Raw genomic sequence first — 65,328 nt, 5'->3', positions numbered from 1 at the left:
GCCATTACTACAGCTCCAGATATCACTACAGCTGCTGACACGTCTACAGCTCCAGATATCACTACAGCTGCTGACACTTCTACAGCTACAGATATCACTACAGCTGCTGACAGTACTACAGCTATATCACTACAGCTGCTGACAGTACTACAGCTCCAGATATCACTACAGCTGCTGACACTTCTACAGCTACAGATATCACTACAGCTGCTGACAGTACTACAGCTCCAGATATCACTACAGCTGCTGACACTTCTACAGCTCCAGATATCACTACAGCTGCTGACACTACTACAGCTCCAGATATCACTACAGCTGCTGACACTTCTACAGCTACAGATATCACTACAGCTGCTGACAGTACTACAGCTATATCACTACAGTTGCTGACACTACTACAGCTCCAGATATCACTACAGCTGCTGACACGTCTACAGCTACAGATATCACTACAGCTGCGGGCAGTACTACAGCTCCAGATATCACTACAGCTGCGGGCAGTACTACAGCTCCAGATATCACCACAGCTGCTGACACTACTACAGCTCCAGATATCACTACAGCTGCTGACACTTCTACAGCTCCAGATATCACTACAGCTGCTGACACTTCTACAGCTCCAGATATCACTACAGCTGCTGACACTTCTACAGCTCCAGATATCACTACAGCTGCTGACACTACTACAGCTCCAGATATCACTACAGCTGCTGACAGTACTACAGCTCCAGATATCAGTACAGCTGCTGCCAGTACTACAGCTCCAGATATCACTACAGCTGCTGACACGTCTACAGCTCCAGATATCACTACAGCTGCTGACACTTCTACAGCTCCAGATATCACTACAGCTGCTGACAGTACTACAGCTCCAGATATCACTACAGCTGCTGACACTTCTACAGCTCCAGATATCACTACAGCTGCTGACAGTACTACAGCTCCAGATATCACTACAGCTGCTGACACTACTACAGCTCCAGATATCACTACAGCTGCGGACAGTACTACAGCTCCAGATATCACTACAGCTGCTGACACTTCTACAGCTCCAGATATCACTACAGCTGCTGACACTACTACAGCTCCAGATATCACTACAGCTGCTGACACTTCTACAGCTCCAGATATCACTACAGCTGCGGACAGTACTACAGCTCCAGATATCACTACAGCTGCTGACACTACTACAGCTCCAGATATCACTACAGCTGCGGGCAGTACTACAGCTCCAGATATCACTACAGCTGCTGACACTACTACAGCTCCAGATATCACTACAGCTGCTGACACTACTACAGCTCCAGATATCACTACAGCTGCGGACAGTACTACAGCTCCAGATATCACTACAGGTGCTGACACTACTACAGCTCCAGATATCACTACAGCTGCTGACAGTACTACAGCTCCAGATATCACTACAGCTGCTGATACTACTACAGCTCCAGATATCACTACAGCTGCTGACACTACTACAGCTCCAGATATCACTACAGCTGCGGACAGTACTACAGCTCCAGATATCACTACAGCTGCTGACACTACTACAGCTCCAGATATCACTACAGCTGCTGACACTACTACAGCTCCAGATATCACTACAGCTGCTGACACTACTACAGCTCCAGATATCACTACAGCTGCGGACAGTACTACAGCTCCAGATATCACTACAGCTGCTGACACTTCTACAGCTCCAGATATCACTATAGCTGCTGACACTACTACAGCTCCAGATATCACTACAGCTGCTGATACTACTACAGCTCCAGATATCACTACAGCTGCTGACACTACTACAGCTCCAGATATCACTACAGCTGCGGACAGTACTACAGCTCCAGATATCACTACAGCTGCTGACACTACTACAGCTCCAGATATCACTACAGCTGCTGACACTTCTCCAGCTCCAGATATCACTACAGCTGCTGACACTACTACAGCTCCAGATATCACTACAGCTGCGGACAGTACTACAGCTCCAGATATCACTACAGCTGCTGACACTTCTACAGCTCCAGATATCACTATAGCTGCTGACACTACTACAGCTCCAGATATCACTACAGCTGCTGATACTACTACAGCTCCAGATATCACTACAGCTGCTGACACTACTACAGCTCCAGATATCACTACAGCTGCGGACAGTACTACAGCTCCAGATATCGCTACAGCTGCTGACACTACTACAGCTCCAGATATCACTACAGCTGCTGACACTTCTCCAGCTCCAGATATCACTACAGCTGCTGACACTTCTACAGCTCCAGATATCACTACAGCTGCGGACAGTACTACAGCTCCAGATATCACTACAGCTGCTGACACTTCTACAGCTCCAGATATCACTATAGCTGCTGACAGTACTACAGCTCCAGATATCACTACAGCTGCTGACACTTCTACAGCTCCAGATATCACTACAGCTGCTGACAGTACTACAGCTCCAGATATCACTACAGCTGCTGACACGTCTACAGCTCCAGATATCACTACAGCTGCTGACAGTACTACAGCTCCAGATATCACTACAGCTGCTGACACGTCTACAGCTCCAGATATCACTACAGCTGCTGACACTACTACAGCTCCAGATATCACTACAGCTGCTGACACTACTACAGCTCCAGATATCACTACAGCTGCTGACAGTACTACAGCTCCAGATATCACTACAGCTGCTGACACTTCTACAGCTCCAGATATCACTACAGCTGCTGACACTTCTACAGCTCCAGATATCACTACAGCTGCTGACACTTCTACAGCTCCAGATATCACTACAGCTGCTGACAGTACTACAGCTCCAGATATCACTACAGCTGCTGACACGTCTACAGCTCCAGATATCACTACAGCTGCTGACACTTCTACAGCTCCTGATATCACTACAGCTACTGACACTTCTACAGCTCTAGATATCACTACAGCTGCTGACACGTCTACAGCTCCAGATATCACTACAGCTGCTGACACTACTACAGCTCCAGATATCACTACAGCTGCTGACACTACTACAGCTCCAGATATCACTACAGCTGCTGACACTACTACAGCTCCAGATATCACTACAGCTGCTGACACTACTACAGCTCCAGATATCACTACAGCTGCTGACACGTCTACAGCTCCAGATATCACTACAGCTGCTGACACTTCTACAGCTCCAGATATCACTACAGCTGCTGACACTTCTACAGCTCCAGATATCACTACAGCTACTGACACTTCTACAGCTCCAGATATCACTACAGCTGCTGACACGTCTACAGCTCCAGATATCACTACAGCTGCGAACAGTACTACAGCTCCAGATATCACTACAGCTGCTGACAGTACTACAGCTCCAGATATCACTACAGCTGCGGACAGTATTGCCGCTTCTCCTGCCGGTGGCACAGCCACACTGTGGTTGCAGGGCGTCCTGCGGGCGCTCGCCGCGCCTGTCGCGAGAGGGTTAAGTCCCGGAGCTGTAGGCGGCGGGGCGGGCGGGGACGCCGCTCACTGGAGCGGAGCAGCTGATGGGTTCTGACAGGGCCCGCGGTTCGGCCCGCGGGGGTCCTGGCAGTCAGAGCCACGGCGACCATCTGGCTCCGGAATTGCAGGGGCGGGCGAGCGAGCCGGCTGGGACTTGTGGGAGCGCCACACACACACACACACACACACACACACACACACACACACACACACACACACACACACACACACACACACACACACACACACACACACACACCTCCCGGCAGGAGACAAGCTAAATTTACAGCCGTCCCGGAAGCGCTGCTGTCAGGTCGGGGTGTGTGTGTGTGTGTGTGTGTGTGTGTGCGTGAGCTCTTTCTGATCCGCCTGCGGATTTCGGCCCTGTCCCTGCAGAGGGGTGAAGAGCTACACCCATCGCACTCGTCACGCCGAAGAATGTCTTGGTTTCAGGCAACGTCAAGTTAAGTGTGGAGCTGGTGGCTCTGTGTCTCAGGATCTGTGCTTGTGGCTGGGAGGTTGCCGGTTCGAATCCCGTGGCTGGCAGAGGAATCCTCCGGTGGGCCCCTGAGCGAGGCCCTGAACCCCAGCTGCTCCAGGGGTGCTGTATAAATGGCCGACCCTGCGCTCTGACCCCCAGCTTCTCTCCCTGTCTGTGTGTCTCATGAAGAGCAAGCTGGGGTCTGAGAAAAGACACATTCCTGATGCAGGAGACTGTACAGGGACAGGAAAGTGATCTGATTTTAAACTGCTAAACCAACTAGACAGCTCATCCCTTTTCGGCCTGTAACTGTGAGCCTGGATAGGAGGATGTCCTGCCTCCCCGAGCTCGAACCCTGAGCCCTGCACTGCATCCCACCTCGCTGCCGCGGAGCAGGGGCAGTGACATGGGCAGGGCTCTGTTGGCGCGTGGACTTGCCCTCGTTTGGGGTGCGGTTTTCTGCAGTAGAATCCGCGCGCGCCACAGGACGTGATGAATGCAGCAAATCAACATCCCGGCCCACAGTTACTGCAGTCACTGGAGGTGTGTCTCACTCCTCCCTTTCCAGCTCTGCCCTGCTTTTCCTACCCTCTTGTCGTCAGTCAGTGCCTTTTTTTCCCCCCAGAATCACTTTCCACGCGCCGCCTGATCATTCCAACGGCAAACGGATTCCGGATCCCAAGCTTTTCCCCACATCATCTTGCTATGGGTTTTTTTCCTTCCTGAATGGACACACCTCAGCTCGACCTTTTCTAAGCGGGTTTTTTTTTTCTTCGCACAGCGCCTCCTTGTAGTCGTCATTTTCACACACACCCCCCCTCAGAAAACAACGTGTCTGTCCTCCTGTAGGTTCGGGTTATGTGGTGTCTTGTGTTAAGTTGTAATAATTATGCTACTACTGATAATAATAAACTTTATTGTATATAGCGCCTTTAAAGGTGGCTTCTCAAAACGCTTTACAGGATGACAACAACAATAAATAAGAAGAATACACAAGATAAAACACAATTACAATATACAGAGGAGACCGTGGATGGTGGTACTAAGTATTGTAGGAGCAGAACCGGGTCTTCTAAAGAAGACGGTTTTAAGTCTGGATTTGAAGGATTTTAAAGAGGGTGACTCTCTTATATCCTTGGGGAGAGAGCTCGGGGGCACAACAGGAGCAGGCACTGTCACCCCCAGAGTGTAGACGGGCTTGGGGGACAGTTAGGAGCCCAGAATTAGAGGAGCGAAGGTTACAAGATGGGGAGTAGGGCAATATTAGTTCAGACAGGTACTGAGGTGCCAAGCCATGCAGAGCCTCATAGGTGAGCAGGAGGATTTTAATGTCCACACAGAATTGGACAGGTAGCCAGTGCAGGGACTCCAGGACAGGAGTAATGTGATCACTTGCACTAGACCTGGTCAGGATTCTGGCTGCTGAATTTTGGACAGACTGGAGTTTGTTCACTGTGGATTTAGACACCCCCAGCAAGTAGAGGGTTACAGCAGTCAATTCGAGAGAACACAACTGTGTTGATCAGCTTTTCAGCCACAGTTAGTGATAGCATAGGGCGTAGTCTAGCGATATTTCGGAGGTGAAAAAAAAGATGTTTTGTCAATATGCTGCACATGTGGGTCGAATGTTAAGCCAGAATCAAATATCACCCCACTTTGTTTCAATTTAAGGTTTTGGTCAACTGTTTTCCTGAAAGGGCTTTATTATCTGTGACGATGGTTACCCTGCTGAGACAGCCAGTGTAACGAGCAGGCATGCAGGTACACCCTGACGTCACGTGTTCGATAACGCTTAAAGGTGGCAAAATGACCTTTGAACCCCAGACTTGGTGAGAGTCAATACATAACTGTGCAGGAGTTGGTTTCATTAATGGAACAGAATAGTCTTGAATGCTGCTTTAAAGGTAAGAGGCTCTCTGAACATCAGCAAGACTAAGGAGATGATTGTGGACTATAGGAAACACCAGGGAGGAGATCACACGTCTATCCACATCAGTGGGACTGCAGTGGCGAGGGGCAGCAGTTTTAAGTTCCTGGGAGTTAACATCTCAGAGGACTTAACCTGGACCCACCACACCAACACCGTGGTCAAGACAGCACGGCAGCGCCTGTTCTTTCTCCGCAGGCTAAAGAGGTTCGGCACGCCGTCACATATCCAGGCCAGCTTCTGCAGGTGCACTATGGAGAGCATCCTGACTGGCTGCATCACTGCCTGGTGTGGGAGCTGCTCCGCCCGGGAGGGCAAAGTACTGCAGAGGGTGGTGAAGTCAGCGCAGCTCATCACCGGCTGTGAGCTGACAAACATCCGGGAGATCTACTCAGCTAGATGTCTGAAGAAGGCCAGGTCCATTCTCAAGGACTCCAGTCATCCCAGTCACAAACTGTTTTCCCTCCTACCGTCCAGTAAACGGTACCGAAGCATTCGGTCCAAGTCCAACAGACTACGGAACAGCTTCCACCTCCAGGAAGACTGCTAAACACCCAACCTGCAGCTCCTTCAGCAAGTCACCTGTACTGGCTACATGGACACGGTTTTCACTGTATTCAGCACAACTGCACTACTGGGACACACTACTGCACACAGCCTGGACACAGAGCAGCTCTATTCATATTGTTTTGTCTGAGTTTACTTTATTCAATTTCTATTACATTATTATCTATTATTATATAACCTAAATTTTGTGATTTTTACAAAATCCCCGGTGAGCTCGTAGAAAAGACATTTAATTGCCAGCAACTACTGCCACACGCTGTGTTGTTGTGCCTTTGATCAGTAAACTCTGATTGATTAATTGACCAGGAAGCCTGAGAAGGTGGAGTACTTCCTCTCTCTCCTCTGTCTCTCGTCTCTCTCCCCTGTCTCTCTCTGTCCTGTGTCTCTCTCCTGTCTCTCTCTCCTGTGTCTCTCTCCTGTCTCCCTCCCGTCTCTGTCCCGTCTCTCTACAGGGGGAAGACCAGGAAGCCCGAGAAGGTGGAGTACTTCCTCTCTCTCCTGTGTCTCTCTCCTGTCTCTCTCCCGTCTCTCTCCCGTCTCTCTACAGGGGGAAGACCAGGAAGCCCGAGAAGGTGGAGTACTTCCTCTCTCTCCTGTCTCTCTCCTGTCTCTCTTTCTCCTGTGTCTCTCTTTCTCCTGTGTCTCTCTCCTGTCTCTCTCTCTTGTCTCTCCCTCCTGTCTCTCTCTCTCCTGTGTCTCTCTCTTGTCTCTCTCTACAGGGGGAAGACCAGGAAGCCGAGAAGGTGGAGTACTTCCTCTCTCTCCTGTGTCTCTCTCCTGTCTCTCTCTACAGGGGGAAGACCAGGAAGCCCGAGAAGGTGGAGTACTTCCTCTCTCTCCTGTGTCTCTCTCTCCTGTGTCTCTCTCTCCTGTGTCTCTCTCCTGTCTCCCTCTCCTGTGTCTCTCTCCTGTGTCTCTCTCCTGTCTTTCTCTCCTGTGTCCCTCCTGTGTCTCTCTCCTGTCTCTCTCTCTACAGGGGGAAGACCAGGAACCCCGAGAAGGTGGAGTACTTCCAGCCGCCCATGAGGTTCCCCCTCTCCAGCTTGAGGTAGGCCTTGTCGCCCCGCTCCATGGTGACCAGCCCGGCGTTGGTGGCTGCCTCGCGGGTCACGTCCTGGTCGCCTGCGAACGCCGTGATGACCGGCCAGCCGTTCAGCACCAGGCTGACCTGGGAGGGAGAGCGAGGGGCAGAGTGAGAGAGCGGTGGGCCGCGGCGGGGCGGCTGTCCGGCCCGGGGTGTCGGGGTGTCGGGGTGTCGGGCCGGGGAGCTGACCTGTATGGTCTGCCTGTTGTACACCTTGACCACGTGGTAGGTGAAGCTGTACACACCCTTCCTGGGAGCGATGAAGATACTGCGGGCTGAGTCAAAGTGACCACCCACATTGACCAGGATCTGACAGAGAGAGACACAGTTTAATATTAACACTGCACTGAGAGAGAGGGGTTCATACAGACATACTGACTGACTGGACACTCCAGTACATGAACACTGCGCTGAGAGAGAGGGGTTCATACAGACACACTGACTGACTGGACACTCCAGTACATTAACACTGCACTGAGAGAGAGGGGTTCATACAGACACACTGACTGACTGGACACTCCAGTACATTAACACTGCACTGAGAGAGAGGGGTTCATACAGACACACTGACTGGACACTCCAGTACATTAACACTGCACTGAGAGAGAGGGGTTCATACAGACACACTGACTGACTGGACACTCCAGTACATTAACACTGCACTGAGAGAGAGGGGTTCATACAGACACACTGACTGACTGGACACTCCAGTACATTAACACTGCGCTGAGAGAGAGGGGTTCATACAGACACACTGACTGACTGGACACTCCAGTACATTAACACTGCACTGAGAGAGAGGGGTTCATACAGACACACTGACTGACTGGACACTCCAGTACATTAACACTGCACTGAGAGAGAGGGGTTCATACAGACACACTGACTGGACACTCCAGTACATTAACACTGCACTGAGAGAGAGGGGTTCATACAGACACACTGACTGGACACTCCAGTACATTAACACTGCACTGAGAGAGAGGGGTTCATACAGACACACTGACTGACTGGACACTCCAGTACATTAACACTGCACTGAGAGAGAGGGGTTCATACAGACACACTGACTGACTGGACACTCCAGTACATTAACACTGCACTGAGAGAGAGGGGTTCATACAGACACACTGACTGACTGGACACTCCAGTACATTAACACTGCACTGAGAGAGAGAGGTTCATACAGACACACTGACTGGACACTCCAGTACATTAACACTGCACTGAGAGAGAGGGGTTCATACAGACACACTGACTGACTGGACACTCCAGTACATTAACACTGCACTGAGAGAGAGGGGTTCATACAGACACACTGACTGACTGGACACTCCAGTACATTAACACTGCACTGAGAGAGAGGGGTTCATACAGACACACTGACTGACTGGACACTCCAGTACATTAACACTGCACTGAGAGAGAGGGGTTCATACAGACACACTGACTGACTGGACACTCCAGTACATTAACACTGCACTGAGAGAGAGGGGTTCATACAGACACACTGACTGACTGGACACTCCAGTACATTAACACTGCACTGAGAGAGAGGGGTTCATACAGACACACTGACTGGACACTCCAGTACATTAACACTGCACTGAGAGAGAGGGGTTCATACAGACACACTGACTGACTGGACACTCCAGTACATTAACACTGCACTGAGAGAGAGAGGTTCATACAGACACACTGACTGGACACTCCAGTACATTAACACTGCACTGAGAGAGAGGGGTTCATACAGACACACTGACTGACTGGACACTCCAGTACATTAACACTGCACTGAGAGAGAGGGGTTCATACAGACACACTGACTGACTGGACACTCCAGTACATTAACACTGCACTGAGAGAGAGGGGTTCATACAGACACACTGACTGACTGGACACTCGAGTACATTAACACTGCACTGAGAGAGAGGGGTTCATACAGACACACTGACTGGACACTCCAGTACATTAACACTGCACTGAGAGAGAGGGGTTCATACAGACACACTGACTGACTGGACACTCCAGTACATTAACACTGCACTGAGGGAGAGGGGTTCATACAGACACACTGACTGACTGGACACTCCAGTACATGAACACTGCACTGAGAGAGAGGGGTTCATACAGACACACTGACTGGACACTCCAGTACATTAACACTGCACTGAGAGAGAGGGGTTCATACAGACACCCTGACTGACTGGACACTCCAGTACATTAACACTGCACTGAGAGAGAGGGGTTCATACAGACACACTGACTGACTGGACACTCCAGTACATTAACACTGCACTGAGAGAGAGGGGTTCATACAGACACACTGACTGGACACTCCAGTACATTAACACTGCACTGAGAGAGAGGGGTTCATACAGACACACTGACTGACTGGACACTCCAGTACATTAACACTGCACTGAGAGAGAGGGGTTCATACAGACACACTGACTGACTGGACACTCCAGTACATTAACACTGCACTGAGAGAGAGGGGTTCATACAGACACACTGACTGGACACTCCAGTACATTAACACTGCACTGAGAGAGAGGGGTTCATACAGACACACTGACTGACTGGACACTCCAGTACATTAACACTGCCTTGAGAGAGGAGGGGTTCATACAGACACACTGACTGACTGGACACTTCAGTACATTAACACTGCACTGAGAGAGAGGGGTTCATACAGACACACTGACTGACTGGACACTCCAGTACATTAACACTGCACTGAGAGAGAGGGGTTCATACAGACACACTGACTGACTGGACACTCCAGTACATTAACACTGCACTGAGAGAGAGGGGTTCATACAGACACACTGACTGGACACTCCAGTACATGAACACTGCCCTGAGAGAGAGGCAGGTCACCTGGTCGAAGTAGATGGTCATGGTGCGGTTGCTCATCTCCGAGGGCTCGTGGTTGGTGTTGCGGACGGCGGAGAAGGCCACGCGGCCCGCGCCCGAGCGGACCGACATGCCCAGCGCCGTGCCCGCCGGCTCGGTGGACGGCACCGAGTCGCACACCACCAGGCACTTCCCCTCCAGCACGATGGGCTCCGTGTCGTTCTGGGCCGGCGCCAGGGGGGCCCACAGGCCCAGCAGCAGGAGGAGCAGGGGTCCCACTGGAGCTGGCATGACCACTGGACACCCTGGACACCCTGGACACCCTGATTATCGAGGGAATTCTCAACACGATGTCCACTCTAGTGCTACGAATACACGGGTCAGACTGGACACTCTATACTGACTTCACTGTGGAAACACTAGGCAGACTTCACTGCAAATACACAGACTTTACTGTAGATTTACTGACTACACACTAAGTACTCTGGATAGACACTGATATCACTGCAAGGACGCTGACTTTACTGTAGATTTACTGTCTACACTGTAAATACTCTGGACAGACACAGACTTCACTGTAAATACACTGACTTTACACTAAATACTCTGGACAGACACAGACTTCACTGTAAATACACTGACTTTACACTAAATACTCTGGAGAGACACGGACTTAACTGTAAATACACTGACTTTACTGCACATTTACTGACTACACTGTTAATACTCTAGGCAGACACTGATTTCACTGCAAATACACTCTGACTTTACTGCACATTTACTGACTACACTGTAAATACTCTGGACAGACACAGACTTCACTGTAAATACACTGACTTTACACTAAATACTCTGGAGAGACACGGACTTCACTGTAAATACACTGACTTTACACTAAATACTCTGGAGAGACACAGACTTCACTGTAAATACACTGACCTTACAGTTTATACTCTGGAGAGACACTGACTTAACTGCAAATATACTGTCTTCACTGTAAATACACTGAGTTAACAGTGAATTCTCTGGATACTCTATACTGATTTCATTGTAGATACACTGGACAAACATTGACTTCACTGTAAGTACTCTGACATTAATGTAAATATACTGACTGTCCTGTAAACACACTGAACAAGCACTGTCTCTACTGTCAATACACTGCCTTCAATGTAAATACTTTTGGAATGACACCAATTTCACTGTAAATACACTGAACAGACACTGTCTTTGCTGTGAATATACTGATTTCACTGTACATACAATGGGAAGACACTAACATCATTGTACATACAGTACACTGACTTTACTTTAAATACACTGGACAGACACTGTCTTCAGTGTAAATACGCGTGCTGCATTGTAATTGAATTGGAAATGTGTTGACTTCACTGTAAATAAACTGGAGAGACAGAATACACTGATTGCACTGTAAACAGACTGCACAGACTGGCTGCGCTGTAAATACACTTGATAGACACTGATTTCACTGTAAATACACTGGTTACACTGTAAATACACTGTCTATACTAAAGTACAGTAAATGTACTATACTGGAGAGACACTGAATACACTGGCTACACTGGTAAATATGCTAGACAGGCACTGGTTGTACAGCCGATACAGTGGTCACACTGCAAATACACTGGGCTGACACTCAACACACTGGTTACACATTAAATACACTGGCTACACAGAATCCACTTCACATACAAGGGCTGGACTATAAATACACTGTCTCTACAAAATATTCAGATTTCACTGGCGTCTCTGGTGACACTGACTGAATTATACTGCTCACTGGTTACAGTGAGGACAGCGGCCACACCGTGTGTCCTGGTGGACAGTATCCATACGCTGCCTACTGTAACTACAGTATGAAGAGTGTGTTTAAAGGGGCCACACTGTATCTAAGCACAGGGCACAGTGAGCTGTACGAGCTGTACTGTACACAGTGAGGAATGGACTGAACACACAGGCAGAGCACGAATCATGAACATCTGCCGATCCTCTGGTCTTCTGGACCAGCTTCTAGACCCTTCCAGTGCTGGTGTCCTTGTGGGACACGTTCTAGATGTGTCGTTCTGAGGGAGCTTCTAGACCATTCCGGAGCCTCTGTTGTTCTAGAACAACACCCAGTCAATCCTAGTGTCTCTCTCTCTATGGAGGAGCTTCTTGACCCTTCCAGTGCTGGTGTCCTTCTGGAACAACACCCAGTGAAGTCCAGTGTCTCTCGTTCTGGAACAGTTTCAGGACAATGTCCGAGCCCCTGTCGTTCTGGAACAACACCCAGTGAAGTCCAGTGTCTCTCGTTCTGGAACAGTTTCAGGACAATGTCCGAGCCCCTGTCGTTCTTGAACAACACCCAGTGAAGTCCAGTGTCTCTCGTTCTGGAACGGTTTCAAGACAATGTCCGCGCCTATGTTGTTCCTGAACAGGTTCTGGTCAGTTCTAGTGCCTCCCTTGCTGGAGCAGATTCCAGACTGTTCCGGATCCTGTGCTGTTCTGGTCTGTGGCGGTGCCAGCAGAGCTGTCCTGTAGACCGTGTGTTGTAGCAGGGAGGCTCACAGACTATGTCATCACAAAACTGATCTTGTGGGACTCCTGTTGATCACCTGGAGTTTTCTCTAGTCCTCCAACTGGGCCTTTGAGCTCGAGGTCCTGACGTCTGGAGCCGGACGAAAGCCACAAGTCCAGGCCAGGCCCGGCACACACACTGCTCCTGCAGTGGGACAGCTGAGTGCTCCTCTGTAGGGACCCTGGTCCAGCTGAGTGTTCCTCTATAGGGACCCTGGGACAGATGAATGTTCCTCTATAGGGACCCTGGGACAGCTGGTGTTCCTCTGTAGGGACCCTGGGACAGATGAGTGTTCCTCTATAGGGACCCTGGGACAGATGAGTGTTCCTCTATAGGGACCCTGGGACAGCTGAGTGTTCCTCTATAGGGACCCTGGGACAGATGAGTGTTCCTCTATAGGGACCCTGGTCCAGATGAGTGTTCCTCTATAGGGACCCTAGGACAGCTGAGTGTTCCTCTATAGGGACCCTGGGACAGATGAGTGTTCCTCTATAGGGACCCTGGGACAGCTGAGTGTTCCTCTATAGGGACCCTGGGCCAGCTGAGTGTTCCACTATAGGGACCCTGGGACAGATGAATGTTCCTCTATAGGGACCCTGGGACAGCTGAGTGTTCCTCTATAGGGACCCTGGGCCAGCTGAGTGTTCCTCTATAGGGACCCTGGGCCAGCTGAGTGTTCCTCTAAAGGGACACTGGTCCAGATGAGTGTTCCTCTATAGGGACCCTGGTCCAGATGAGTGTTCCTCTATAGGGACCCTGGGACAGATGAGTGTTCCTCTATAGGGACCCTGGGACAGATGAGTGTTCCTCTATAGGGACACTGGTCCAGATGAGTGTTCCTCTATAGGGACCCTGGTCCAGATGAGTGTTCCTCTATAGGGACCCTGGGACAGATGAGTGTTCCTCTATAGGGACCCTGGGACAGATGAGTGTTCCTCTATAGGGATCCTGGGACAGCTGGTGTTCCTCTGTAGGGACCCTGGGCCAGCTGAGTGTTCCTCTATAGGGACCCTGAGCCAGCTGAGTGTTCCTCTATAGGGACCCTGGGACAGCTGAGTGCTCCTCTATAGGGACCCTGGGCCAGCTGAGTGTTCCTCTATAGGGACCCTGGGACAGCTGAGTGTTCCTCTATAGGGACCCTGGGCCAGCTGAGTGTTCCACTATAGGGACCCTGGGACAGATGAATGTTCCTCTATAGGGACCCTGGGACAGCTGAGTGTTCCTCTATAGGGACCCTGGGCCAGCTGAGTGTTCCTCTATAGGGACCCTGGGCCAGCTGAGTGTTCCTCTATAGGGACCCTGGGCCAGCTGAGTGTTCCTCTATAGGGACCCTGGGACAGCTGAGTGTTCCACTATAGGGACCCTGGGACAGCTGAGTGTTCCACTATAGGGACCCTGGGCCAGCTGAGTGTTCCACTATAGGGATCCTGGGACAGATGAATGTTCCTCTATAGGGACCCTGGGACAGCTGGTGTTCCTCTGTAGGGACCCTGGGACAGATGAGTGTTCCTCTATAGGGACCCTGGGACAGCTGAGTGTTCCTCTATAGGGACCCTGGGCCAGCTGAGTGTTCCTCTATAGGGACCCTGGGACAGATGAGTGTTCCTCTATAGGGACCCTGGTCCAGATGAGTGTTCCTCTATAGGGACCCTAGGACAGCTGAGTGTTCCTCTATAGGGACCCTGGGACAGATGAGTGTTCCTCTATAGGGACCCTGGGACAACTGAGTGTTCCTCTATAAGGATCCTGGTTCAGATGAGTGTTCCTCTATAGGGACCCTGGGACAGCTGGTGTTCCTCTGTAGGGACCCTGGTCCAGATGAATGTTCCTCTATAGGGACCCCAGTCCAGATGAGTTTTCTTCTACAGGGACCCTGGTCCAGCTCCTCTACAGGGACCCTGGACGAGCTGGGTGTTCCTCTATAGAGACCCTGGGCAGGAGCAGCTTGGACAAGAGCTGCATCAGAGCAGGACGTCCCAGGACTAACGGTCTTATTTTAGGTTACAGAGCCGTGGCCTGAGACAGAGCAGTCTGTGACCTGCAGATCCTCAGTGGAGTTGAGAGGATGGGGGTGTTGATCATACCAGGTCACCAGATCCTGTGGAGGAGGAGAGGATAGAGTTCATAACACACCCTGACACACTCCCTCTCACTAATACACACCCTGACACACTCCATCTCACTAATACACACCCTGACACACTACCTCTCACTCACATACATTCCCTGACACATTGCTGCTCACTAATATACACACTGGCTCACTCCCTCTCACTAATACACACACTGACACACTACCTCTCATACACACCGACATGTTACTACTTACTAATATAAGCACTGACACACTCCCTTTCACTAATATACCCATTGACACACTACTGCTCACTAATATGCAGGCTGGTGTCCTGTCCAGGGTGTGTATGTGTGTGTCCTGTGATGGGCTGGTGTCCTGTCCAGGGCGTGTGTGTGTGTGTGTGTGTCCTGTGATGGGCTGGTGTCCTGTCCAGGGTGTGTGTGTGTGTCCAGTGATGGGCTGGTGTCCTGTCCAGGGAGTGTGTGTGTGTGTCCTGTGATGGGCTGGTGTCCTGTCCAGGGCGTGTGTGTGTGTGTGTCCTGTGATGGGCTGGTGTCCTGTCCAGGGTGTGTGTGTGTGTGTCCTGTGAGGGGCTGCTGTCCTGTCCAGGGAGTGTGTGTGTGTGTCCTGTGAGGGGCTGCTGTCCTGTCCAGGGAGTGTGTGTGTGTGTCCTGTGATGGGCTGGTGTCCTTTCCAGGGTGTGTATGCGTGTGTCCTGTGATGGGCTGGTGTCCTGTCCAGGGTGTGTGTGTGTGTGTGTCCTGTGATGGGCTGGTGTCCTGTCCAGGGTGTGTATGCGTGTGTCCTGTGATGGGCTGGTGTCCTGTCCAGGGTGTGTGAGTGTGTCCTGTGATGGGCTGGTGTCCTGTCCAGGGTGTGTGTGTGTGTGTCCTGTGAGGGGCTGGTGTCCTGTCCAGGGTGTACCCTGCCTTCCACCAGTTGCTTGCTGGGATAAACTCTAGCTTCCCTGCGACCATGTATTCAAGAAGAGGCTGGAAAACGGATGGATGGACAAGTGAACATGAAAACCCCCCCAAAAAACAAGCACATAAGACTTTGTGTTCTTCATGTGCAAAGACAGAGACAGAGTGAAGGATAATGATGCTGGATGCAGGAGCATCATGTAATGGCTCACAGAGAGGGGCATGATGTAATGGCATGCGGAAGACCATGATGTAATGCCTCACAGAGGGGGGCATGATGTAATGGCATGCGGAAGACCATGATGTAATGCCTCACAGAGGGGGGCATGATGTAATGGCATGCGGAAGACCATGATGTAATGAATGCATGAGTATCCGTGGGTGTGACAGTGCCAGGGCCACATGCGCCGCGCCAGCTGGATGAGGAGTGTGCGCGCGGCAGGAATTGGCTTTTCCACTGCGCTTGTCCCACAGAGAGGCCATCTGTCCTTCGCACGCTCTCTCTTCCTCTCCATCACTCTTTCTCTCTCTCCTGTCATTCCTCCACAGCAAGCAGAGGAATTCTCCCACAGGCGCTGCCTGAGACACGCACAATTTTTGGACCCACAGGGCAGACCATAAAGGCAAGGACAGACACAGAAGTCTTACAATCACACACAGACAGAAGGACCAGGACAGACAGAAATTCACAATCACACACGGACAGAGGGACCAGGACAGACAGACATTCACAATCACACACAGACAGAAGGACCAGGACAGACAGACATTCACAATCACACACAGACAGACAGAGGGAGCAAGACAGACAGGCATTCACAATCACACACAGACAGATGGATCAGGACAGACAGACATTTACAATCACACCCAGACAGAGGGACCAGGACAGACAGACATTTAAAATCACACCCAGACAGAGGGACCAGGACAGACAGGCATTAGACAGGCATTCGCAATCACACACAGACAGACAGAGGGACCAGGACAGACAGGCACAAACACAAATGAGGGGTGGCTACGTGGCCCATCAGGATGCTGGTCGCTCAATGATCCAAAGATCTCCAACCACGTCTTGAGAGAAGCCAGGGTATCGGCTTCAACAACATGGCTGGGCAGCTTGTTCCCCACCCCCACCACCCTCTGTGTAAAGAAGAGCCTCCTGTCCTGACTGGAGGAGCTCACCCAGCTGTGTCTGGAGAGAAGCCAGGGTATCGGCTTCAACAACATGGCTGGGCAGCTTGTTCCCCACCCCCACCACCCTCTGTGTAAAGAAGTGCTTCAAGCTCTCGGTTTTTACAGGCATGTCCCCTGGAGTTTCCACTTCTGCCCTCTTGCCCGTGACGGCCTCTCTGGGAACAGGGTCTGAGGCCTCTGCATTCAGGCCCTGTACCGGTGCAGGTGTTGAGTCTCTAACACTGATGAGGGACAGATGTCCACACACAGGCCGCAGCGAGAGCAGATTAGACTCACGCACGGGGCGCGGATTACACGGCTCTGTGAGGTCTTGTCAGAGAATGGTGCCGTGAGGAAATTAGACACAACTGGGACGATCAAAGGACTGCAGAACGGTGTCATTAACTAAACAAGCACTCCGACTGTCAGGCACATAGGCAATGCCAGCATTACAGCTACACACAGAGTCAGTATGTGAGACGAGACTATAACTGTACACAGAGTCAGTATGTGAGACGAGACTATAACTGTACACAGAGTCAGTGAGACACTAGATTATAACTGTACACAGAGTCAGTGAGACACTAGATTATAACTGTACACAGAGTCAGTGTGAGACACTAGATTATAACTGTACACAGAGTCAGTGAGAGACACTAGATTATAACTGTACACAGTGTCAGTGTGAGAGACACTAGATTATAACTGTACACAGAGTCAGTGTGAGACACTGGATTATAACTGTACACAGAGTCAGTGTGAGAGACACTAGATTATAACTGTACACAGAGTCAGTGTGAGACACTAGATTATAACTGTACACAGAGTCAGTGTGAGAGACACTAGATTATAACTGTACACAGAGTCAGTGTGTGAGACACTAGATTATAACTGTACACAGAGTCAGTGAGAGAGACACTAGATTATAACTGTACACAGAGTCAGTGAGACACTAGATTATAACTGTACACAGAGTCAGTGAGACACTAGATTATAACTGTACACAGAGTCAGTGTGAGACACTAGATTATAACTGTACACAGAGTCAGTATGTGAGACGAGACTATAACTGTACACAGAGTCAGTGAGAGACACTAGATTATAACTGTACACAGAGTCAGTGAGACACTAGATTATAACTGTACACAGAGTCAGTGTGAGACACTAGATTATAACTGTACACAGAGTCAGTGTGAGAGACACTAGATTATAACTGTACACAGAGTCAGTATGTGAGACGAGACTATAACTGTACACAGAGTCAGTGTAAGACACTAGATTATAACTGTACACAGAGTCAGTGTGAGAGACACTAGATTATAACTGTACACAGAGTCAGTATGTGAGACGAGACTATAACTGTACACAGAGTCAGTGAGAGACACTAGATTATAACTGTACACAGAGTCAGTGTGAGAGACACTGGATTATAACTGTACACAGAGTCACTGTGAGAGACTAGATTATAACTGTACACAGTGTCAGTGTGAGAGACACTAGATTATAACTGTACACAGAGTCAGTGTGAGAGACTAGATTATAACTGTACACAGAGTCAGTGAGAGAGACACTAGATTATAACTGTACACAGAGTCAGTGAGACACTGTATTATAACTGTACACAGAGTCAGTGTGAGACACTGGATTATAACTGTACACAGAGTCAGTGAGACACTAGATTATAACTGTACACAGAGTCAGTGAGAGACACTAGATTATAACTGTACACAGAGTCAGTGTGAGAGACTAGATTATAACTGTACACAGTGTCAGTGTGAGAGACACTAGATTATAACTGTACACAGAGTCAGTGAGACACTAGATTATAACTGTACACAGAGTCAGTGTGAGACACTAGATTATAACTGTACACAGAGTCAGTGTGAGAGACACTAGAATATAACTGTACACAGTGTCAGTGTGAGAGAGTGGATTATAACTGTACACAGAGTCAGTGAGAGACACTAGATTATAACTGTACACAGAGTCAGTGAGAGAGTGGATTATAACTGTACACAGTCAATGTGAGACTACAGACCTCTCTCATTGAAATGATATAAATGCAGTTCTTACCTGCTGTGATGAAGACCTGTGTCCTTGTCTTTGCCGTCTCTGTTCTGCAGCAGATCGCCGTGTCAGATCTGAGGTGTTGGGGCATCTGGACTCTTCTCTCACACTGAACACACACTCCTCTTACTTTCTCTCTCCCTCCTCTTCTCCCCGTTTTCCAATCCCTCTGTGCGCCTGTGTCCCCCTCTCTCTCCCTTCAGCGCCTCCAGGCTGCCTCCCTCTCCCGGTCTCTCTCTCTCACACACACGCTCACACCTGCTCGGAAAGGAGAGTCGAGGACACGGCGCCCTCTGCCGCCCGCATGCGGTACTGCGGTCGGTGCTGTCCCGCTGGCTCGGGCGGAGATCCGAGCTCGCCGGTCTAACAGGATTGAGCGCCTCGCCTCGCCCTCGGACCTCGGGGCACCTTTTGTGTTTTAGAGAGAGGAAAAGGGACGGTACCGATCTGCCGGTGGGAAAGTAGTGGATCACGACCGACGCCCCGCACTCGAGTGAAGCACGAATCCCAACTTTTCTTCCCACGCGGGAGATCAATCTAGTTTGTGCTCGCAATCGCGCGGCTACGGACACCGACGCGGAACACTGATCGGGGGGAATAAATAAAAATAAAGCTGGTCACCGCAGATCAGTCCTTGACTCTTTGTTTTTTCTTCGAAAAAAAAATACATCTATGGAAGTTTTCCGAAACAGAGCGAGCGTGAGAACGCGTGTCAAACACGTACAGCCAATAATAATAATAATAATAATAATAATAATAATTGCTTACACTTACATAGCGCTTTTCTGAACACTCCACTTAAAGCGCTTTACAGGTAATGGGGATCCCCTCCACCCCCCCAGTGTGCAGCCCCACCTGGATGATGCGACGGCAGCCATAGTGCGCCAGAACGCTCCCCACACACCAGCTCTCAGTGGGGAGGAGAGCAGAGTGATGAGGCCAGCTCAGAGAGGGGGGTGATCAGGAGGCCATGACTGGTAAAGACCAGGGGGAGTCTGTCCAGGACACTGGGGTCACACCCCTACTCTTTCTGAGAGACACCCTGGGGTCTTGACTGACCACAGAGAGGCAGGACCTCCGTTTCACGTCTCATCTGAAGGACGACACCTTGTTTACAGTCTAGTGTCCCCGTCACTGTACTGAGGCGTTAGGACCCCCACAGCCCACAGGGTGAGCGCCCCCTGCTGGTCCACTAACACCTCTCCCAGCAGCAGCCTCAGCTTTCCCAGGAGTCTCCAATCCAGGTACTGGCCAGGCTCACTCCTGCTGAGCTCCAGTGGGCTGGGAGCTGAAGGGTGATATGGCTGCTGGCATAATGTACTGTATATTTAAAAAAAACACACGAGGAAAACAACAACAACATCAAACCCGCAGGACTGGGAGGTCTGGAATAGTCCCCCCCCGTGACGGAGGAGTTGGAGGCGGAATTTTGTTTTTTTTTTTATTTACAAAAACACCCCAGACGTAGTGAGCGCACGCCTGTGTCCCGCCTGTGCGCCAAGACCTAGCGCTGGGACAGGGCAACGCGATACGGACACGGCTCAAGGGAGAAACAAGACGTGCAGTATTTCACGGGCTATCTCCAGGGAACCAGCTCGTTCAGACCCGACAGGCCAGAACAACACCCGCGATCGCACGCTCCTGAGTGGGCGAGGGAGGGTTGGAGCCAGACTCGGTCTGAACCCTGCCTGGCTGAGGGCCGGAGCACGAGGAGGAGGCTGGGAGACCCCCCGGGGTGAGGGGGGCAGAAAGACGTGCGCGCGCGCGCGAGAGAGAGAGAGATGCGGCGTCACGGACTGCCTTCCTGCGAGGACCTCTCTCGCCCCGCCACCACCCGCGCGCTAATTAATCAATTACTCCTCACGCTCCGCCCTGTCGATACCCTCTCACTCTGCTCAGTCCCCGCTCGCTGGCGAGGATGACCGCTGGCTTTCTCTGGCGCGCGTTTAATACTCTCGCCCTGATGCCTGGCTGCCCCGCCTTGTCTTTCCTCGCCTCTCGTTTGGGACCTGGATGCCCTGGTCCTGACTCCTGTGAGACCCGACCCAGCTCTCCTGCCACGGGTACGACTTTCGCCTTCAGGACACCACCCCGCAGACTCGGCGGCGCGTAGGGTCCGACCGGGCGCTCCTAGCGCCGTCCCCGGCAGGCGGCGATCGCGCCCGGTAATCCTCGGCGTCGAGGAGAGGAACGACGTCAGCAGAGATCGCTTCTGACGGACAGCCGGGTCTGGTTGAGCCTGGCCGCTGTCGTCTCCTCCGCGACCTTCCAGAACGAGCTCCGTCCGTAGAGGAGACGGTCGCGCACTTCATGCGATCATCCGGCGATGGCTCAGCTGTCGTACAGCACCTCCATCGTCATGCGCCGACTTCCAGTCTGAAGCAGTGGAATCAATCGCGCGGTCTGGGTTTAAGGCCAGCCGGCGGAGCTGGTGGCTCTGTGGCTCAGGAGCTGTGCCTGTGGCTGGGAGGTTGCCGGTTCGTATCCAGGCGGCCGGCAGAGGAATCCTACTCCGCTGGGCCCCTGAGCGAGGCCCTGAACCCCAGCTGATCCAGGGGTGCTGTATAAATGTCTGACCCTGCGCTCTGACCCCCAGCTTCTCTCCCTGTCTGTGTGTCTCCTGGAGAGGAAGCTGGGGTCTGTGAAGAGACACATTCCTGATGAAAGAAGTTGTACAGGGACAGTAAAGTGATCTGATCTGATCTTATGTGTGAGCGCCCCCTTGGTTATAATTGTGTTATAACGTTTCGTTCTGAATGAACCCCAGGGGAAAGTCGTGGCGAGATGCCACATGAAATACTCTTTCCCTTGGTGACAGCTGCGCGCCTCCGTACAGCTCCACCCGCCCGGCAAGGAAAGAATTTGACAGGACTGTCACCTGCTTGCCTGTGCCCGCAGCGGTGAAGAAAAACTACATTCCCGGTGCACCCTGGGTAGCCACCCCCCTTCTCGCACTTCCTCCCACCCCCCCCGCGCTCGCTTCCGGTTCCCCCCAGCCGGCGGGCGGGTTCCCAGTGGGGTGTGCAGACCCGCAGGACGGGCTCGGCTCGCTTTCCTGGAAGCAGTGTTTCAAGCATTTTATAAACGGGACCCTAATCCCACTCCCCCTCTCCACCACGCTCAACTTCGCTTCCCACTTCCTGCGACCGTCCCGTCACGTCACGTCACGGCGTTCGGAAAGCGAAAGCGAAAGCGCCGGCTGCTGTTTTCGTGGGAGGGGGGACGTGGGCGCGAAGTCACGCAGCCGATACTTTCGTTTTCGCCCGGAGTGAGGTCGGGAGCCGAGCGGTGTCTCTCCGGAGCAGCCCGTTTCCGGGCGGTCTGAGAGACCCGAACACACCCCGCTCGGCGAAGCTCCGTGTTTATATATATATATTTTTTTAAAAAAAGCTCCTGAGGAATCATAATTCCTCGTCGAGACGCGAGGAAGCGGCGTGCGGCCGTGTCGTGGAGTGTGGCTTGCGGCTGTCGTGTCTTTCCGGTCGGCGGGGGCAGCGGCTGGCGTTCAGACCCGCCGGGAAGATGGCGGCCGCCCCCTCCTCCTCCTCTTTCTCCTCCTCCTTCTCCTCCACGCAGGGAGACTCCACCCTGGAGGGGGAGCTGACCTGCCCCGTGTGCCTGGACATCTTCCAGGACCCCCGCCTGCTGCCCTGTGGCCACAACCTGTGCCTGCGCTGCGTGCAGGCCCTGGGGGCCCCGGGGGCCCCGGGGGGACCGATCCGCTGCCCCGAGTGCCGGCGGGAGTGCCGCCCCGAGGAGCCGCGGCAGAACTACCGGCTGGCCAACATCGCCCTGGACTTCCTGCGGCGGGACCGGGCCGGGGAGGGGGCGGCGCCGGTGCCCTGCGACACCTGCCCCCGGGGGGGCGCGCCGGCCGCCAGGACCTGCCTGCAGTGCCAGGTGTCCCTCTGCCTGGACCACCTGCGGCCACACCTGGAGCGCCCCGCCTACGCCCGCCACCCCCTGGTCCAGCCCCTGCCGGACCCCCGGGCCCCGCGCTGCCCGCGGCACGGCCAGGCGGCCCGGCTCTACTGCACCCACAGGAAGCAGCACCTCTGTCCCGCCTGCGTGCTGGAGGAGGAACAGGTGAGGAGAGAGAGAGAGACAGGCCTTCAGGTGTCACTGCACTCAGAGCAGGTGAGGACAGAGAGAGAGAGACTGGCCTTCAGGTGTCACTGCGCTCAGAGCAGGTGAGGTCAGAGAGAGAGAGAGAGACAGGCCTTCAGGTGTCACTGCGCTCAGAGCAGGTGGACAGAGAGAGGGAGACAGGCCTTCAGGTGTCACTGCGCTCAGAGCAGGTGAGGACAGAGAGAGAGAGAGAGACAGGCCTTCAGGTGTCACTGCGCTCAGAGCAGGTGAGGTCAGAGAGAGAGAGAGAGACTGGCCTTCAGGTGTCACTGCGCTCAGAACAGGTGAGGACAGAGAGAGAGAGACAGGCCTTCAGGTGTCACTGCGCTCAGAGCAGGTGAGGACAGAGAGAGAGAGAGAGAGACTGGCCTTCAGGTGTCACTGCGCTCAGAGCAGGTGGACAGAGAGAGAGAGAGAGACTGGCCTTCAGGTGTCACTGCGCTCAGAGCAGGTGGACAGAGAGAGAGAGACAGGCCTTCAGGTGTCACTGCGCTCAGAGCAGGTGAGGACAGAGAGAGAGAGAGAGACAGGCCTTCAGGTGTCACTGCGCTCAGAGCAGGTGAGGTCAGAGAGAGAGAGAGAGACTGGCCTTCAGGTGTCACTGCGCTCAGAACAGGTGAGGAGAGAGAGAGAGAGACAGGCCTTCAGGTGTCACTGCGCTCAGAGCAGGTGGACAGAGAGAGAGAGAGAGAGACAGGCCTTCAGGTGTCACTGCGCTCAGAGTAGGTGAGGACAGAGAGAGAGAGACAGGCCTTCAGGTGTCACTGCGCTCAGAGCAGGTGAGGAGAGAGAGAGAGAGACAGGCCTTCAGGTGTCACTGCGCTCAGAGCAGGTGAGGACAGAGAGAGAGAGAGACAGGCCTTCAGGTGTCACTGCGCTCAGAGCAGGTGAGGAGAGAGAGAGAGAGAGAGAGACAGGCCTTCAGGTGTCACTGCGCTCAGAGCAGGTGAGGAGAGAGAGAGAGAGACAGGCCTTCAGGTGTCACTGCGCTCAGAGCAGGTGAGGAGAGAGAGAGAGAGACAGGCCTTCAGGTGTCACTGCGCTCAGAGCAGGTGAGGGCAGAGAGAGAGAGAGACGGGCCTTCAGGTGTCACTGCGCTCAGAGCAGGTGAGGAGAGAGAGAGAGAGACAGGCCTTCAGGTGTCACTGCGCTCAGAGCAGGTGAGGAGAGAGAGAGAGAGACAGGCCTTCAGGTGTCACTGCGCTCAGAGCAGGTGAGGGCAGAGAGAGAGAGAGACAGGCCTTCAGGTGTCACTGCGCTCAGAGCAGGTGAGGAGAGAGAGAGAGAGACAGGCCTTCAGGTGTCACTGCGCTCAGAGCAGGTGAGGAGAGAGAGAGAGAGACAGGCCTTCAGGTGTCACTGCGCTCAGAGCAGGTGAGGTCAGAGAGAGAGAGAGAGACTGGCCTTCAGGTGTCACTGCGCTCAGAGCAGGTGAGGACAGAGAGAGAGAGACTGGCCTTCAGGTGTCACTGCGCTCAGAGCAGGTGAGGACAGAGAGAGAGAGACAGACCTTCAGGTGTCACTGCACTCAGAGCAGGTGAGGACAGAGAGAGAGAGACAGGCCTTCAGGTGTCACTGCGCTCAGAGCAGGTGGACAGAGAGAGAGAGAGAGACTGGCCTTCAGGTGTCACTGCGCTCAGAGCAGGTGGACAGAGAGAGAGAGACAGGCCTTCAGGTGTCACTGCGCTCAGAGCAGGTGGACAGAGAGAGAGAGAGACTGGCCTTCAGGTGTCACTGCGCTCAGAGCAGGTGAGGACAGAGAGAGAGAGAGAGACTGGCCTTCAGGTGTCACTGCGCTCAGAGCAGGTGGACAGAGAGAGAGAGACAGGCCTTCAGGTGTCACTGCGCTCAGAGCGGGTGAGGAGAGAGAGAGAGAGAGACAGGCCTTCAGGTGTCACTGCGCTCAGAGCAGGTGAGGACAGAGAGAGGGAGACAGGCAGGCCTTCAGGTGTCACTGCGCTCAGAGCAGGTGAGGAGAGAGAGAGAGAGAGACAGGCCTTCAGGTGTCACTGCGCTCAGAGCAGGTGAGGAGAGAGAGAGAGAGAGACAGGCCTTCAGGTGTCACTGCGCTCAGAGGAGGTGAGGAGAGAGAGAGAGAGAGAGACAGGCCTTCAGGTGTCACTGCGCTCAGAGCAGGTGAGTGCAGAGAGAGAGAGACAGGCCTTCAGGTGTCACTGCGCTCAGAGCAGGTGAGGGCAGAGAGAGAGAGACAGGCCTTCAGGTGTCACTGCGCTCAGAGCAGGTGAGAAGAGAGAGAGAGACAGGCCTTCAGGTGTCACTGCGCTCAGAGCAGGTGAGGTCAGAGAGAGAGAGAGAGACTGGCCTTCAGGTGTCACTGCGCTCAGAGCAGGTGAGGACAGAGAGAGAGAGAGAGACTGGCCTTCAGGTGTCACTGCGCTCAGAGCAGGTGGACAGAGAGAGAGAGACAGGCCTTCAGGTGTCACTGCGCTCAGAGCAGGTGAGGAGAGAGAGAGAGAGAGACAGGCCTTCAGGTGTCACTGCGCTCAGAGCAGGTGAGGGCAGAGAGAGAGAGACAGGCCTTCAGGTGTCACTGCGCTCAGAGCAGGTGAGGGCAGAGAGAGAGAGACAGGCCTTCAGGTGTCACTGCGCTCAGAGCAGGTGAGAAGAGAGAGAGAGAGACAGGCCTTCAGGTGTCACTGCGCTCAGAGCAGGTGAGGTCAGAGAGAGAGAGAGAGACTGGCCTTCAGGTGTCACTGCGCTCAGAGCAGGTGAGGACAGAGAGAGAGAGAGAGACTGGCCTTCAGGTGTCACTGCGCTCAGAGCAGGTGGACAGAGAGAGAGAGACAGGCCTTCAGGTGTCACTGCGCTCAGAGCAGGTGAGGAGAGAGAGAGAGAGAGACAGGCCTTCAGGTGTCACTGCGCTCAGAGCAGGTGGACAGAGAGAGAGAGACAGGCCTTCAGGTGTCACTGCACTCAGAGCAGGTGAGGACAGAGAGAGAGAGAGAGACTGGCCTTCAGGTGTCACTGCGCTAAGAGCAGGTGAGGACAGAGAGAGAGAGATAGGCCTTCAGGTGTCACTGCGCTCAGAGCAGGTGAGGGCAGAGAGAGAGAGACAGGCCTTCAGGTGTCACTGCACTCAGAGCAGGTGAGGACAGAGAGAGAGAGAGACAGGCCTTCAGGTGTCACTGCGCTCAGAGCAGGTGGACAGAGAGAGAGAGAGAGAGAGACAGGCCTTCAGGTGTCACTGCGCTCAGAGTAGGTGAGGACAGAGAGAGAGAGACAGGCCTTCAGGTGTCACTGCGCTCAGAGCAGGTGAGGAGAGAGAGAGAGAGACAGGCCTTCAGGTGTCACTGCGCTCAGAGCAGGTGAGGGCAGAGAGAGAGAGAGACAGGCCTTCAGGTGTCACTGCGCTCAGAGCAGGTGAGGAGAGAGAGAGAGAGACAGGCCTTCAGGTGTCACTGCGCTCAGAGCAGGTGAGGACAGAGAGAGAGAGACAGGCCTTCAGGTGTCACTGCGCTCAGAGCAGGTGAGGGCAGAGAGAGAGAGACAGGCAGGCCTTCAGGTGTCACTGCGCTCAGAGCAGGTGAGGACAGAGAGAGAGAGACAGGCCTTCAGGTGTCACTGCGCTCAGAGCAGGTGAGGGCAGATAGAGAGAGAGAGACAGGCCTTCAGGTGTCACTGCGCTCAGAGCAGATGAGGACAGAGAGAGAGAGACAGGCAGGCCTTCAGGTGTCACTGCGCTCAGAGCAGGTGAGGTCAGAGAGAGAGAGAGACAGGCCTTCAGGTGTCACTGCGCTCAGAGCAGATGAGGACAGAGAGAGAGAGACAGGCAGGCCTTCAGTTGTCACTGCGCTCAGAGCAGGTGAGGACAGAGAGAGAGAGACAGGCCTTCAGGTGTCACTGCACTCAGAGCAGGTGAGGACAGAGAGAGAGAGACAGGCCTTCAGGTGTCACTGCGCTCAGAGCAGGTGAGGAGAGAGAGAGAGAGACAGGCCTTCAGGTGTCACTGCGCTCGGACCAGGTGAGGACAGAGAGAGAGAGACAGGCGGGCCTTCAGGTGTCACTGCGCTCAGAGCAGGTGAGGACAGAGAGAGAGAGACAGGCCTTCAGGTGTCACTGCGCTCAGAGCAGGTGAGGAGAGAGAGAGAGAGAGACAGGCCTTCAGGTGTCACTGCGCTCAGAGCAGGTGAGGACAGAGAGAGAGAGAGAGACAGGCCTTCAGGTGTCACTGCGCTCAGAGCAGGTGAGGACAGAGAGAGAGAGACAGGCCTTCAGGTGTCACTGCGCTCAGAGCAGGTGAGGACAGAGAGAGAGAGAGACAGGCCTTCAGGTGTCACTGCGCTCAGAGCAGGTGAGGACAGAGAGAGAGAGAGACAGGCCTTCAGGTGTCACTGTGCTCAGAGCAGGTGAGGGCAGAGAGAGAGAGAGAGAGAGACAGGCCTTCAGGTGTCACTGCGCTCAGAGCAGGTGAGGACAGAGAGAGAGAGAGACAGGCCTTCAGGTATCACTGCGCTCAGAGCAGGTGAGGGCAGAGAGAGAGAGAGACAGGCCTTCAGGTGTCACTGCGCTCAGAGCAGGTGAGGACAGAGAGAGAGAGAGACAGGCCTTCAGGTATCACTGCGCTCAGAGCAGGTGAGGGCAGAGAGAGAGAGAGAGACTGGCCTTCAGGTGTCACTGCGCTCAGAGCAGGTGAGGACAGAGAGAGAGAGAGAGACTGGCCTTCAGGTGTCACTGCGCTCAGAGCAGGTGGACAGAGAGAGAGAGACAGGCCTTCAGGTGTCACTGCGCTCAGAGCAGGTGAGGAGAGAGAGAGAGAGACAGGCCTTCAGGTGTCACTGCGCTCAGAGCAGGTGAGGACAGAGAGAGAGAGAGACAGGCCTTCAGGTGTCACTGCGCTCAGAGCAGGTGAGGAGAGAGAGAGAGAGAGAGAGACAGGCCTTCAGGTGTCACTGCGCTCAGAGCAGGTGAGGAGAGAGAGAGAGAGACAGGCCTTCAGGTGTCACTGCGCTCAGAGCAGGTGAGGAGAGAGAGAGAGAGACAGGCCTTCAGGTGTCACTGCGCTCAGAGCAGGTGAGGGCAGAGAGAGAGAGAGACGGGCCTTCAGGTGTCACTGCGCTCAGAGCAGGTGAGGAGAGAGAGAGAGAGACAGGCCTTCAGGTGTCACTGCGCTCAGAGCAGGTGAGGAGAGAGAGAGAGAGACAGGCCTTCAGGTGTCACTGCGCTCAGAGCAGGTGAGGGCAGAGAGAGAGAGAGACAGGCCTTCAGGTGTCACTGCGCTCAGAGCAGGTGAGGAGAGAGAGAGAGAGACAGGCCTTCAGGTGTCACTGCGCTCAGAGCAGGTGAGGAGAGAGAGAGAGAGACAGGCCTTCAGGTGTCACTGCGCTCAGAGCAGGTGAGGTCAGAGAGAGAGAGAGAGACTGGCCTTCAGGTGTCACTGCGCTCAGAGCAGGTGAGGACAGAGAGAGAGAGACTGGCCTTCAGGTGTCACTGCGCTCAGAGCAGGTGAGGACAGAGAGAGAGAGACAGACCTTCAGGTGTCACTGCACTCAGAGCAGGTGAGGACAGAGAGAGAGAGACAGGCCTTCAGGTGTCACTGCGCTCAGAGCAGGTGGACAGAGAGAGAGAGAGAGACTGGCCTTCAGGTGTCACTGCGCTCAGAGCAGGTGGACAGAGAGAGAGAGACAGGCCTTCAGGTGTCACTGCGCTCAGAGCAGGTGGACAGAGAGAGAGAGAGACTGGCCTTCAGGTGTCACTGCGCTCAGAGCAGGTGAGGACAGAGAGAGAGAGAGAGACTGGCCTTCAGGTGTCACTGCGCTCAGAGCAGGTGGACAGAGAGAGAGAGACAGGCCTTCAGGTGTCACTGCGCTCAGAGCGGGTGAGGAGAGAGAGAGAGAGAGACAGGCCTTCAGGTGTCACTGCGCTCAGAGCAGGTGAGAAGAGAGAGAGAGACAGGCCTTCAGGTGTCACTGCGCTCAGAGCAGGTGAGGTCAGAGAGAGAGAGAGAGACTGGCCTTCAGGTGTCACTGCGCTCAGAGCAGGTGAGGACAGAGAGAGAGAGAGAGACTGGCCTTCAGGTGTCACTGCGCTCAGAGCAGGTGGACAGAGAGAGAGAGACAGGCCTTCAGGTGTCACTGCGCTCAGAGCAGGTGAGGAGAGAGAGAGAGAGAGACAGGCCTTCAGGTGTCACTGCGCTCAGAGCAGGTGAGGGCAGAGAGAGAGAGACAGGCCTTCAGGTGTCACTGCGCTCAGAGCAGGTGAGGGCAGAGAGAGAGAGACAGGCCTTCAGGTGTCACTGCGCTCAGAGCAGGTGAGAAGAGAGAGAGAGAGACAGGCCTTCAGGTGTCACTGCGCTCAGAGCAGGTGAGGTCAGAGAGAGAGAGAGAGACTGGCCTTCAGGTGTCACTGCGCTCAGAGCAGGTGAGGACAGAGAGAGAGAGAGAGACTGGCCTTCAGGTGTCACTGCGCTCAGAGCAGGTGGACAGAGAGAGAGAGACAGGCCTTCAGGTGTCACTGCGCTCAGAGCAGGTGAGGAGAGAGAGAGAGAGAGACAGGCCTTCAGGTGTCACTGCGCTCAGAGCAGGTGGACAGAGAGAGAGAGACAGGCCTTCAGGTGTCACTGCACTCAGAGCAGGTGAGGACAGAGAGAGAGAGAGAGACTGGCCTTCAGGTGTCACTGCGCTAAGAGCAGGTGAGGACAGAGAGAGAGAGATAGGCCTTCAGGTGTCACTGCGCTCAGAGCAGGTGAGGGCAGAGAGAGAGAGACAGGCCTTCAGGTGTCACTGCACTCAGAGCAGGTGAGGACAGAGAGAGAGAGAGACAGGCCTTCAGGTGTCACTGCGCTCAGAGCAGGTGGACAGAGAGAGAGAGAGAGAGAGACAGGCCTTCAGGTGTCACTGCGCTCAGAGTAGGTGAGGACAGAGAGAGAGAGACAGGCCTTCAGGTGTCACTGCGCTCAGAGCAGGTGAGGAGAGAGAGAGAGAGACAGGCCTTCAGGTGTCACTGCGCTCAGAGCAGGTGAGGGCAGAGAGAGAGAGAGACAGGCCTTCAGGTGTCACTGCGCTCAGAGCAGGTGAGGAGAGAGAGAGAGAGACAGGCCTTCAGGTGTCACTGCGCTCAGAGCAGGTGAGGACAGAGAGAGAGAGACAGGCCTTCAGGTGTCACTGCGCTCAGAGCAGGTGAGGGCAGAGAGAGAGAGACAGGCAGGCCTTCAGGTGTCACTGCGCTCAGAGCAGGTGAGGACAGAGAGAGAGAGACAGGCCTTCAGGTGTCACTGCGCTCAGAGCAGGTGAGGGCAGATAGAGAGAGAGAGACAGGCCTTCAGGTGTCACTGCGCTCAGAGCAGATGAGGACAGAGAGAGAGAGACAGGCAGGCCTTCAGGTGTCACTGCGCTCAGAGCAGGTGAGGTCAGAGAGAGAGAGAGACAGGCCTTCAGGTGTCACTGCGCTCAGAGCAGATGAGGACAGAGAGAGAGAGACAGGCAGGCCTTCAGTTGTCACTGCGCTCAGAGCAGGTGAGGACAGAGAGAGAGAGACAGGCCTTCAGGTGTCACTGCACTCAGAGCAGGTGAGGACAGAGAGAGAGAGACAGGCCTTCAGGTGTCACTGCGCTCAGAGCAGGTGAGGAGAGAGAGAGAGAGACAGGCCTTCAGGTGTCACTGCGCTCGGACCAGGTGAGGACAGAGAGAGAGAGACAGGCGGGCCTTCAGGTGTCACTGCGCTCAGAGCAGGTGAGGACAGAGAGAGAGAGACAGGCCTTCAGGTGTCACTGCGCTCAGAGCAGGTGAGGAGAGAGAGAGAGAGAGACAGGCCTTCAGGTGTCACTGCGCTCAGAGCAGGTGAGGACAGAGAGAGAGAGAGAGACAGGCCTTCAGGTGTCACTGCGCTCAGAGCAGGTGAGGACAGAGAGAGAGAGACAGGCCTTCAGGTGTCACTGCGCTCAGAGCAGGTGAGGACAGAGAGAGAGAGAGACAGGCCTTCAGGTGTCACTGCGCTCAGAGCAGGTGAGGACAGAGAGAGAGAGAGACAGGCCTTCAGGTGTCACTGTGCTCAGAGCAGGTGAGGGCAGAGAGAGAGAGAGAGAGAGACAGGCCTTCAGGTGTCACTGCGCTCAGAGCAGGTGAGGACAGAGAGAGAGAGAGACAGGCCTTCAGGTATCACTGCGCTCAGAGCAGGTGAGGGCAGAGAGAGAGAGAGACAGGCCTTCAGGTGTCACTGCGCTCAGAGCAGGTGAGGACAGAGAGAGAGAGAGAGACAGGCCTTCAGGTATCACTGCGCTCAGAGCAGGTGAGGGCAGAGAGAGAGAGAGAGACTGGCCTTCAGGTGTCACTGCGCTCAGAGCAGGTGAGGACAGAGAGAGAGAGAGAGACTGGCCTTCAGGTGTCACTGCGCTCAGAGCAGGTGGACAGAGAGAGAGAGACAGGCCTTCAGGTGTCACTGCGCTCAGAGCAGGTGAGGAGAGAGAGAGAGAGAGACAGGCCTTCAGGTGTCACTGCGCTCAGAGCAGGTGGACAGAGAGAGAGAGACAGGCCTTCAGGTGTCACTGCACTCAGAGCAGGTGAGGACAGAGAGAGAGAGAGAGACTGGCCTTCAGGTGTCACTGCGCTAAGAGCAGGTGAGGACAGAGAGAGAGAGATAGGCCTTCAGGTGTCACTGCGCTCAGAGCAGGTGAGGGCAGAGAGAGAGAGACAGGCCTTCAGGTGTCACTGCACTCAGAGCAGGTGAGGACAGAGAGAGAGAGAGACAGGCCTTCAGGTGTCACTGCGCTCAGAGCAGGTGGACAGAGAGAGAGAGAGAGAGAGACAGGCCTTCAGGTGTCACTGCGCTCAGAGTAGGTGAGGACAGAGAGAGAGAGACAGGCCTTCAGGTGTCACTGCGCTCAGAGCAGGTGAGGAGAGAGAGAGAGAGACAGGCCTTCAGGTGTCACTGCGCTCAGAGCAGGTGAGGGCAGAGAGAGAGAGAGACAGGCCTTCAGGTGTCACTGCGCTCAGAGCAGGTGAGGAGAGAGAGAGAGAGACAGGCCTTCAGGTGTCACTGCGCTCAGAGCAGGTGAGGACAGAGAGAGAGAGACAGGCCTTCAGGTGTCACTGCGCTCAGAGCAGGTGAGGGCAGAGAGAGAGAGACAGGCAGGCCTTCAGGTGTCACTGCGCTCAGAGCAGGTGAGGACAGAGAGAGAGAGACAGGCCTTCAGGTGTCACTGCGCTCAGAGCAGGTGAGGGCAGATAGAGAGAGACAGGCCTTCAGGTGTCACTGCGCTCAGAGCAGATGAGGACAGAGAGAGAGAGACAGGCAGGCCTTCAGGTGTCACTGCGCTCAGAGCAGGTGAGGTCAGAGAGAGAGAGAGACAGGCCTTCAGGTGTCACTGCGCTCAGAGCAGATGAGGACAGAGAGAGAGAGACAGGCAGGCCTTCAGTTGTCACTGCGCTCAGAGCAGGTGAGGACAGAGAGAGAGAGACAGGCCTTCAGGTGTCACTGCACTCAGAGCAGGTGAGGACAGAGAGAGAGAGACAGGCCTTCAGGTGTCACTGCGCTCAGAGCAGGTGAGGAGAGAGAGAGAGAGACAGGCCTTCAGGTGTCACTGCGCTCGGACCAGGTGAGGACAGAGAGAGAGAGACAGGCGGGCCTTCAGGTGTCACTGCGCTCAGAGCAGGTGAGGACAGAGAGAGAGAGACAGGCCTTCAGGTGTCACTGCGCTCAGAGCAGGTGAGGAGAGAGAGAGAGAGAGACAGGCCTTCAGGTGTCACTGCGCTCAGAGCAGGTGAGGACAGAGAGAGAGAGAGAGACAGGCCTTCAGGTGTCACTGCGCTCAGAGCAGGTGAGGACAGAGAGAGAGAGACAGGCCTTCAGGTGTCACTGCGCTCAGAGCAGGTGAGGACAGAGAGAGAGAGAGACAGGCCTTCAGGTGTCACTGCGCTCAGAGCAGGTGAGGACAGAGAGAGAGAGAGACAGGCCTTCAGGTGTCACTGTGCTCAGAGCAGGTGAGGGCAGAGAGAGAGAGAGAGAGAGACAGGCCTTCAGGTGTCACTGCGCTCAGAGCAGGTGAGGACAGAGAGAGAGAGAGACAGGCCTTCAGGTATCACTGCGCTCAGAGCAGGTGAGGGCAGAGAGAGAGAGAGACAGGCCTTCAGGTGTCACTGCGCTCAGAGCAGGTGAGGACAGAGAGAGAGAGAGACAGGCCTTCAGGTATCACTGCGCTCAGAGCAGGTGAGGGCAGAGAGAGAGAGACAGGCCTTCAGGTGTCACTGCGCTCAGAGCAGGTGAGGACAGAGAGAGAGAGAGACAGGCCTTCAGGTGTCACTGCGCTCAGAGCAGGTGGACAGAGAGAGAGAGACAGGCCTTCAGGTGTCACTGCGCTCAGAGCAGGTGAGGACAGAGAGAGAGAGAGAGACTGGCCTTCAGGTGTCACTGCGCTCAGAGCAGGTGAGGACAGAGAGAGAGAGAGAGACAGGCCTTCAGGTGTCACTGCGCTCAGAGCAGGTGGACAGAGAGAGAGAGAGACAGGCCTTCAGGTGTCACTGCGCTCAGAGCAGGTGAGGACAGAGAGAGAGAGAGAGACAGGCCTTCAGGTGTCACTGCGCTCAGAGCAGGTGAGGACAGAGAGAGAGAGAGAGACTGGCCTTCAGGTGTCACTGCGCTCAGAGCAGGTGAGGACAGAGAGAGAGAGACAGGCCTTCAGGTGTCACTGCGCTCAGAGCAGGTGAGGACAGAGAGAGAGAGACTGGCCTTCAGGTGTCACTGCGCTCAGAGCAGGTGAGGACAGAGAGAGAGAGACAGGCCTTCAGGTGTCACTGCGCTCAGAGCAGGTGGACAGAGAGAGAGACAGGCCTTCAGGTGTCACTGCGCTCAGAGCAGGTGAGGACAGAGAGAGAGAGAGACAGGCCTTCAGGTATCACTGCGCTCAGAGCAGGTGAGGGCAGAGAGAGAGAGACAGGCCTTCAGGTGTCACTGCGCTCAGAGCAGGTGAGGACAGAGAGAGAGAGAGACAGGCCTTCAGGTGTCACTGCGCTCAGAGCAGGTGGACAGAGAGAGAGAGACAGGCCTTCAGGTGTCACTGCGCTCAGAGCAGGTGAGGACAGAGAGAGAGAGAGAGACTGGCCTTCAGGTGTCACTGCGCTCAGAGCAGGTGAGGACAGAGAGAGAGAGAGAGACAGGCCTTCAGGTGTCACTGCGCTCAGAGCAGGTGGACAGAGAGAGAGAGAGACAGGCCTTCAGGTGTCACTGCGCTCAGAGCAGGTGAGGACAGAGAGAGAGAGAGAGACAGGCCTTCAGGTGTCACTGCGCTCAGAGCAGGTGAGGACAGAGAGAGAGAGAGAGACTGGCCTTCAGGTGTCACTGCGCTCAGAGCAGGTGAGGACAGAGAGAGAGAGACAGGCCTTCAGGTGTCACTGCGCTCAGAGCAGGTGAGGACAGAGAGAGAGAGACTGGCCTTCAGGTGTCACTGCGCTCAGAGCAGGTGAGGACAGAGAGAGAGAGACAGGCCTTCAGGTGTCACTGCGCTCAGAGCAGGTGGACAGAGAGAGAGACAGGCCTTCAGGTGTCACTGCGCTCAGAGCAGGTGAGGACAGAGAGAGAGAGAGACTGGCCTTCAGGTGTCACTGGGCTCAGAGCAGGTGAGGACAGAGAGAGAGAGAGACAGGCCTTCAGGTGTCACTGCGCTCAGAGCAGGTGAGGACAGAGAGAGACAGGCCTTCAGGTGTCACTGCGCTCAGAGCAGGTGAGGACAGAGAGAGAGAGACAGGCCTTCAGTTGTCACTGCGCTCAGAGCAGGTGAGGACAGAGAGAGAGAGACAGGCCTTCAGGTGTCACTGCGCTCAGAGCAGGTGAGGACAGAGAGAGAGAGAGAGACAGGCCTTCAGGTGTCACTGCGCTCAGAGCAGGTGAGGACAGAGAGAGACAGGCCTTCAGTTGTCACTGCGCTCAGAGCAGGTGAGGACAGAGAGAGAGAGACAGGCCTTCAGGTGTCACTGCGCTCAGAGCAGGTGAGGACAGAGAGAGAGAGACAGGCCTTCAGGTGTCACTGCGCTCGGAGCAGGTGAGGACAGAGAGAGAGAGACAGGCCTTCAGGTGTCACTGCGCTCGGAGCAGGTGAGGACAGAGAGAGAGAGACAGGCCTTCAGGTGTCACTGCGCTCGGAGCAGGTGAGGACAGAGAGAGAGAGAGAGAGAGAGAGAGAGAGAGAGAGAGACAGGCCTTCAGGTGTCACTGCGCTCAGAGCAGGTGAGGGCAGAGAGAGAGAGACAGGCCTTCAGGTGTCACTGCGCTCAGAGCAGGTGAGGGCAGAGAGAGAGAGAGACAGGCCTTCAGGTGTCACTGCGCTCAGAGCAGGTGAGGACAGAGAGAGACAGGCCTTCAGGTGTCACTGCGCTCAGAGCAGGTGAGGACAGAGAGAGAGACAGGCCTTCAGGTGTCACTGCGTTCAGAGCAGGTGAAGACAGAGAGAGAGAGAGACAGGCCTTCAGGTGTCACTGCGCTCAGAGCAGGTGAGGACAGAGAGAGACAGGCCTTCAGGTGTCACTGCGCTCAGAGCAGGTGAGGACAGAGGGAGAGACAGGCCTTCAGGTGTCACTGCGCTCAGAGCAGGTGAGGACAGAGAGAGAGAGACAGGCCTTCAGGTGTCACTGCGCTCAGAGCAGGTGAGGACAGAGAGAGAGAGACAGGCCTTCAGGTGTCACTGCGCTCAGAGCAGGTGAGGACAGAGAGAGAGAGAGAGACAGGCCTTCAGGTGTCACTGCGCTCAGAGCAGGTGAGGACAGAGAGAGAGAGAGAGAGAGACAGGCCTTCAGGTGTCACTGCGCTCAGAGCAGGTGAGGACAGAGAGAGAGAGACAGGCCTTCAGCCTTCATATCGGGGCTCCCCTGGGCCAGGGCTGGAGAGGGGCTCCACAGGACTGGAGACCCCTGGACTGACAGGAGAGGGGCTCCACAGGACTGGAGACTGATGGGATGAGAAGGAGGTGCAGTTTTACACAGAGAGTGGCGGGAGTATGGACCCCTCTCCATGCCCGGTTGATTAGTTCGATGAAGACACGACAGGCTTGCTTGGTTGTTGGGAGGAAGTGTTCACAACTCATCCAGAATTTTCCCCTTTTTTTTCCAGAACGACTGTTCTAACCCGAGAAAGTAAGTATCTCTTTTTCTGTAATGATATTAAAATTATATCACCCCCCCAGCCCCCAGACCCCAGCCGTTTAGCAAGCATGCTGCTGAGACAGTGTGGCACAGTCTGCGCAAGATGACTTCGGCTGTGAGTTCACTGTACATCTGAGATAGTGTGCACGTATAGTAGAGAGTTTCTAACTCAAGCACATAGACACAAACACTGACAGACACACACACAGACACAAACTGACAGGCACACACACACACAAAGATACACACACAAACACACAGACACAAACACTGACAGACACACACACAGACACAAACTGACAGACACACACAAAGATACACACACAAACTGCCAGACACACACACACAAACACACAGACACAAACACTGACAGACACACACACAGACACAAACTGACAGACACACACACAAAGATACACACACAAACACACAGACAAACACACACAAACAAACACACAGACACAAACACTGACAGACACACACAAACACACAGACCCGCACACTGACAGACACACGCACACAGACACGCACGCAGACACACAAACTGCCAGACACACAAACACACAGACACATACAAAGATACACACACAAACTGCCAGACACACACACAGACTCAAACACTGACAGACACACACACAAAGACACAGACGCACACCCTGACAGACAGAGACACACAAAGACACAGACACATAGCAACAGCAGACCTGGCTCATGTTTCAGGTCAGATGGACCCTGTGTTTAGGGGAGGGGTTATGGTCTCAAGTTGGGATAACATAAAAAAATCAGGGGTAAATATTGAGATATTCGGGGCTGCTGGAAAGTGCCAAACCTGAAGGATGGGGTGACTTTCAGCTGTGAACCTTGAGACTGTAGCTCAGCTCGCTATTGTAGACAGACTGGGGATTCTCTTACATGAACTTGAACTTGAACTTGAACTTTATTGCCATATGTAACCGGTACTGGTACAATGGAATTCTTACTTACAGAAAGTCTCTCGATTGTAAAACAAGTGTAAAAAACAAAACAAAGTGCAAACAGTGCATCAAGACAATGTACAAACAAACAATAGACAATGTGCAAGTAAACATGCAGACAGTTTGAATGTAAACAATACAGACGTGTAAACAGTGACTGGAGACGTACAATAAATAAATTACAAAGAGGAAGATGGTGATGGTGTAGGTGTGGTCCGAGGGGGATGGCTAAATATACTTTAGCCATCCCCCTCGTATACATCCCCACATATACTTACAGCGTAGTATGAGAAAGATATGATACATGATAGCACCTTTCATTTGTGTTTCACAAACCGGCTTCCAAATTACAACTCTGTATTTGTCACAGGGTGCTGCTTTGTGGGCGAATTGAACACGTTTTTACACAGAGGGGGGTACAAGCTGCCCAGCCCTGTTGTTGGAGTCGATACCCTGGCTTCTCTCCAGACACAGCTGGGTGAGATCCTCCAGTCAGGACAGGAGGCTCTTCTTTACACAGAGGGTGGTGGGGGTGGGGAACAAGCTGCCCAGCCCTGTTGTTGAAGCCGATACCCTGGCTTCTCTCCAGACACAGCTGGGTGAGAGGCTCAGATCAATTATCCAGAGACCAAACGGGCCAGCCAGACTGAGAGGCTCCCTCTCGCCTGCTTCCTGTCTTCTGTTCTAACAGGCTTGATTCAGAACCGTGTCTTGATCGGGCAGTACTGGTACCGGCTGACTGGGACCATGTTGTCTTCTTTTGTCCGCAGCATGAGAGAGGAGCCGAGGGGCTCAGCGGTTCTGGCGACCCATCGGGACAGGAGCCCGACCCGTATGTGTCCCGTGTGAAACATGTCCGTGCTCCAGCACATCAGCGCCCGACTTCACTGCCGTGTCAACAAGTCTGACTGGAGCGGGCTCTGGTGTAGCTCAGATACAAACAACACACCTAGAAACACACATCACACTGACACAACACACACAGACACTATTACACTGACACAACAGCTCATATTAAACTGACACAGCACACACAGACACTATTACACTGACACAACAGCACAGACAGTATTACACTGACACAACACACACAGACACTATTGCACTGACACAACAGCTCATATTACACTGTCACAACAGCACAGACACTATTACACTGACACAACAGCACAGACAGTATTACACTGACACAACACACACAGACACTATTGCACTGACACAACAGCTCATATTACACTGTCACAACAGCACAGACACTATTACACTGACACAACAACACAGACAGTATTACACTCACACAATACACACAGACACTATTACACTGACACAACAACACAGACAGTATTACACTCACACAGAAACACACACGCAGTGGTACGTCACAGAAGCACACACGCAGTGGTACACTCACAGAAACACACGCAGTGGTACACTCACAGAAACACACGCAGTGGTACGTCACAGAAGCACACACGCAGTGGTACACTCACAGAAACACACGCAGTGGTACACTCACAGAAACACACGCAGTGGTACACTCACAGAAACACACGCAGTGGTACGTCACAGAAGCACACACGCAGTGGTACACTCACAGAAACACACGCAGTGGTACGTCACAGAAACACACGCAGTGGTACGTCACAGAAACACACGCAGTGGTACGCTCACAGACACATGCAGTGGTACACTCACAGAAACACACGCAGTGGTACGTCACAGAAACACACGCAGTGGTACGTCACAGAAACACACGCAGTGGTACGCTCACAGACACATGCAGTGGTACACTCACAGAAACACACGCAGTGGTACGTCACAGAAACACACGCAGTGGTACGTCACAGAAACACACGCAGTGGTACGCTCACAGACACATGCAGTGGTATGCTCACAGACACACACGCAGTGGTACATTCACACAGACACACCCAACAGTGGTACACTCACAGAAACACACGCAGTGGTACGCTCACAGAAACACACACGCAGTGGTACGCTCACAGAAACACACACGCAGTGGTACGCTCACAGACACACACACGCAGTGGTACAGTCACACAGACACACACACAGTGGTACATTCACACAGACACACCCACACAGTGGTACACTCACAGAAACACACGCAGTGGTACGCTCACAGAAACACACACGCAGTGGTACGCTCACAGACACACACACGCAGTGGTACAGTCACACAGACACACACACAGTGGTACATTCACACAGACACACACACAGTGGTACATTCACACAGACACACCCACACAGTGGTACACTCACAGAAACACACACCCAGTGGTACGCTCACAGAAACACACATGCAGTGCTACGCTCACAGAAACACACACGCAGTGGTACACTCACACAGACACAGACACGGTGGTACACTCACAGACACACATGCATACACACACACTTACAGTGGTACGCACACACAGACGCACACAGTGGTACACAGACACACACACAGTGGTACACACACAGACACACATACAGTGGTACACACACACACAGTGGTAGACACACACAGACGCACACAGTGGTACACAGACACACACACAGTGACACACACACACAGACACACATACAGTGGTACGCTCACAGACACACAGTGGTACGCTCACACAGACACACACACGGACACACACACAGACTCACACTCTGCTCCTGTCAGCAGGCTTGCGACCGAGGCCGGCCGAGGAGGAAGAGGTATGGAGCTCTTTGTATGCCTCTGAGGACCCCTCCAGCCACGATGAGGAAGAGGAGAGCCGCGGGGGTGGGGACTATGTGGTGGAAGAGGAGGAGGAGCTGGTGGAAGGGAGCGGGGAGGAAGAGGAGGAGGACGAGGAGGAGGAAGAGGAGGAGGAGTCAGACCAAGAGAATTCTCCTGAGGACCACTCCAACCACGACGAGGAAGAGGAGATCTGCGGGGGTGGTGACTATGTGGTGGAAGAGGAGGAGGAGCTGGCAGAAGGGAGCGGGGAGGAAGAGGAGGAGGAAGAGGAAGAGGTATTGAGCTATTTGTATGCCTCTGAGGACAGCTCCAGCCACGATGAGGAAGAGGAGAGCTGTGGGGCTGGGGACTATGTGGTGGAAGAGGAGGAGGAGCAGGCGGAAGGGAGCGGGGAGGAAGAGGAGGAGGATGAGGAGGAGGAAGAGGAGGACAGCTCTGGAGAGAGTGAGGATGAGGAGCACTTCCAAGGCCGTGATGAAGACCAAGAGGAGAATGACTTTCATGCGCTTGAGGAGTATGATGGAGAGAGCGAGGAAGAGGAAGATACTGCCACTTCTGCCTTTGAGGAACTCTTCACTGAAGACGAGGAAGAAGAGGAGATTGGCACCCCTGCCACTGAGGAGTACTCTGGAGTCTGTGATGAAGACGAGGAAGAGGAGTTCTTAGGAGACCGTGATGAACATGTAGAAGTGGGGGAGGTTGGCACCCCTGCCGTTGAGGAGTACTCTGGAGTCCGTGATGAAGACGAGGAAGAGGAGATCAGCACATCCGAAGATGAAGGCAGCGATGCGTACTTAGATGCAGATTATGGGGGGGAGGAGGAATACTCCTCTTCCAGCTGAGGAGGAGGAAGAGGAGGTGCCAGGTGACCCAGACGCCCCCTGAAGGCTCCTTGGCGCCCTCTGCAGGTGTGTCTGGTGTGCTTTTCTCAACTACCTCCTTTCTGATCTCGAGCTTAACTGTGGGTGTGTCTGATAGTGTCAGTATTCCCACTGTGTGTGTGTCTGATCCAGTGTCAGTATTCCCACTGTGGGCGTGTCTGATCCAGTGTCAATATTCCCACTGTGGGTGTGTCTGACAGTGTCAGTATTCCCACTGTGGGCGTGTCTGATAATGTCATTATTCCCACTGTGTGTGTGTCTGATCCAGTATCAGTATTCCCACTGTGGGTGTGTCTGATAGTGTCAGTATTCCCACTGTGGGCGTGTCTGATCCAGTGTCAGTATTCCCACTGTGTGTGTGTCTGATAGTGTCAATATTCCCGCTGTGGGCGTGTCTGATCCAGTGTCAATATTCCCGCTGTGGGCGTGTCTGATACACTGTCAGTATTCCCACTCCAGGTGTTTCGGGTTCGGGGCTGCCATTTTTATTTTCTCTGGAAACTGAACCTATAAGGACTCGGACAGACTTTACTGCCTTTTGTTGTCAAAGAAGCTGTTGAATTGAGCTGTTAATAAAACGTGTCTTTCAGTACTGTGTGTTGTTGTCTGGAGAGGGCTGACCGCTTTTTAGCACTTCGATTGCTACTGCTAGCTGCAGGGCCTTCTGGGATGCGCGCAATGGAAGTGAGGTTAACGGCACAGGAAGACACTGAGACAAACACTGAGCTTCTTCACCGATCAGGCCAGCAGGCAGAGAGAGGTCCGGGCACCACTTCCTGCATGGACAGGAAGTGCCTCTGGACTACAGATGATCGAAGGTAACATAACCAGCTGCATGCAGGGACAGCAGGCGGTCTGTGTCCAGCTCCCCTCTGGACAGCGTTCACCTGTGAGATGTTGTTGTGTGAGTGTGAGATGATTTTCCCAGGAAGCCAGGTGCTGCTGCTGCCTGCTGTTTCTTCACTCAGGCCAGCAGGTTCCCTTCCTTGTGTGTGTGAACACCTGTAGTACACCTGGGAACCTGCTAGTCCGTCCAGATCCCAGGACACTGTCCGTAAGAGTAGGGGTGTCCTGACTGGTCAGTACAGATCCCAGGACACTGTCAGTAAGAGTAGGGGTGTCCTGACTGGTCAGTACAGATCCCAGGACACTGTTGGTAAGAGTAGGGGTGTCCTGACTGCTGGTCAGTCCAGATCCCAGGACACTGTCAGTAAGAGTAGGGGTGTCCTGACTGGTCAGTACAGATCCCAGGACACTGTCAGTAAGAGTAGGGGTGTCCTGACTGGTCAGTACAGATCCCAGGACACTGTTGGTAAGAGTAGGGGTGTCCTGACTGCTGGTCAGTACAGATCCCAGGACACTGTCAGTAAGAGTAGGGGTGTCCTGACTGCTGGTCAGTCCAGATCCCAATACACTGTCAGTAAGAGTAGGGGTGTCCTGACTGGTCAGTACAGATCCCAGGACACTGACAGTAAGAGTAGGGGTGTCCTGACTGGTCAGTCCAGATCCCAGGACACTGTCAGTAAGAGTAGGGGTGTCCTGACTGGTCAGTACAGATCCCAGGACACTGTCAGTAAGAGTAGGGGTGTCCTGACTGCTGGTCAGTCCAGATCCCAGGACACTGTCAGTAAGAGTAGGGGTTTCCTGACTGGTCAGTACAGATCCCATAGGGGTGTATAGAACGGTTCTCTGCGTCAGTATAGAGATGCTTTTATCATACAGTATCAAGACTGTAAGAAATCGGATTGAAACAGTTTTGCTTTCAGTCCAATAAAGCGAAGTCAGGCCAGTCGTTCTTGGGGTCTTTCCCTGTCCTGGTGCAGCAGTTACCCCACTTCCAGTCCTCGCAACGCCAGAGTGACCTAACTGAAGGAGTGATTTGCTTGAGACGTCAATATTCGCTTTTTTTAAAGTGTTGGTCATGTTCTTATTAAGAACATAACAGCGTTCATAAACAGAATGAGCCCGCTAGCTGATGACTGAGCTGTTTCTTGAGAGAAACCACAGTACTGGCTTCAACAACAGGGCTGGGCAGCTTGTTCCCCACCCTCACCACCCTCTGTGTAAAGAGTCTCCTGTCCTGACTGGAGGATCTCACCCAGCTGTGTCTGGAGAGAAGCCAGGGTATCGGCTTCAACAGCATGGCTGGGCAGCTTGTTCCTCACCCCCACCACCCTCTGTGTAAAGAAGAGCCTCCTGTCCTGACTGGAGGAGCTCACCCAGCTATGTCTGGAGAGGAGCCAGGGTATCGGCTTCAACAACAGGGCTGGGCAGCTTGTTCCCCACCTCCACCGCCCTCTGTGTAAAGAGCCTCCTGTCCTGACTGGAGGAGCTCACCCAGCTGTGTCTGGAGAGAAGCCAGGGTATCGGCTTCAACAACAGGGCTGGGCAGCTTGTTCCCCACCTCCACCACTCTCTGTGTAAAGAGCCTCCTGTCCTGACTGGAGGAGCTCACCCAGCTGTGTCTGGAGAGAAGCCAGGGTATCGGCTTCAACAACAGGGCTGGGCAGCTTGTTAACAAACTGATACCCTGGCTTCTTCCAGGAATTAGTGACCTAGTCAGTGCGTGCTAATGGGCCGAATGGCCTCCTCTCTTTTGTGACCTGTCTTGTGTTACGCAGGAGTACGGCAGGGGAGTCTGGGACAGCCAGCGAGGGTCACGATTTCATTGTTTATTGGCGTACCCGGTTTTAATCAAACCTTTTGTTTCTCCAAAAAAAACAGGTAATACTTGTGGACTATAACAGTGCAAAAAAAAACCCCCCAACAAAACAACCCATTCAGATGACACATATAAATGTGCTCTTCCTCACGCCTGGTGGTTATAGATCACAGGGCAGGAAGGCTGGCCACAGCCGAGCGAGTCCTGGGAGAGACCGCGAGTCTGTCCTCCTGCTGTTCCGCTCAGGCCCAGGAGAGGGCGCCAGGGGAGAGGCGAGAGTCTGAGACGGGGGGGAGCCCGTCCAGGTCGAGGGAAGGGGCGGCCCGTGGCATGATGTCTAGCGGGAGCTGGCGGTGACCCCTACGGGACAGGAGGGGTATTGCACCCCCCCCACACACACACACACACACACACACACACACCCAGGGGGGCACACCTGAACAAGGCAGGAGCGGAGGGCGGGGGGCGCAGTCTGTCCGGGGCTCTTACTGTCAACTTGGGGTGTCAGAGCCCCCCCCCGGGGAGCGACTCAGACCTGGAGCCCGTCCTCCGAGGCGGCCGTCATCAGGGTCTTCGCCTCGGCCGGCCCGCCCGGCCCCGGGCCCCCCGCGGGGCCGCCGCGGCCCGCCCGGTCCTTGCAGGAGCCGGCGGCGGGGAAGTTGACGGAGAACTTGCGCAGGGCCGACACCTCGGCCGAGGAGCCGCTGCGGCTGGTCCGCGTGCCGCGGGAGAGCCGGCTGCCGGCGGAGGAGGACGGGCCGTCGGAGTGGGTGCCGTCGAAGAGCCGGGCCATGAAGCCGAGGCCGGCGCTGCGGATGTGGGCGCTGCCGGCGAACACGTACAGGATGGGGTTGACGCTGCTGCTGAAGAAGGCGAAGGCCGTCACGTTGGGCCGCGCCGCCCGGGCCGCCGCCAGCGCCGCCTCGTGGGAGCCCAGGATCCCCACCACCTGCGGGGGCACAGAGCACCGAGCCGGGCTTGAGGGGGGGGGTGTCACTGAAAAGAGAGCTGGCCCCGCTCGGCGGCGGTGGCGGGACGAAGGGGAGAGAAGGGGAAGGTCGCGGGGCTGGACGGCGGGAGTGCGGACTCGTCCCGGCGCCGGCCGCGGGCGTGCTCGGTCACCCGCCACAGTCCCCTGGCTCCCCGCCCAGCCTCCTCCCTCCCTCCCTCCCTCGCCCCGACTCCAGCGTTCACACAGGCCTGCTGCAGGGCCGCGTGCGCGCGATGGACCGTCGGTGGTCGTCGCAGAGCGAGTGGGGGGCTGGGTGAGGCGGGGTTAGCCACGTTTATACTGAAGGGCGAGGCTAGGTGGTGGGGAGGGGCGGGGTTTGTGAGGCTGATACCCAGGGGGCGGGGCTAGGAGGGGCGAGGATAGGGCAGTTGATACCCAGGGGGCGGGGCTAGGAGGGGCGAGGGCAGGGCAGTTGATACCCAGGGGGCGGGGCTAGGAGGGGCGGGGTTAGCACTGTTGATACCAGGGGGTGGAGCTAGGAGGGGCGGGGTTAGCACTGTTGATCCAGGGGGCGGGGCCAGGAGAGGCGGGGTTAGCACTGTTGACACCAGGGGGTGGGGCTAGGAGGGGCGGGGTTAGCACTGTTGATCCAGGGGGCGGGGTCAGGAGAGGCGGGGTTAGCACGGTTGATACCAGGGGGTGGGGCTAGGATGGGCGGGGTTAGCACTGTTGATCCAGGGGGTGGGGCTAGGAGGGGCGGGGTTAGAGAGGTTGACAACAAGGGGTGTGACTCGGAGATACCTGGAGGATGTTGGTGATGTGGTAGGGTGCCCAGAAGGCGGCGAAGGCCATCACGATGAGCAGGATGAGACGGTTTCCCCGGCCGCGGCGCTGGAACATGGCGCTGCGCAGGCGCAAGGCCACGCCTGTGTAGCACATCAGGATCATGGAGAAGGGAAAGAGGAAGGCCAGCACGGTCTCCCACAGGTACTGGAACACCTCGTGGCTCCAGCTCCCGTAGTGATACGGCATGCAGATGTGCACACTGGAGCCTTTCATCAGAAACGGCTGAAGATTACTGAAGGAGAGAGAGAGAGGGGGGTTAATACAGACACACTGACTGACTGGACACTCCAGTACATGAACACTGCACTGAGAGAGAGGGGTTCATACAGACACACTGACTGACTGGACACTCCAGTACATTAACACTGCACTGAGAGAGAGGGGTTCATACAGACACACTGACTGACTGGACACTCCAGTACATTAACACTGCACTGAGAGAGAGAGGTTCATACAGACACACTGACTGACTGGACACTCCAGTACATTAACACTGCACTGAGAGAGAGGGGTTAATACAGACACACTGACTGGACACTCCAGTACATTAACACTGCACTGAGAGAGAGGGGTTCATACAGACACACTGACTGACTGGACACTCCAGTACATTGACACTGCACTGAGAGAGAGGGGTTCATACAGACACACTGACTGTACACTACAGTACATTAACTGTCCAGTATACAGTGTGTGTTGTAGAGGGAGTGTTGTCCAGTATACAGTGTGTAACAGTGTGTGTTGTAGAGGGAGTGTTGTCCAATATACAGTGTGTAACAGTGAGTGTTGTCTAGTAAACAGGGTCCTGCTACTGAGACCCTCAGGGGCTGAAGGGGAGGGTTAGGGTGCTGTAGGGGGCGCTGTGTCTGTCCCTGGGACAGCTGGGAGGAGCTGTCTCACAGGGCCGGTCGGGCCCGGTAACCACCTGGTTCGGCCCGCTGAGAGCCCAGCTGTGAGGGACCCGAACCCGGACGCGACCTTCTCGGCACTTACGGGTCCAGGTCCTGGGGACCCCCCCCCCCCTCCTCCGGGCATGTCGGAGAGCCTTGAAGAGGGGGCGCAAGGGGGGCTCACGCAAGGGAGGGGAGGGAGACAGACAGCGACGGGGGGGCGCCACTCTCACCTGCGGTAGAAGGGCATGGGCACGGAGAAGACGAAGGCCAGGGTCCAGAGCGCCAGGAGGGAGAGGAGGAGGGAGCGCTTGGTGCGCAGCCGCTGGGAGAGGAAGGGCCGGGCCACGGCCAGCCAGCGGTCCAGGCTCATCAGGCAGATGAGGTAGATGGAGGCGTACATGTTGACGCAGCACAGGTAGTGGACCAGCTTGCACACCGCCGTCCCGAACTCCCAGTTCCGCCTGGCCAGGAAGCGGATGAAGAGGGGGGCGCTGAGGAGCACCAGGGCGTCCGCCAGGGCGAGGTTGAGGACCAGCAGGCAGGTGACGGAGCGGCGGGTCACCCGGCACACGATCGTCCACACCACGAAGGCGTTGCCCGGGAAGCCGAGGAGGAAGGACAGGGAGAGGATGGCGATGCCCACCTGGTGGGAGACAGGGAGGCCGGCGGGGGAGGCGGGGCTGGTGGAGTTCGCGCTGCGATTGGACGGCAGGGAGGCGGCGCTGGCGTGGAAGGCTGGGAGGGACAGAGGGAAGTGGGAGGGGCCGATGAGGGTGACGCCCACCGGGGCGGGGCCTGTGCTGTAGTTGTCCATTTGGGGGTGGAGTTTGGGCAGAGGGGTGGGGTTCGGGGAGGAGCTAGGGGGGCGGGCTAAAAGGTGAATTCCTTCCTCGACCTTCAGTCGCGTCTGTGAGAGAGAGAGAGTAAAAGTCAAATGGGCTTCTTGCCAGATCACCAAACATCTGATCACATTTACACCCTACACACACTGATAGATAAACACGTCCACCAAAAACAGAAAGAACTTTTGCCTGCTTTGTCGATTTCAAAAAAGCATTTGACTCGATTTGGCATGAATGTTTGTTTTACAAACTACTCCAAAGTGGCATAGGGGGCAAAGTGTACGACATAATTAAATCAATGTATTCAGAGAGCAAATGTGCAGTTAAAATTGGAAACAAAAGGACTAAATTCTTCACCCAAGGCCGCCAGACAGGAGACAGGGCTGCAGCCTGAGCCCAACACTATTCAATATCTATATCAACGAATTAGCAGGAATGTTGGAGCAGTCTGCAGCTCCTGGTCTCACACTACACGACACAGAAATCAAGTTCCTGCTCTACGCAGATGACCTGGTCCTGCTGTCGCCCACAGAACAGGGGCTGCAGCAGAACCTGGCACTGCTGGAGCAGTACTGTCAGACCTGGGCACTGACAGTAAATCTGGACAAGACCAGAGTTATGGTTTTCCAGAAGAAAGCCAGACCTCAGGGAAACAGGTACAAATCCACACTGAACAACAACACATTGGAGCACACATCCAGCTACACATATCTCGGTCTCACCATCAGCTCTTCTGGGAGTTTTGACCTGGCAGTGAAGGCACTGAGGGAGAAGGCACTCAGGGCTTTCTACGCAATAAGAAGGAGGCTCTTCAACATCAACCCACCAACAAGAATCTGGCTCCAAATATTTGAAAGTGTAATCAAACCCATTGCCCTATACGGCAGTGAAGTGTGGGGTCCCCTCACAGACCAGGATTACACTCAATGGGACATACACCCCACAGAAACTCTGCACATGGAGATCTGTAGAAACATCCTCCGTGTGCAGAGAAAAACTCCTAACAACGGGTGCAGGGCCGAATTAGGCCAGTACCCACTATTGATAAACATACAGAAAAGAATATTAAAGTATTGGCTACACCTAAAAAACAGCGACCAAAATTCCTATCACCACAAAGCCGTGCTGAGCCAAGAACTGAGCCCAAAACAGAGCCCCCTGAGCCAGCTGGTCCTGAGGCTCACTGACCTGAGCCACACTGACACCAGCCAGCCTCAGGACAGCACTGCTAGAATCAAGCACATCACAGATCACACAGCAATATCTCACACACTGGGACACACACACACAAACACAACATAAACTGGAATGCTACAGAACATTAAACAGACAATACACACTAGCTGAATATTTGACCAAAATAAAAAATAACAAACAGAAACAGACCCTGACAAAGTACAGGCTCAGTGACCACAGCCTGGTCACAGACACTGGACACAGGCAGACCTGGCTGTCCAGAGAGGAGAGGCTCAGTGACCACAGTCTGGCCATAGAAACTGGGCGACACAGGCAGACCTGGCTGTCCAGAGAGGACAGGCTGTGATCCCACTGCCAGCGGGGAGAAATAGAGACAGAGGTGCACTTCCTACTGCACTGTGACTGATACTCTGGGATTAGAGAAACATTCTTCCACTAATTCAGAAATCTAGTCCCAGAGTTCCCACACCTGCCAGAATCACAACGGGTCCCAATCCTACTGGGAGAGGGAGGAGGGAACTCAGTTGATCTGGCAGCCCAGTATGTGATCTCCTGTCACAGCCTGAGGAACAGTGAGTCTGTCTCCCTATAATGGTCCTTCTGTCTATAGTAGATGTCAATATTTTATGACGTCTCTGTTGTAAATGTCTGTAATATGTCTGTAGATTTTATTTTACTTTTATTTTATGTTTTGTTCCATGTTAATTTAATTATTTTATGTGCTTTGACAACACTGTTTGCACTTTGTTTTGTTTTTTACACTTGTTTTACAATCGAGAGACTTTCTGTAAGTAAGAATTCCATTGTACCAGTACCGGTTACATATGGCAATAAAGTTCAAGTTCAAGTTCAAGTTCAAGTTCAAGTTCAAGATTGTACCCATCGGTCATGCTAATAAAGCACCTTGAATTAAACTGAATTGAGAGAGAGAGAGAGAGAGAGAGAGAGAGAGAGAGAGAGAGAGAGTAGTTGTGTTGTCAGCAATGCTTTCAAGAGAAATGAGCTCTGATTTCTGATGCTGGTTGGTGTGATTCTCAGCAAAGGAGGAGATTTCTAAATGCTGCAACAGTGTGTGTTTAAGCAGCTTTGATTTGGCTGAACAGTTTAACTTAGATGCGCTAAACTGTGTGACAGCAGTAGTTTTAATTTGAAATTGGTGGAGGAACCCATTAGGGATTGTTATTGGAGATAGAAAGTGGGATTGCTGCAACAATATCCCTCACCACCGGGTGGAAGCATACCCTTGCAGCACATGACAGTGCAGTACTGTACATCAAAGCACATCTGTACTCCAGGTGTGTGTACAGTGTGTCCAGTAAGAGTCTGTACAGGAGTGTGTGTGTGTATACAGCGTGTCCAGTAAGAGTCTGTACAGGGGGGTGTGTGTGTGTATACAGTGTGTCCAGTAAGAGTCTGTACAGGTGTGTGTGTGTGTGTACAGTGTGTCCAGTAAGAGTCTGTACAGGTGTGTGTGTGTGTGTACAGTGTGTCCAGTAAGAGTCTGTACAGGTGTGTGTGTGTGTACAGTGTGTCCAGTAAGAGTCTGTACAGGGGTGTGTGTGTGTATACAGTGTGTCCACTAAGAGTCTGTACAGGGGTGTGTGTGTGTGTGTCCAGTAAGAGTCTGTACAGGGGTGTGTGTGTGTGTATACAGTGTGTCCACTAAGAGTCTGTACAGGTGTGTGTGTGTATACAGTGTGTCCAGTAAGAGTCTGTACAGGGGTGTGTGTGTGTGTATACAGTGTGTCCAGTAAGAGTCTGTACAGGGGTGTGTGTGTGTGTATACAGTGTGTCCAGTAAGAGTCTGTACAGGTGTGTGTGTGTGTGTGTATACAGTGTGTCCAGTAAGGGTCTGTACAGGGGGGTGTGTGTGTATACAGTGTGTCCACTAAGAGTCTGTACAGGGGTGTGTGTGTGTGTCCAGTAAGAGTCTGTACAGGTGTGTGTGTATACAGTGTGTCCAGTAAGAGTTTTAAATGTAATATAAAATAATTTGTGATGTTAACCATATGGTGTTCTGTCACAGCAGTGTAATATTCTACCAGTCTTTATCCATGAATGATGGGGGATGTTGTGGACGACACATAGCAGGCCATGTTACCTGCATCATGGTCTGGTGCTTAGTCCTCGTTATAATTCAGTCAGATCACAGTTGGTGTTAATTCTGACATGTTAACGTTTCTAGCCCATTAGGATATGGATCATGATTATTATCTGACAGGAGAAACTAGTCCTCAATTAAGTTTGTACTTATTGGAAACAAATCAATTGATTAAGACGCCTGAAGTCATTGATCAGATTTCACAGTACTATAATTATCACTAATCATTGACTGATGAACAAATTTAGGTAGGCAGGTCTATGTCTGTTATCATAATCTGTTAAACTACATTTCTGAATATCAGGCTCCTGATGTATTGAATATGGAGATGTTTCAGATGCATGGATCAGCATCCTTAAATTCTTCCTTACACACAGAGGGTGGTGAGAGTGTGGAACAAGCTGCCCAGCCCTCTTTGTTGAAGCAAGTACTCAGACTTCTCTCCAGACACAGCTGGGTGAGCTCCTCCAGTCAGGACAGGAGGCTCTTCTTTACACAGAGGGTGGTGGGGGAGGGGAACAAGCTGCCCAGCCATGTTGTTGAAGCCGATACCCTGGCCTCTTTCGTGAAACAGCTGGACCATGAACAGCTCTTTCCTGGAACAATTAGCAACTAACGACCAGAAGGGTCAGACGTGTGGCTTGCTCTTGTTCGTAACATTAAGGGGAACAGCCCAGGGGACGTTCAGCCAGGTGTTGTTCTAGTGCCAGCTGCTCTAGACGAGCTCGGAGCTGAACCCCTGCCCTTGTTTCAGCCTTGCGTCTATCGGCCAGGAAAAGCAGAAGCGACCTTGGCCCCCCGAGGGGATAGAGGGAGACAGATAAGCCTTCGCCCGTAAACTTCGACGATGTGTGAAACACGCACATCGGAAACACTTAAACTGCACTTCCTCTGCTCTTCTCTTCCTCCGTCTCTCACGACGGGTCTCGATAAAAGAAATAAAGCTGAAGTGTGAAAGTGCTGCAGTGCGGGAGGGTCACAGGGCAGCAGGTCAGGAGGGTCACAGGGCAGCAGGTCAGGAGGGTCACAGGGCAGCAGGTCCTACAGGTCAGGAGGGTCACAGGGCAGCAGGTCAGGAGGGTCAGGCGGGTGTGAGGGCAGCAGGTCCTACAGGTAAGAGGGTCACAGGGCAGCAGGTCAGGAAGGTCACAGGGCAGCAGGTTCTACAGGTCAGGGGGGCTCAGTGCAGCAGGTCCTACAGGTCAGGAGGAACACAGGGCAGCAGGTTCTACAGGTCAGGAGGGTCACAGGGCAGCAGGTCCTACAGGTGAGGAGGGTCACAGGGCAGCAGGTCCTACAGGTCAAGAGGGTCACAGGGCAGCAGGTCAGGAGGGTCACAGGGCAGCAGGTCAGGAGGGTCAGGCGGGTCACAGGGCAGCATGTCCTACAGGTAAGAGGGTCACAGGGCAGCAGGTCAGGAGGGTCACAGGGCAGCAGGTTCTACAGGTCAGGAGGAACACAGGGCAGCAGGTTCTACAGGTCAGGAGGGTCACAGGGCAGCAGGTCCTACAGGTCAAGAGGGTCACAGGGCAGCAGGTCAGGAGGGTCACAGGGCAGCAGGTTCTACAGGTCAGGGGGCCTCAGTGCAGCAGGTCCTACAGGTCAGGAGGAACACAGGGCAGCAGGTCCTACAGGGCAGCAGGTCCTACAGGGCAGGATGGTCACAGGGCAGCAGGTCCTACAGGGCAGGATGGTCACAGTGCAGTAGGATTTGTAGCCGGATCAGCAGCACATCAGGGGCTGGGAAAAGCTGTCCAAGCTCTGTACTAGCAGCTTGACTTAACAGGATCTGAATGAAAACAAGGTCTGAAAGTCAGAGCTGTCTGGCTGTGAAGACAGGAGTTATATCTTTACACGAGCGTCTGTGAGCATTCTGGAACAAACTACCTCAACTCTGTCTGCCGTGCTGTGTGTTTTTTCCCTTTTCGATTTGAAGAAAGCAGTTCTTGCGATTTGACACACTTCCTTCCTTCTCGTGCAGCTGATGCAAGAGGACACCACTTTGCCTCAGAGAGCTGTCCTGTTGTCCTCGTTGTGACCGTTTTCGCAACCATGTACCGAAAAAATCACTTCCCCTTCCCTGCGGGGCATTGCAAAAGAAAGGCATCACGCACCCTACACACACAAGTGCTACATACACAACAACAATCTTCGTGCATGCAGACAACACATGCAGGCACACAAGCTCCATGCACCAATAAAACCTTTGTGCATGCACACAATCTAGACACAGACCCAAGCAACACAACCTACATACACACACGGTTTTCACGCTTGCATGCAGTCTGCACACACAACCAACAAGCACACACACCGCCAACAAGCACACACAATTTACAAGCATAAACATACACCACCTACAAGCACACACACAACCTAGAAGCACACACACACCACCTGCAAGCCCACACACTCGGGGCCTCGTGGACACACGCAGTCCGCTCGCCGCTGTGCGGGGGGAGCCGGCCTCAGCGCGCGGCTCAGACTGGCGCTCGAGGGACAGTCCCAGGTCGGCCTGACGACGGCGCCCCCCCGCACAGACGCACGCACCCCTGCGGCGGCGGAGGCGATGCTGCTACCCTTCCTGCTCGCAGCAATCTCTCTTCGCCCAGAGCCCCTGACGACACCCGCAACCCTGTCCCTGCCACCCCCGCCCCTGCGGAACAGCGTGTCTCCTTCCGCGTCCCGTCCCCATCCTGTCCCTGCCCTGTCCCTGTCCTGTCCCCGGCCTGTCCCCGCCCTGTCCCCGTCCTGTCCCTGCTCTGTCCCTGCCCTGTCCCCATCCTGTCCCTGCCCTGTCCCTGCCCTGTCCCTGTCCTGTCCCCGGCCTGTCCCCATCCTGTCCCTGCTCTGTCCCTGCCCTGTCCCCGTCCTGTCCCCATCCCGTCCCCGCTCTGTCCCTGCCCTGTCCCTGTCCTGTCCCCATCCTGTCCCAACCCTGTCCCCGTCCTGTCCCCGTCCTGTCCCCGCTCTGTCCCTGCCCTGTCCCCGTCCTGTCCCCGCTCTGTCCCTGCCCTGTCCCTGTCCTGTCACTGTCCTGTCCCCGCTCTGTCCCGGCCCTGTCCCCGCCCTGTCCCTGTCCTGTCCCCATCCTGTCCCAACCCTGTCCCCATCCTGTCCCTGCCCTGTCCCCGTCCTGTCCCCGTCCTGTCCCCGCCCTGTCCACTGCTTCACCCGGCGTCCTGGGTCACAGCTTCCGCTGTCCGGCACGCGAGCACCTGGGGGGGGGGGGGGGGGCGGGCGTGAGGTCCGTGCGGCGGGTTTGGTTTCGCGGCAGGAACGCCGCTTCATGCTCGGTTCTCGCGGTGTCGCAACGCCCTGCTGCCTCGTCTCCCCGAGAGCTGCCGTCGGGCCGGGGTCGAGGGAGAGGAGGTTTGACGGAGTTTGCGACAGGAGTTCGGGAGGAAGGACAGATCCTAAGCGAGTGTCATCACGTCCCGGGACTCCCTGGGGCGCAGGACTCGCGCACTCCCCCCGCCTCCCCACCCGCACCCCTGCGGCAGCTCCCGGCCCATTCCTGCCAGCGGTAAGGCAGGCTGATCCTCACAGCTAGACTGCCCTCCCTGCAGCTAGGAGAGCCACGCCAGACGCCCTCCACACATCTCGTTCCCCTGTCGCAGTCAGGACAGGAGGCTCTTCTTTACACAGAGGGCGGTGGGGGTGGGGAACAAGCTGTCCAGCCACGTTGTTGAAGCCGATACCCTGGCTCCTCTCCAGACACAGCTGGGTGAGCTCCTCCAGTCAGGACAGGAGGCTCTTCTTTACACAGAGGGTGGTGGGGGTGGGGAACAAGCTGCCCAGCCTTGTTGTTGAAGCCGATACCCTGGCTCCTCTCCAGACACAGCTGGGTGAGCTCCTCCAGTCAGGACAGGAGGCTCTTCTTTACACAGAGGGGGGTGGGGGTGGGGAACAAGCTGCCCAGCCCTGTTGTTGAAGCCGATACCCTGGCTCCTCTCCAGACACAGCTGGGTGAGACCCTCCAGTCAGGACAGGAGGCTCTTCTTTACACAGAGGGGGGTGGGGGTGGGGAACAAGCTGCCCAGCCCTGTTGTTGAAGCCGATACCCTGGCTTCTCTCCAGACACAGCTGGGTGAGCTCCTCCAGTCAGGACAGGAGGCCCTTCTTTACACAGAGGGTGGTAGGGGTGGGGAGCAATCAGACCAGCCATACTGTGCAAGCCGATACCCTGGTTTCTTAAAAGAATAAGTTGGATGAAGTCGATACCCTGGCTTCTCTCCAGACAGTGGGATGAGCTCCTCTAGTCAGTAACCTACTTATAGTCTCCGGGTGCTGTACATGCCTTTCTTCGATGGACTTTTTTATAGCTATAATATCTAACAGCAGTAGTGTCAGGTGACGCAGGAAGCGTTTCAGCACAGAGCTTCTTTCCTGGAGCCTGATATTTTCTGCGCCAGTGCCCCCGAACCCGCGCGGAACTGAAACACCAGGTGGTTTGAAGACTGGGACTCCCTGGTGGCCCTGGTGCGCCCACACACACCCCCTGTCGGCTTCCTGCGTTTGCGCTCGAGAAGGCACAGGTGCCACTCTGCTCTGGCTTTGCCACGTCAGCCCCGCCCCCCCCCCACGGCCCCTCCCATCCCTGCCCCGCCCCACCGGCCTGTCCCGTGCCACGCCCCCACGGTCAGTCCACACCTCTGTGGCGCCCGGCCAGCCACGCCCCCGCCACGCCACTCAAGCCTGGCCCCTCCCACCCCTGCCCCGCCCCCCCCCCGCCGACCCGTGCCACGACCCCCAGAACCGGCCTGGCCCGGGTCTGATCTTGAGCCACGCGGGCCCGTGAGCGAGCGAGCCCGGATCAGGTGTGGCCGCCGCTGACACGCCGGCACGTCACGTGTGATCGGATCGGATCGGATTTCCCTCCAGTCCTCCTTCCGGGGGGCAGACGGTTCCGGAGATCACATCCAGAGCCCAGGCCCAGGCTGAAACCCATCCATCCATCTCCCAGCCCCTTCACCCAGTTGAGGGTCGCAGGGGAGCCCCTCCTACCGAGCAAGAGGCGAGGGTCCACCCTGGACAGGACTCACACACTCACTCGCCCTCCGAGAAAATATTTGAGATACATGTTTAGGAAGCTTGTTGAAATGTTTTAATTCTTTTATCTTTACACAATTTCAGATGCTGAGAGCTTGTCGGATGGGGTTTGCGTTAGTCTAGATCCTGTGTGGAAGTTCAGACCCTGTGTGATAGTTCAGACCCTGTGTGATAGTCCAGTCTGTGTGTGATAGTCCAGACCCTGTGTGATAGTTCACTCTCTGAGTGGTAGTCCAGTCTCTGTGTGATAGTCCAGTCTGTGTGGTAGTCTAGTCTGTGTGTGATAGTCCAGTCTGTGTGGTAGTCTAGTCTGTGTGTGATAGTCCAGTCTGTGTGGTAGTCCAGACCCTGTGTGATAGTTCAGATCCTGTGTGATAGTCCAGTCTGTGTGGTAGTCCAGTCTCTGTGTGGTAGTCCAGTCTGTGTGACAGTCCAGTCTCTGTGTGGAAGTTCAGACCCTGTGTGGTAGTCCAGACCCTGTGTGGTAGTCCAGTCTGTGTGTGATAGTCCAGTCTCTGTGTGGTAGTCCAGTCTCTGTGTGGTAGTCCAGTCTCTGTGTGACAGTCCAGACCCTGTGTGATAGTTCACTCTCTGAGTGATAGTCCAGTCTCTGTGTGGTAGTCTAGTCTGTGTGGTAGTCCAGTCTCTGTGTGGTAGTCCAGTCTCTGTGTGGTAGTCCAGTCTGTGTGTGATAGTCCAGACCCTGTGTGATAGTTCACTCTCTGAGTGATAGTCCAGTCTCTGTGTGGTAGTCTAGTCTGTGTGATAGTCCAGTCTCTGTGTGGTAGTCCAGTCTGTGTGGTAGTCCAGACCCTGTGTGGTAGTCCAGACCCTGTGTGGTAGTCCAGTCTGTGTGGTAGTCCAGACCCTGTGTGGCAGTCCAGTCTGTGTGTGGAAGTTCAGACCCTGTGTGGTAGTCCAGACCCTGTGTGGTAGTCCAGTCTGTGTGATAGTCCAGACCCTATGTGACAGTCCAGTCTCTGTGTGATAGTCCAGACCCTGTGTGATAGTTCACTCTCTGAGTGGTAGTCCAGTCTCTGTGTGGTAGTCCAGACCCAGTGTGGTAGTTCAGACCCAGTGTGGTAGTCCAGTCTCTGTGTGGTAGTCCAGACCCTGTGTGACAGTCCAGTCTCTGTGTGGTAGTCCAGTCTCTGTGTGGTAGTTCAGACCCTGTGTGGTAGTCCAGTCTCTGTGTGGTAGTCCAGACCCTGTGTGACAGTCCAGTCTCTGTGTGGTAGTCCAGTCTCTGTGTGGTAGTTCAGACCCTGTGCTCTCTGACAGCACTGGATGCTCAGTGATGCAGTAATGCCTGCTGGGGTCAGGGACAGGACAGCCTCAGCTCTCCCAGTGACCCAACGAGCCGTTACAGGACCGCGAAAGCTTCGAACAACCTAAACGCAGAGGTCATCCTTCACTGCTGAAATATGTTCCTAAGAACATAAGAAAAGTCACAGGCAGGAGGATCTGTTCTGCCCATCTGCACTGCATGGTCCTTAGTAGTTTATTGATTTAAGGATCTCATCCAACTTATTATTTTAAGAAACCAGGGTATCGGCTTGGACAGTATGGCTGGTCTGCTTGTTCCACACCCCCACCACCCTCTGTGTAAAGAAGAGCCTCCTGTCCTGACTGGAGGGGCTCACCCAGCTGTGTCTGGAGAGAAGCCAGGGTATTGGCCGGGCAGCTTGTTCCCCACCCCCACCACCCTCTGTGTAAAGAAGAGCCTCCTGTCCTGACTGGAGGGGCTCACCCAGCTGTGTCTGGAGAGAAGCCAGGGTATCGGCTGGGCAGCTTGTTCCCCACCCCCACCACCCTCTGTGTAAAGAGGAGCCTCCTGTCCTGACTGGAGGATCTCACCCAGCTGTGTCTGAAGAGAAGCCAGGGTATCGGCTTCAACAACATGGCTGGGCAGCTTGTTCCCCACCCCCACCACCCTCTGTGTAAAGAAGAGTCTCCTGTCCTGACTGGAGGAGCTCACCCAGCTGTGTCCTGAGAGGAGCCAGGGTATCGGCTTCAACAACAGGGCTGGGCGGCTTGTTCCCCACCCCCACCCCCCTCTGTAGAGCAGCCTCTGCTCAGCAGGAGGTGTCTGTGCGCGGTGTAAACCACACAGGGACCATGTGGTTCCTGCGAAACCAACCCACATTCGTTCCAGCAGAAAGGAGGTGTAAAAATAGTGCTTCTGAGAACCCCTCCGCGGCCCGCGGACCTCGCACCCGCTCCCCTCCCCTCCTGCCCCGGCCCGGCCGGCTCTTCCCCGGGATCTGAGGCGCCCGTCGCCCACGGGTGTCTGGCGTGAGAAAGAGGGAGCAGGCGCTGTATGTGATTGAGCCGAGGGCGCGGGGGACGTGCGGAGCCCTGCTCGGTCTTTTTCTCGGATGTGCAGTTTTGCCGAATGCAGATTATAACAGGAGATGGGGGGGGGGGGGTTGATCCTAATCTCGTGAACGCTTCCTTTCGCCCACGCCTGTCAGAGTCGCACCTGGGACTTCCTGCGGGGCATCACTCTCACACCCCTGCAGCTGCTCCCTGGCTCATTCCTCACAACGATAATAATAATAAATAATAACTATTCCCTCACACCTCTACAGCGCCTTTCTGGACCCTCCTCTCCCAGCGCTGTCCAGTACTGGGGACCCCCTCCACCCCCCCAGTGTGAGGATGCTCCAGTCCGCTCACACACTCCAGCTCTCAGTGGGGAGGAGAGCAGAGTGATGAGGCCAGTTCAGAGAGGGGGGTGATCAGGAGGCCATGACTGGTAAAGACCAGGGGGAGTCTGTCCAGGACACTGGGGTCACACCCCTCCTCTTTCTGAGAGACACCCTGGGGTCTTGACTGACCACAGAGAGGCAGGACCTCAGTCTTGTGTCTCATCCAAAGGCCGGAGCGATTCTCCTCCTCTCTCCCTGTAGTGAGCACTGAGGGGGTTTGCGTGGCCTGATCCTCTCAGATAGACTGTCCTTCCCTCAGCTAGGAGAGTCAAGCCATGTAACCCTCACACATTCGCACACCTCACTCCTCTGTCAGTCATTAGGTACAGTCACTGGTCTACGGTTACCAGTTTGTGGTTACCTGTCTACGGTCATCTGTATGTGGTTACCTGTCTACGGTTATTGTTCTCATCTGTATATGGTTATGGTATGGTTACCTGTATATATTCATCTGTATATTGTAATGGCTCTTGGTATATGGTTATGGTTATTTGTACATGGAACTCTGTATAAAGTGATAGTTCTCTGTATAGGATTATGAGTCTCTGTGCAGGATTATGGTTGTAGGCTCAGTGTAGGCTTAAGAGTCTCTGTGCAGGATTATGGTTGTAGGCTCAGTGTAGGCTTAAAAGTCTCTGTGCAGGATTATGGTTGTAGGCTCTGTGTAGGCTTAAGAGTCTCTGTGCAGGATTATGGTTGTAGGCTCTGTGCAGGATTATGAGTCTCTGTGCAGGATTAAGGTTGTAGGCTCTGTGTAGGATTATGAGTCTCTGTGCAGGATTAAGGTTGTAGGCTCTGTGCAGGATTATGTTTGTCGGCTCTGTGTAGGATTATGAGTCTCTGTGCAGGATTAAGGTTGTAGGCTCTGTGCAGGATTAAGGTTGTAGGCTCTGTGCAGGATTATGAGTCTCTGTGCAGGATTAAGGTTTTAGGCTCTGTGTAGGATTATGAGTGCAGGATTAAGGTTGTAGGCTCTGTGCAGGATTATGAGTCTCTGTGCAGGATTAAGGTTGTAGGCTCTGTGTAGGATTATGAGTCTCTGTGCAGGATTATGGTTGTCGGCTCTGTGCAGGATTATGGTTGTAGGCTCTGTGCAGGCTTCTTTGCATTGGGTATGAGCCCTCTGGGACTGCTGCTGCTGAGCTGCTGAGGACTGAGGTGCTGCCAGAGCCCCTGGGGAGTTTGCCCCGTGCCGCGACTCCGAGACGCGACCTTATCTTCTCAACGCAGAGCGGACAACTCCCAGCTCGGCGTCGGCCCAGCCTGTATCTGCCCCGGCCAGGGCCGCGCGAGACTGAGCTGCCTGCTCCGGCGACCGACGCCGCTCGGCAAGCCTCAGGGGAGCTGTACCTCCCCACCTGCCCCTGCCCCTGCGCCTGCCCCTGCGCCTGCCCCTGCGCCCAGGAGCCCCGCGCCTGCACCTCCTGCCCAATCGCGTCTCGCGCGGCCCGATCTCAGAGCCGCCAGGAGGCGGAGATCACCAAACGAAAGCCCCCCACCCCCGACACAAGCCCCTTCAGGGGGGCTGAACTGCCCCAGTCTAGCTGTGAGAGGCCACCCGGTGCACACGCCCAGCGAGGCGCCCCCCTCTCCTTGTCTCGGGGCTCAGTCTGGCTGTACCCCACTGCCTTGGACAGCTGGAGCAGGAGCAGGAGCGAGCCGCCCTCCGCTGCCTTCCCGCACAGTCGAAGAATTTCACAGCGCCTGGTGTGGCCAGCTGCCCCACCCGCCCCAGCGCTGTACCCCACGACTCAAAAAACACGCAAACACACCTCTGATGCAACGAAAGTCACAAAGACTGGAGGCGCCCAGCTCTGACCTCAGCCAGCCAGCCAGCGCGGCAGAGGAAGAGGAAGGGTTTGGACAGCCTCTTCGTCACCTCCCCCCCACCCTCCTCCTCCTCCTCCTAATCCTCCACAGTAAGCGTTTGCCCCGGCAGGTGGAGGCGCTCTGGAAGCAGCGGGGTCTACAGCCCCGGGGGCAGAGACCGCGGGCGAGCGCTCAGGTGGGCCGGGGCCCGAGCCGGACCTCGTCTCCTTACCTGTGCCAGGTGGGCAGGGAGGTGGGAGCTGTCGGGCTGGCAGGCCGCCGGTGGGCGCGGGCGGGCGTCTGTCTGGAGCCGCTGCAGGAGAGGAGATCAGCCTGGCCGCGGTCAGGAAACTGAACCGATTGCTGCGTCTCAGGCAGACAGGCAATCAGGCAGTCAGGCCCCGCCTCCAGACCACAGGCCCACACTGCCACTGACACACACACTGACACTGACACAGACACACTGACACAGACACACACACACTGACACTGACACACACACTGCCACTGCCACATACACTGACACACACAGTGACACTGCCATACACACACACTGACACACACACTGACACTGACACACACACACACACTGCCACTGCCACACACACTGACACACACACTGACATACACACACACTGACACACACACTGACACACACACACTGCCACTGACACACACACTGACACACACACACTGCCACTGACACACACACTGACACTGCCATACACACACACTGACACACACACACACTGACACTGACACACACACACTGACACTGACACACACACTGACACACTGACACACACTCTGACACACACACTGCCACTGACACACACACTGCCACTGACACACACACACTGACACTGACACACACACACTGACACACACACACACTGACACACACACACTGACACTGCCACTGCCATACACACACTGACACTGACACACACACTGACACTGCCACTGACACACACACTGACACTGACACACAGACACACTGCCACACACACACACTGACACACACACACACTGACACACACACTGACACTGCCACTGCCAAACACACACACTGACACACAGACACACACACACTGACACTGAGACTGACACACTGACACACTGACACACACTGACACTGCCACTGCCACACACACACACTGACACTGACACACACACACTGACACTGATAGACACACTCTCACACACACTGACACACACACACTGATACTCCGAGGAGCTGAATGCCTGCATCATGACACACCGACACACACTGGGACACACTGTGGAGCTGAGCGCACACACACTGACACATACTGGAGCACTATGAGCTGAATGCTTGCAGCATTACTTACACACACAGCCTGACAAACATGTTCCTAACTTTACACACACTCAACACACTCTGACACCTGAAACACGCCCCTAACCTTAACACACACTGACACACACAACACACTCTGACACCTGAAACACGTCCCTAACTTTACACACACTGACTCAATGCACACAATGCACACACAACACACTATGACAAAATTCTTCAAAATTTACACATACACACACACAATGTACACTGATACTGATACACACTGACACAATTCTACATGCTAACCTTACACCGACACACACACACACGACATACACACACTCACGCTCACATACACACACTGACACAATTCTACATGCTCCTAACCTTACACCGACACACACACTCACACACACTCAGATGGCCGATCGGTCTGCCGTGTTGCTCCACCAGTGACCGACGTGTGTTAAAGCAGAGCACACCCTCAGTCCTGTTGTCAGTGTGTGTGCGTGAGGGAACCTCTTGCACCCAAGAATTGTGGGAAGACAAGCAAACAGAAACAAGGCCCTTCATCAGGGACACGATCTCTGCTCACCGCCGACCGCTGATATGAGCTCTTCTGTTTCAAGGCACTCCAGAAGATCTATACCTCTAAAACTGTAAGAACACCTTCAAGAAAGTGAAAAAACTCCAGGCAAGATTCTGTGGCCCCGGATCTCAACACGCGCTAAGACACTGGAACGGTGGGGGCTGGGTGAGGTGGTGGGTGGCCGTGTTAATTGCTGTTTTCTCTCGATTGCCGAGACGATTCGACTCTGCAACAGTGACTCATGTCATAGCTGGAAGCCGAAAGTGCAAAACAGAAACAATTTCGGCGCGACTGTGCGTCCCTTATCGTTGCTTTCGCACAAAATGCAAATGTCAAATACCTCTGCCGCGAGCGAGACGGCGGGAAAGACACAGCCCTGCCGATGGCACAAAAAACCCCATTTGAAATATCTCGTCATTTGGATAACAGTTCCTCCCCTGTGGGCGACCCTCCATAACTCACGCCCAAACCCTCTTCCCCCCAGGGCCAGGTCATCGCCCGGATCACAGTCCCTCTCCTCTCGGGACAGCGACATCCAGGACCTACGGAGTCTGGGATACTGTGCAAACCCTCTTCCCCCCAGGGCCAGGTCATCGCCCGGATCACAGTCCCTCTCCTCTCGGGACAGCGACATCCAGGACCTGCGGAGTCTGGGAGTGTCTGGGATACTGTGCAAACCCTCTTCCCCTCAGTGTCAGATCATCCCTGGGATCACAGTCCCTCTCCTCTCGGGACAGCGACATCCAGGACCTACGGAGTCTGGGATACTGTGCAAACCCTCTTCCCCTCAGTGTCAGATCATCCCTGGGATCACAGCCCCTCTCCACTCGGGACAGCGACATCCAGGACCTCCGGAGTCTGGGATACTGTGCAAACCCTCTTCCCCTCAGTGTCAGATCATCCCTGGGATCACAGCCCCTCTCCACTCGGGACAGCGACATCCAGGACCTCCGGAGTCTGGGATACTGTGCAAACCCTCTTCCCCTCAGTGTCAGATCATCCCTGGGATCACAGCCCCTCTCCACTCGGGACAGCGACATCCAGGACCTGCGGAGTCTGGGATACTGTGCAAACCCTCTTCCCCTCAGTGTCAGATCATCCCTGGGATCACAGCCCCTCTCCACTCGGGACAGCGACATCCAGGACCTCCGGAGTCTGGGATACTGTGCAAACCCTCTTCCCCTCAGTGTCAGATCATCCCTGGGATCACAGCCCCTCTCCACTCGGGACAGCGACATCCAGGACCTGCTGAGACTGGGAGAGTCGGGGGCAGTCGGGGAGAGGAGGTCTGTCTGATCCCGGCAGGACGGAGCGACTCGGACCTGAGTCAGACCGAGGGGACCCCGAGGGGACCCCGCGGGGCAGGCAGGTGGAGACGGGCTGAGGAGGGGAGTTGGGGACCCTTAGGGGGGCATTCGAGTTCCGTTTCCGCGGCTGGTTCGGGGGTGATGGTGACGGTGATGATGAGGCACAGCTGTGCCGCTGTCCTCCCGCCGCATCTCCAGCGAATAATGAATAACGCCCCCCCCCCTCCCGCCCCAACCCCCCCAGAGCGACGCCGAACGGGGCAGAACGACAGAGCCGCAGCGTGACGCGACACCTCACCCGCGTCACCCCGAGGCGCTGAGGTTTCGACTCCTGGTCCGCCATCCCAGGGCAGACGCCGCGACGGGTGGGGGTCGGGGGCCCCCTCGTCAGAGACCGCAGCCTCCCCTCCCAGCAGCGGACGCCTTGTCCCGCCCCCCCCCCACCCCCCGAGAGAGGGCCAGCTCTGCTTGCCGCCCCCTGAGAAGAGGAGAAGGAAGTGGGGTGCCGCAGGTGTGTGTGTGTGGGCGGTTGTGGCTGTTCGGCACAGTGAAGCAAGAGCTGCGACTGTGACTGCCTGCGCGCTGGTCTCCAGAGGTGGCGTTCCTGGCCACATCAGTACAGCTGGACCTGACCATACCCCACGGCCTGATCGTGCACCCTGCTGTTCTAGTAACGTCACTATATCATTCATGATAGTTCCTCACACTTCTACAGCTCTGTCCTGGACCCTCCTCTCCCAGCGCTGTCCAGTACTGGGGATCCCCTCCACCCCCCCAGTGTGATGATGCTCCAGTCCGCTCACACACTCCAGCTCTCAGTGGGGAGGAGAGCAGAGTGATGAGGCCAGTTCAGAGAGGGGGGTGATCAGGAGGCCATGACTGGTAAAGACCAGGGGGAGTCTGTCCAGGACACTGGGGTCACACCCCTCCTCTTTTCTCTATTGAAAAACGTGTCTCGCCTGCAGAGCGTCAGGAGGCTGGGGGGCCCACAGTCCGAACGAGGGGGCTACAGGGGACAATGTCCCCTCCTGGGAAGTGGGAGAGTGGACTGAAGTCCGCCCACGCACGTCTGCGGTGTTCCGTCCTCCCTCGCTCTCCGTCCCTTCGCCCTGTCGAGGACGTCTCCTTGTCCCGGCGAGCGCAGGTCGGCGATAAACCTCCCCGTGACCAAAGGCTCCTGCATGCTGGGAAGACACGGATCGCCAGGGGCGGCTCGGGCCTGCCGGGGGGGATTTCCCACGACGCACTGCTGGGGGCGCCGTCCCGTGTGGTACAGGTGAGCGCACAAGACCTGGCGTCCAGCAGCGCTGGCCGTGGGGTTTTCTTTTTACAGCAACGGCGCGTGTCTGCTCACTACAGGCTGTGCGGTGCATACTGTACAGTAGAATTACAGTCACTTTTTTCCACACGTTATCACCGGGACATCAAACCCTTCCACCTCCGATTCTTCCTCTCCAGTGTCAGTTCTGAGAATGCGAATACATCCGTTTACGCCTGCTGAGCGCGACTGAAATATTCCCGCTTTCATATGGTTACACTATCAGTGACGGGATTATCGCAGTAACATAACGTGCTGCCCCGGCTGTACGTCTTTCTGAAGATGGTGTCTGAAGAGACTGCTGCAAAGAGCTACTGTATTCATCACTGGTTCGATTGCGTTGTTTGCTTTTGTGCAACTTATCTAAAGTTTTGTGTGATTTTTTTGTGATTTTTTTTTTGTCATTTGGCCAACACGTTTCAGTTCTGGGAGCTGTGTGACCATTCTGATTATGCAAATACTGTTTCCAACATTGTGCTCGAGCAACAGAGAGAAACGGTAATTGTGATTCTCTGAACGTTGTGCTAGTGAGTCCAGGGTGAGCGTGAGAGGAGAGGGACAGCAGTGACACTCGTAGTGTCTACTGTACAGTCAGGTGTGACAGTGTGTGTGTGCTGGTGAGTCCAGGGTGAGTGTGAGAGGAGAGGGACAGCAGTGACACTAGTAGTGTCTACAGTACAGTCAGGTGTGACAGTGTGTGTTGGTGAGTT

General features: G+C 54.6%; 3 protein-coding genes across 5 annotated transcripts; 1 reads left to right on the top strand and 2 right to left on the bottom strand.

Annotated features, from left to right (window-relative positions):
- Positions 1 to 4,866: 4,866 nt before the first annotated feature.
- LOC148660336 (cerebellin-1-like) lies at positions 4,867 to 19,797 on the bottom strand. The gene is made up of 4 exons (XM_088634213.1): positions 19,232 to 19,797; positions 10,429 to 15,080; positions 7,735 to 7,854; positions 4,867 to 7,629 (listed from the first exon to the last, which is right to left on the bottom strand). Exons 2-4 carry the CDS (start codon positions 10,693 to 10,695, stop codon positions 7,432 to 7,434), a joined length of 585 nt encoding a protein of 194 aa, XP_088490339.1. The 5' UTR covers positions 10,696 to 15,080; positions 19,232 to 19,797; the 3' UTR covers positions 4,867 to 7,431.
- A 2,619-nt stretch (positions 19,798 to 22,416) lies between these two features.
- On the top strand, positions 22,417 to 41,625 carry LOC148660335 (uncharacterized). Of its 2 annotated transcripts, XR_015939376.1 has the most exons (5): positions 22,417 to 23,311; positions 36,407 to 36,429; positions 38,183 to 38,244; positions 40,096 to 41,389; positions 41,493 to 41,625. XR_015939376.1 is itself a non-coding variant. In XM_088634209.1 (4 exons), the coding sequence occupies exons 1-4, from the start codon at positions 22,748 to 22,750 to the stop codon at positions 40,992 to 40,994; spliced, it is 1,548 nt and encodes a 515-aa protein (XP_088490335.1). In that variant the 5' UTR covers positions 22,417 to 22,747; the 3' UTR covers positions 40,995 to 41,625. The 2 variants fall into 2 exon arrangements, 1 of the variants encoding a protein (XP_088490335.1); XM_088634209.1 differs by having other exon boundaries at positions 40,096 to 41,625.
- Positions 41,626 to 43,685: 2,060 nt separating this feature from the next.
- LOC148660334 (leukotriene B4 receptor 1-like) lies at positions 43,686 to 60,542 on the bottom strand. 2 transcript variants are annotated; one of them, XM_088634210.1, is made up of 5 exons: positions 60,331 to 60,542; positions 47,951 to 48,016; positions 46,617 to 47,293; positions 45,449 to 45,725; positions 43,686 to 44,644 (listed from the first exon to the last, which is right to left on the bottom strand). In XM_088634210.1, the coding sequence occupies exons 2-5, from the start codon at positions 47,951 to 47,953 to the stop codon at positions 44,225 to 44,227; spliced, it is 1,377 nt and encodes a 458-aa protein (XP_088490336.1). In that variant the 5' UTR covers positions 47,954 to 48,016; positions 60,331 to 60,542; the 3' UTR covers positions 43,686 to 44,224. The 2 variants fall into 2 exon arrangements, with proteins under 2 accessions (XP_088490336.1, XP_088490337.1); XM_088634211.1 differs by lacking the exon at positions 47,951 to 48,016 and having other exon boundaries at positions 60,331 to 60,541.
- Positions 60,543 to 65,328: the final 4,786 nt, after the last annotated feature.

Source organism: Lepisosteus platostomus, chromosome 6 (genome assembly GCF_059453375.1).
Source record: "Lepisosteus platostomus isolate fLepPlt1 chromosome 6, fLepPlt1.hap1, whole genome shotgun sequence".
In the NCBI taxonomy this organism is placed as follows: Eukaryota; Metazoa; Chordata; class Actinopteri; order Semionotiformes; family Lepisosteidae; genus Lepisosteus; species Lepisosteus platostomus.
The sequence above is the reverse complement of the archived record's forward strand: the minus strand, read 5'-3'. Positions and strand labels throughout refer to the sequence as shown.

Coding starts and splice junctions, on each gene's coding strand:
- LOC148660336 (XM_088634213.1), bottom strand. CDS start 10,695: ATGCCAGCTCCAGTGGGACCCCTGCTCCTCCTGCTGCTGGGCCTGTGG. Junction 7,855..10,428: donor TGACCATCTACTTCGACCAG/GTGACCTGCCTC, acceptor TCTCTCTGTCAG/ATCCTGGTCAATGTGGGTGG. Junction 7,630..7,734: donor ACAACAGGCAGACCATACAG/GTCAGCTCCCCG, acceptor TCTCCCTCCCAG/GTCAGCCTGGTGCTGAACGG.
- LOC148660335 (XM_088634209.1), top strand. CDS start 22,748: ATGGCGGCCGCCCCCTCCTCCTCCTCTTTCTCCTCCTCCTTCTCCTCC. Junction 23,312..36,406: donor GCGTGCTGGAGGAGGAACAG/GTGAGGAGAGAG, acceptor TTTTTTTTCCAG/AACGACTGTTCTAACCCGAG. Junction 36,430..38,182: donor GACTGTTCTAACCCGAGAAA/GTAAGTATCTCT, acceptor TTTTGTCCGCAG/CATGAGAGAGGAGCCGAGGG.
- LOC148660334 (XM_088634210.1), bottom strand. Junction 45,726..46,616: donor CCCATGCCCTTCTACCGCAG/GTGAGAGTGGCG, acceptor TCTCTCCTTCAG/TAATCTTCAGCCGTTTCTGA. Junction 44,645..45,448: donor ACATCACCAACATCCTCCAG/GTATCTCCGAGT, acceptor GTGCCCCCGCAG/GTGGTGGGGATCCTGGGCTC.